The sequence below is a fragment of the Quercus robur genome, chromosome 5 (genome assembly GCF_932294415.1).
Source record: "Quercus robur chromosome 5, dhQueRobu3.1, whole genome shotgun sequence".
NCBI classification, from domain to species: Eukaryota; Viridiplantae; Streptophyta; class Magnoliopsida; order Fagales; family Fagaceae; genus Quercus; species Quercus robur.
The window spans coordinates 30,848,184-30,909,417 of record NC_065538.1 but is presented as its reverse complement, the minus strand read 5'-3'; the positions used below and the strand labels follow the sequence as shown (position 1 = coordinate 30,909,417).

General features: G+C 35.3%; 4 protein-coding genes across 4 annotated transcripts; 2 read left to right on the top strand and 2 right to left on the bottom strand.

Annotated features, from left to right (window-relative positions):
- The first annotated feature begins 23,708 nt into the window (after positions 1-23,708).
- On the top strand, positions 23,709-27,091 carry LOC126725780 (glycerol kinase-like). The gene is made up of 4 exons (XM_050430697.1): positions 23,709-24,044; positions 24,136-24,357; positions 24,789-25,755; positions 26,674-27,091. Exons 1-4 carry the CDS (start codon positions 23,887-23,889, stop codon positions 26,911-26,913), a joined length of 1,587 nt encoding a protein of 528 aa, XP_050286654.1. The 5' UTR covers positions 23,709-23,886; the 3' UTR covers positions 26,914-27,091.
- A 16,187-nt stretch (positions 27,092-43,278) lies between these two features.
- On the bottom strand, positions 43,279-46,234 carry LOC126728101 (F-box/LRR-repeat protein At3g26922-like). Its single transcript, XM_050433970.1, has 3 exons — positions 45,227-46,234; positions 43,606-43,794; positions 43,279-43,467 (listed from the first exon to the last, which is right to left on the bottom strand). Exons 1-3 carry the CDS (start codon positions 46,232-46,234, stop codon positions 43,279-43,281), a joined length of 1,386 nt encoding a protein of 461 aa, XP_050289927.1.
- A 1,316-nt stretch (positions 46,235-47,550) lies between these two features.
- On the bottom strand, positions 47,551-48,210 carry LOC126728099 (uncharacterized). The gene has a single exon (XM_050433969.1). The coding sequence runs from the start codon at positions 48,208-48,210 to the stop codon at positions 47,551-47,553; it is 660 nt and encodes a 219-aa protein (XP_050289926.1).
- A 5,001-nt stretch (positions 48,211-53,211) lies between these two features.
- On the top strand, positions 53,212-56,982 carry LOC126725781 (glycerol kinase-like). The gene is made up of 4 exons (XM_050430699.1): positions 53,212-53,583; positions 53,705-53,926; positions 54,411-55,377; positions 56,533-56,982. The coding sequence occupies exons 1-4, from the start codon at positions 53,447-53,449 to the stop codon at positions 56,770-56,772; spliced, it is 1,566 nt and encodes a 521-aa protein (XP_050286656.1). The 5' UTR covers positions 53,212-53,446; the 3' UTR covers positions 56,773-56,982.
- The last annotated feature ends 4,252 nt before the right edge of the window (positions 56,983-61,234 follow it).

Below are 61,234 nucleotides of genomic sequence, written 5' to 3'. Positions count from 1 at the left end.
CTACAAATTTATTGTATTGGGCTTGCTGGGCTTGAATTCACTTGTCCCTTAGGAAAGTGCCCAAACCCAGTCCCTTCATCGATATATTCAAGTTCTCTTTTGTTTTAAATTTTGTATAATTTGTGTTTCTTATTGATCCTCATAAAAAATAATCTTGAAGTTTCCACTGACATTAGGGGGAAGAGTAATGCTAGAGATACAAATTTTTTTACAAATTGCCGATGTGATGAGTGATTATTGATAAATAAAAAAAGTAATGTTAATGATGAGTCTAGAAGAAAACTAATAAGAAATTAGCTACATCAACAATTGTAAAAATGTTGTAAAATAGTTTGTAGCGGTAGTATCAATAATCACTCACCACATTATTATCAATAATGTATCAAAATTATTATCAATAATTTTGAATTCAATAGTTATAATGATAATAGTTAGAAGAATTTTGATAAATTATTATTATTATTATTATGAAAGGAATAATTTTATTATAACAACAAAAAGTAGAGACTCAGCCTATCCAACCAGCTGAAAACAAACACCAAGCGTTCCTCTCCAATCTCTAGCCACTACAATTATAACTGAATTTACTTTCCAGAGAGCAGCATCACAATTCAATTAAATTAACCTGGTTCTGTACAGGTTTGACTCAATTTCTATTAATAATTCTGTGGTTAAAAAATTTGAATAGAGTGATATATAGTTTGAAGCATAGATTTTTATCATTTTTGGTTAAGCTTTCAAGTGGCTTGAAGAATAAATTGCGCAAAACAATTTTCTGTTGCTGAAGATCTATCTATAATCTGTATAGAACTCCTTTTTTTTTTGGTGTTGTGGAGAGGGTCTGTCCATATAGAACTTCGATCAAAGAGTATTGGCGTTAGAAATCAGGGTAAGTTCAGTTTGAATTCTCTATATATGTTATATCCTGGGCCTATACCCAATTTATCAAGAAGCCCAAAGTGCATTCTTCACGGAGCTGTTTCAAATCAATCTTAGAAGAGGTTTTCACATGACCATGAGATCCATGTACTATAAAAAGAAGGATGTACAGTATATAGTAAATGTATAAAATAATTATTGATATTAGAAGCTTCCTAATTATTTTAATAAAAACCTTATATAATCCAAGCATTGAAGGCTACAGAGCCATCAACCTCTCTTAAACTTGACAATTTTCATCTAGTGGTATCTTTCCACAATTTCAAACATTTTGTTTCATTTTTTGTTTTGTTTTGTTTTGGGTATTTATATTTTTAGAATATTTTGTTTTAGGTGCTTAAGGATAATATTAAACTAAAAATAATTGTAAGTCTATATAAAAAAAAAAAATTTAAGAGTGATGTTACATTATAAATTAATTACCAATTATATATATATATATATATATATACAGAGAGAGAGAGAGAGCAATTATATATATATATATATATATATATATATATACACAGAGAGAGAGAGAGAGATTTTATAAATTAATGTGTTATTTTTTAATCTCAATATAAAATAATAATTAGTAAGTATATTTATTATTAGCACAGGAAGTGAAGTAAAAACGGTTGGAGAGCTTATAAAAAAATCCAAATGATTTTTTTAAGAAAAATTCCTAATGAATCATTACGAGAAAAGCTGCCTTTTTTTCTTTCCTAGTGAGTCAACGCATTTTTTTTATATATCACAATTCAATGGTTATAGTGGGATATGAGTGATTTCACTCTAGGTGTCTCCATTAGAAACACTAAGAAATATTTTTTAGCAGTGTGTCAGCATATTTAGGGTCTGTTTGTTACCATTATTTAAACAACAGTTTTTAGTGTTTAAACAATATTACACGTATTTTCATACATTTTTTCACCTACACGTATTTTCAAAAAATACAAACAATTTTAGTAGAAATCTCTTACTAAACGGGCACTTAGTTTCCCGATATGAGTGATGAAGTACCCAATCATTGATGTGATTCAAGCAAACATAGAATTGCATCATCAATATGGGCTCAAAGGAGAATTCAGCTTATATCTATTACTAGTTAACAAATAGACAATATTTTCACATCCAACTCAACCTCCAAAGGGTTTGGTTGACAAATGCTCTTAAGGCATTTATTAATTGACTATTTTAGGAATGTTTTGATACTACTTTATAGGAAATATAAAAAATTGTCAAAAAAATCAGTTACTTTTTCTTTTCCCATAAAATGTTTCTAAAAATGTTTTCTAAATCAATGCCTTTAAGACATCCATTAACTTTTTCCCAATTTTTAATACGAAGATTTAGATTAGCTATAACATGAGCCTATTCCTCATTACTCACAATTTTGGCCTATCCCACTATCCTAACAAAGCTCTTAAAGGCCAAGCCTGGGTTCCTAATGGAAGATCCATCTATGTTAGGAGAAATTATAGAGTCCTCTGATGGACCACGTCATTTATCCACCATTTTACTAGAAAACTTCCAGTTGTTTAAAATTGCTAAGTTAGTAATTAATTTCTGTTTAAAAAAATTTTCTAACCAACAATTTTAAATAGGTGGAAGTTTTTTAGTGGAATGGTGGACCACATCACTTGTCCACCATGTGGACCTCATAATTTCTCCTATGTTAGGATTAACTATGAAACAAAATTCAACAACTTTTCCAACACACGAAGAAACTAGCCACAATTTAAATGAGAGAGAGAGAGAGAGAGAGAGAGAGAGAGAGAGAGAGAGTTTTGATGTTGAATTTTGGGCCTTTAGGTTCTTTGTCTAACATCTCTCTTACATTCGAATAAAAATGAGAAAGTATGAGTGCATTTTCAATGAGAGATAAAGGACTTTAGAGCGAATAAAGTTTATCTCCAAACTAATTTGGAGAAAAACTCTTCAACTTCCCTTATATATTTTTGTTGGATATGAATTTTGAAAATCCTAATCATTGGATTGTATGTTCTTTATATTCTTAACACACTTGTCAAATTTCATTCAAATCGAATGTTCTTTACTATTCAATCAGTGAATTTATTTTTTATGCATAATTTTTTACCACAAAAATTTGAAATTTAAACATGCCATTAATACCATAGTTATTGATCTTTGATCTTTTTGAAAATTTTCAAGCATGAATGATATAATAAGAATATGCAATCTAACGGTTAGGATTTTCAAAATTCAAATTCAATAAAAAGATATAGGAGGAGTTTGAAGAGTTTCTCTCCAAACTAGTTTGGAGACAAACCTTTTCCCCTTAGAGCCTATGATAGTATTCATTAGGTTTCATAGAATCCATATTTAAGGCTTTGGTCAATTTCAAATAACAAATAGCTTAACTATGAATACAAATTTACTGACTCATTTCATGCTTTATTAAATGCAATATATTTTATTTCACACACACACATAAATTGTTTTTTCATTTTAGAGTCTTGTTATTTTTTAAGGAAAGAAAAAAAATGATATTTAACAAATTATGATTAGTGGAACATAAGGAACTCAGAACTAATAATTATTGGGTACTCTCGGAGTACAGTGACATGATGCTAATTTATCTCACATTCATGGTAGATTTATCAATGAATTTAATTAGTAGGATTTACTATAAATGTGAAAGAAAGATGCATTACGTCATCATGTTTTGAAAACACCTAATAATTATTCGAAAGTTGTAATTGATATACAACCACTTATCACATTACAATTTTGGCAAAAAAGATTAAGGTCCTACAATCAATTGATCATTGTCAGCTCGATTTCTTTTGTCATGTTAAGATAGATTTCACATAATCATGGGAATCATAACAGTTAAGCAAAGCAAGCTGTGAACCTGAGCTTTTAAAGCAACTGGATAATGGGATATCCAAGGTCGGTGATTAAAAACAGAAGTACATTAAAAATGCACGTGAAGAATTTTACAAGATCACCCAAGTATACTTTAATTATATATTTCACATAATCACGGGAATCATAACAGTTAAGCAAAGCAAGCTGTGAACCTGAGCTTTTAAAGCAACTGGATATATAATGGGATATCCAAAGTGGGTGAATAAAAACAGAAGTACATTAAAAATGCACGTGAAGAATTTTACAAAATCACCCAAGTATACTTTAGCTCTGGAAAGGGACTTATCCTTCCATGGTCTCTCACTTGATCCAAAACGATTGTATTTAGATGTAATCCTTGCTGGTTGTACTCTCTGTTGTTTTTCAATTTCATGATGAATGAAAGTTGACGTTTTCATATATAAAAAAAAAAAATTATATAATCAAATCCTATTCAATAAATGGTCAGAAAAAAATGCTATATCGTAAATAAGAAAAATGTTAATGCTAACATAATTTTCCACATCGAGGGGAAAAAAAATAATCAACTAATAACTTCTATTGACTTCAACCAAAATTCCTATAATTTTTTTTTTTTCTTTTACCATGAAAATCAAAGTTTCTCATTATTTTTGGGGTAGGAACTAGGAAGAGAAAGAACTAGAAAACTTATGTCACTTGTGTACCCTATCTATACGGTAAAAGATGCATGTTTTTTTTAAATTTTTTTTTATTATATAGAATCAGTAAAAGATGCATATTGTATAGTATTATACACGTACACAACATACATTTTTTTTAGTTCTTATTTGTTATACGAAACAAAAACAATCTAAAATATATATATATATATATATACTTTTATAATTAAAATATAAAACATGCACTAAATTTTTAATTATAATATTCATTCAAAATACCGAAAATTTTCTAAATTTTAATATTCCTAACAATATCTTAATATTTTATTACGCTAAGTAATTTGTTGTATATATGATAATTTTTTAAATACAGACACACATGTGTGCACACATAATTTTATCAAATGGGTTTTATATAATTTGAATAAAGTTTATACATACATGCATACACACATACACACGTGCATGTGTTTTTGTGTGTGTGTGTGTGAGAGACTATGTGCACGCATGTGTGTAAAGTGAAAAACACACATTATGTATGTATGTGAATTTTGTCCACCTCTCTAGAATCAAATCTTGACTCCCTCATTATCTATGAGACTATGTTGTGTGAAAAATTTACGTTTTTTTATTTAAATTTATTTTGGAAAATCTACATATTTGAGAAAGATTACTTTTGCTATTAGATTTCTTATTATGAAGTATGAAATAAAAGGAATTGAAAATTGTTGGAAATTGGTTTTCACACGTGTTTGGGGGGCTATTTTTAACCAAAATCAAAGTGAAACCTACATGTCCTTTAAGGGTTTGAGTTGGGATGTGTTCTCCTATGTATAGAAATTAACGTCAATTAATTACTTGCCCAAAACCATTAAGGAGTGAATGACAAATTAGACTCTTATAATACCTACTTGAGCATGGTTTAAAGTATTAAAGTAGTAAAATCCTTGAGTTTCAAATAGTTAATGAATTTGACTTTCTGTGGATTTATATATAATTTGGTTACTGAGTTGGGGCTAAGGGGTACCCATTTTAGTGGAGGGAGAAAGACCTACCCTATGGGCGTTCCACTAAACACAGGCACTTATTGTCCTTACTCCTTAGCATGTTGAAGCAAGTTGGGCTGGGTATCTTTGGGCGAGTCCATCCAGTATCAAATCTTTATTTTGTGTATGTTTACTATGCAAGTCCGAACAGTGGAACAATGTGTATGTTTTCTGTTGCACATTTTCTAAATTGGTGCAAATATTTCTATAAATAGGGGGTCCCTCTTTTCATTGAGAGAGAGAGAGAGAGAGAGAGAGAGAGAGAGAGAGTTTTTTTTGCAGTGCACAAAGATTATAATGCTTCTTTTGTGTCCTGTTGATTATTGTATTTTAGGAGACAAATGTTCATAAGAGTCTCAAAGTATATATCATTGATGAAATAGTGTGATGGGTGAAATTTATCTTAAGAAGATAATGTCCAAACAGTAGCTTCGATCATATTTACATTTATTATTCTGCATTCATCCCGTTTGTGAATAGGGCTGGCTTTTGCCTTGGGCAAGTTTGGCGTCCAGTTTAGGCCCTAAAATTTTAACCAATTAGGTTAGTTCTTTGATTAAAAATAGTTTATTTTGTAAAATGTATTAATTAGACCCCAAATTATAGCCAATAAAAAAAAAAATTAAAGATAAGAAAATTGGGAAAGAACGTTCCAATTTGGGAGTAATAAATTATCCTAGAAAGATTAACATAAATAAAAAAAGATTAAAAAAAAAGAATTTATTAATTCTCTTTGCGTCCCATAAACTTAAATCTCTTCGCCTTTCTTTCCCACTCAACAAAATAGATCAAAACATAAAACCCCTAAAAAAAAAAAAATTAAACCTCATTTATTTAATTTATTTTTTTGGTCAATATCGCTAGAAAAATTGTCTTTTCTTTTAATCTTTCTTTGTATTTGATGAATCTGCTTTGCGTCAAACTCTCCATTCTAGCCATTCCCTTTAGGTTTGAGGTTTGCCTTCAAAAATTCTCTCACATTTGCTACACTACTTTTAACTTGTTTGACTGTTTCTGCTTGTGTTGCGTTGCCATTATTGGTTTTGGTGTTTCTATGACTTTATTGATGGCGTGTTCAACTTTACTTTATGAGTTTATCTGGCAATGGAGTCCGAAATATGTGGTACACAAATATGTGGTACGCACCGGCACTTAATTTTGATTTTATTTTTTTTTATTTTTTTTAAGGTTCAAGTGAAATATGTGGTTGGCGTTTTTATTTTTATTTTTATTTTTGATAGGATGTGGTTGGCGTTTTATTATCTCTTTGTCTCTTTTTATTTTATATATTTAATTTAATTTAAATAATATGATATCCATTACCCACTTACTTTGTTTATACTAGTTGTTGACAACAACAAATAATCGTGTCTCAGATAAATATATTATATAATTAATTACTACTAAATAAATTTCTAATCAAATTAACTTAAGAAAAATATAATTTCATTATAATTTTTTATTATTTAGATTTTTAATAGTGTTGTTCCTTTTAGTAGTATTATATTATAAAATTTAATCTATTAAGTGATGTGATGAATACACTTTTATTGTTTTTATTTATGTAGGTTGAGACTATAAGATACTTTCATAGTTAAATAGGGCTACAATAGTACATTTTATAAATTAGGTTCTTTTGCTCTATGCTTCAATTTATTTATTTATTTTTTATTTTAAATTTAGTTATTATAATTATATAGATAGAGCTTTTTTTTGGAAAAAAAAAAATTACGTATATAAAAGGTCTCATTTTAATTTTTGCCCTAGAATAAGCCGCTTGTGTTTGTGAGTATATTTAATTGTTTATAAGTATTTATGCATTGAACATAAGTTGTTTGTTGTTATTGTTCATAGAATTAGAAGAGTAAATTATTTTGTGAAATATTTCCAAGAAAGTTCTTGAACCGATCTTTTTTTTTTTTTTTGAGAGATCAAATTGAGGGTCTTGGTTAAAATTGTGGTACCCTACAAGAAAAATCAGATTAGATGGAGGCGAAACACTTGTTCGCGTACACACATGACCCATACTCACAAACAATGAAAGTTGGCAACCTGCCATCACCTAAGATAATGAAACAATATTGCTGGAGGGAATTTGGGAATATATATATATATATATATATTTATATATATATTTATTTATTTATTTTTTCTTTTGGCAATAATTTGGTACAGTTGTTAATCATCTGTATCCATAATTTCAATGGTCGGTATGCTTTCATTCAAACTTTTCAGTATTAAATGCTCGAGTCTAACCTTGGATAATGTTAGGAAAATCTTAAAAAAAAAAAAAAAACCATCCTCTTAAATGCCTGCATAAGTTGGTTCCCATTCATCCATCAAAACAGATTTGTTTACATGAGGGAAAGCTGAAATCCCTAACCCAAAGCTTCTCTAATCATAACTATCTGTGTTTCATGGACTTCTACGACCCTATAATAAACAACAATTGTAGTTGATTTAGAATATATGGAGCCATGAAAATAAGAGCTCACCACGTATCGAAAAGTCAAAGAAGACTCATTCTCTATTGAGAAGAAAAACAAATGAGAATGATGCCGGCTCAATTGGATAAGTACCTTTGCAAATCATTCTTGAATAATCTATGAATGAGAGGCATGCATCTTGAAAAAAAATGCTAATGTTACTTTCTTTCTTTTTAAAAAAGGCAATATTTTTGACTAACCATTGTCCATTCATTGTAATCCAAATATAAAAATTTCTTTACTATATAAACATCTTTATATGTCAAATTTTGTTTTGGAAACTGGTATTAATTTTTATTTCAACTATAAAAAACATAAATTCAAGTTTAATTGGAAGTTTGCTACTTACCTTTGGACCACATGTTAGAAAACGGAGAGAAACCAAGGAAGAAGAATGAATTGAAGTAGGCAGTAGGCTTGGAAGGGCACAGTAATCACTTTTTAATTTTCAAGACAAATATCTGCCAACATCACCCCCCCCCCCCGCCCCCTGGAATGAATTTATTAAAGAGTTATAGCCAAAGCGTTTCCCGTGCATAACTAAGCCAGAAATGTTTCTCAAAAAAAAAAAAAAAAAAAAAAAAAAAAAAGAACTAAGCCAGAATTCTACATATAGCAAATACAAAGAATTCTATGAATTTATTTGAAGGTTCCAATTTTGTGTTTGTTTGCAATTGATTAACTCAAACACCATACCACACCATGTAAAATACACCATCAAAAAAATTAAGTAAAATATGTAGAGACAACGATGTAGTAGCCTAGGGAAAGTTAATGGAACTACATGTCCCACATTAAAAACTATTTTTAACCAATCAACCTTAAGGTAAAACAAAATCCATTAAACTAGAGAGGAAGTTTTACAATAGATTTAATCCCAAATCTACTATTACCTTATGTAGTACTTATTAATGTGACTCCACGTTACTTTGTATCCTATGGACTCTTCTATTCTAGACTTTGTTGAATGTAACCTCCTGCTCACGACTTTAAGTACACACTTGAAGATTTGAAATGGCAATTTTAATGTGATTGGGTTGTAGCAATTTCTGTTTAATCATTGCAACTTTAGAATTTGAATTGGAACTCCGGTTGATGCTTCAAGGTAGTTGGAAAATCTCCAATGCTTGTATACATGACCCTCCAAAAGTCTTGAAAAATTTACCCTAATATTGCTTTTATACTTGACTTGCAAACCATAAAACTCTAGATCAAATGGTTAAATGAAAATAGAGCTAAAAAATTGAAACCACATGAATCTCAACAGGTCAAGATTTAGGCTTTGATGGGTCGGGATTAGTGTATCTCAATGGGTCGAGGTGAAATTGAGTTGGAGTTGAAATTTCAAAGACATTGGATCTTTTGTTACTTAAGCCTTAGCTTGTCTTGTACTTGAACTTGACTTCAAACACACTCAAAATATACTAATATTCCTAATGTTGGTTACACAAGGTCACAGTTTGTCAACTTAGTCCTTTGAACTCAGCACGTTTGTAATAATTTAGTTTAACAATAAAAACGTCCTTCAGTGTTTTCTCAATATATATATATATATATATACCAATTTTTAGTAAAAGACATGGGTTTGGAGTGTCCAACAAATCTTTTAATTTCTGGGAAATCATCATCAAAGATTCTTTTTGCAAAAATAGAAGAAACAGTATCAGAATCTGTATTTTCTTTAGAAACAATTTCTTTTTTGGAAATAGTTCGAGCAACTGAAATACTTGTAGAAGTACCCTCAGTTTTAACTTTTAAATCAGAAAGCATTTTTTCATCAATTTCAAGAGTCTTGGACTGAGAAGTTTTAAACATAATTTTTTCTCTTGGACTGGGTAAATCAATCAAAGGTTTCTCAGTTTTGACAGAAACAAATTTTTCAGAAACAGGTTTTTCAACAATTTTTTCTTCAATATGGTCAAGTTGTTGACCGATAATATGCAGAGATTGATTAGTAAAATTGTTTTGTTCAATAAGACTAACAATAGGAGTTTGATCATCAGCAATTTTGAAAGGAGAGGCCTTCACTTCCTCTTTTGTCATTTCATCTTTCTTAGTAGTTATCAAAATTGAGTCAAGAGGAGGATGACTAGACCTAATAATGGTTTTATCTATTTTAACAAAATTTGATTTCTTTATCACATTTAAATGTTGTTTTGAAACCTCATCTTTTGAAACATAATGGTTTTCAAGAAAATCAAAAAACAAAATGTGTTTTTTCAATTGATTCATCTTTTCCAACCATTTTCTTTTAACATGGTCTTTTTCAGACTGAGCAAAATTATTTTGGAAATATTTTCTTTTGGTTCTGTTTTTTGCAAGCATAAATTCATCATACAAAGAAACCAAATCAACTTCAAAGCATTCATCCAAAATAGTCAAAACTTTTAATTGATTTTGATAAACAGGAGGATTTTCAATAGGGGGAGAATCAAAGTCAGATGGAGTAACAGAAACAGAGTCTTCTTCATCTTCATTAGCAATTCTACTAAATGGAGAGGAAGTTTCAGGTTTAGTAGAGTAGTAAAAAGAGCTAATTTGAGATTTATCACTTGAAATACCTTTTAACTTTAAATCAGAGGGTTTTTCAAAATTCTTTTTCAACAAATCATTGATCTCTTGATCTCTTTTTGAAATACTTTCAGATCCAGTAAAGGAATGTCTTCCTTCGTTGATCCTCAAAGGTGGATTGTTTTGAAAACTTATTTTAACAGTACCATCAAGATATTGTTGAATATGAGTGAGATCAAGTTCATCAAAAACAGGTTTAGCAGGAGGGGATTCTTGTTCCAACAACAAATCATTAGGAAGTTTAACATCTTGCCATTGAATCATTTTTGGAACTTGAATTTTAGCATCAGGAGTTGAACATTGAATTAACATGGTTTTACCAGAAGGTTCTCTAGGAATCTTAGCACATGGGTTCATTTGAGTACCCATTAGTCTATAATAAATGCGATAAATCAGAGCAAAAGGCTTACTTCCTTCTTCCATGTGATAACCAGATGAAGCAATATTCAATGTCAAAGCTTTAACAATATTAGGATCATCCAAAGCAAGAGTAAGATCAGGATAATAGTTGAAATAAACAGGACCATCATACATAGAAGCAGTAATCATACCAAGAATGCTATCTTTAAAAATCTTAAATCTAGCATCTCTTAAACACATGAGAACAGAAGCATTAATACCCTTTCGGGTAAGTGGTTTAATAGCAACTTGAACCATACCAATATGCAAATAACTGAATTTTTTAGCAGCAAGGAAGTCATTAATATTCCTTTTAGTGAACAAACAACATTTTTCATGAACTTTAGAAATAGAGAAAATCTATTCAACAATTTTGGCTTTGTAAGCAAAATGAAAAGTACTTTCAACAAAACTAGTTTTATAAACAGTTTTAGTATCAACTTTAGGAATATTCCAATTACGAAAATCAGGGATCAACTCATTATCATCAATAGTGTGATCTTCTTCATTTACAATATCAGGAGGACAACTAGTCTTGGAGCTGATGGAGGAGTTGGATCTCCAGAACCTATCCATACTATCCTAGGTTCAACACTCAGTTATCATGTTTTTCTCACAATCGTTGCATTTCGTAACACATACCCTAACCAACCTTATACCTCTCATGCCCTACACGCCCTCTCTTGGCTCAAATGGGCCTTACAGTTAGGTTCTAGGAATTCACTTTACGACTAGGGTGGTGCCAACGACGGTAAGAAGGGAACACAACAACGGAGTACCAAAGTTTCGGGTAGACACAGACAAGGAACAAAGACACAACAACACTATCACCGGCCAGAAAAGAGTGGATTTCTTCAAACACAGTTTTCTGTTTCTGTTGATAAGCTTTATGAATGGAATATTGATGGTTTGTCTAAACAAGAAATCATTAATAAAATGAGTCATATGTCTATGGTTGGTATTGCTTATCAAAATAACCATGATCTTGATCAACCTGAAATTGTTAACTTACTTGTTACTGGTTTTTTTGGTACTCTTTGTGGATGGTGGGATTCATACATCACTGAAGAATCCAGAGAGTCTATTAAACACGCTGTTAAAAAGAATGATGAATGTTTGTCTATTTTTGATGAAAGTATTGGTCGTGGTATTCCTGATGGTGTTAATACCTTGATCTATACTATTCTCAAGCATTTTGTTGGTACTCCATCCAGTATTTCATCTCGTGTTTCTGATTATTTGAATAATTTGAGTTGTCTAACTATGTCTGATTACAGATGGTACCAAGATGTTTTTACTTCCAGAGTGATGCTCCGGAAAGATTGTCATAAGCCTTATTGGAAAGAAAAGTTTATTGACGGTATGCCTCCTATCTTTTCTCATAAGGTAAAACAAGAATTAATGGGTAAAAATGATTCTATTGATTATGATAATTTAACCTATGGTGATATTTTCAGCACTATTAAAAAACTTGGTATCAATATGTGTAATGATGAAAAAATGTTAAAACACCAATTAAAGAATAAAAGAAAAGCTAAATATGAAATGGGAAATTTCTGTGAACAATATGGTTTGCCTCCTATTGCTCCTTCTAGGCAAAAGAGTAAAAAACATGATAAAAACCATAAAAAATATAAAAAATACAGAAATAACTTTGTTAAACCTAATGATTTCTATGCTAAGAAGAAAAATGTTTCTAAAAAATATGTTAAACAAAGATCAGGTAAAGGTAAATGCTTTAACTGTGGTAAACCTGGACACTTCAGTAAAGACTGTAAAGAAAAACCTGGTAAGTTAAAAAATAAGTTCAACATGTTAAATATTGATGATAATGTGCAAGAAGAATTATTCAGAATCCTTGAATCAAACAACTCGTTTGATTCTTTGGAAGATGATTTTTCTTCTTCATCTGATTCTTGCTATCAATCTGTTGATGATTCTTCTGATTCGCCTAATATTAAAATTGGTTGTAGAGATTCTTGTTGCAATATTATTAAAACTATTAATACTCTCACAAAAACTGAAGAAGATGAAAAATTAATAATTCAACTAATAAATCAAATTCAAAATCCTGAATTGCAAAAAGAATATTTGGATAAATTTAAGAAAAATTTGATAAGATATGAAATTGGTAAAAAACCAAAATCAACCATAAGCTTTGGAGAAACTTTGGAAAGATTTAATAAAAAGAAATCTAAAGAATTAACTGTTAATGATCTCCAACATGAAATTAATATTGTTAAACAAGAGATAAATGAATTAAAACATGAATTCAAAAGCATGGAAAATGATAACAATAATCTCAAACAAGAATTGATAATGTTAAAAATTGATAAAGATCTTAATAAATCCGATAATGAACAAGATGAGCACAACGATGGAGCTGAATCCAGTCAACAGGCTCTCTTTCTGATAAAGGTATTCCTGATACTTTTATTGATCCTCAACTTGCTTTTGTTAATAAAATACTTCCTCCAAAATGGTTTTAAAAAGTTAAAATTGTTGTTTCTCTTGATTATCATTTCACTGTTATTGCTATGATTGATTCTGGTGCGGATATGAACTGTATCCAAGAAGGATTGATTCCTTCAAAATATTTTGAAAAATCCACTGAAAGTTTGGTTTCTGCTAATGGTTCTCAAATGAAAATTAAGTATGAATTGAATAATGCTCATGTGTGCCATGATAATGTTTGTTTCAAGATTCCTTCTGTTCTTGTCAAAAATATGACTGATAAAGTGATTCTTGGTCTGCCATTTATTAATGCTTTGTATCCCTTTCTTGTTGAACATGATGGAATTACTACTGATCCATTTGGACAGAAAGTAAAATTCAAATTTGCTTCAAAGTTTGAAATTGATATTGATAATTTGTCTTATAAGAAAGATTCCCCCATGAATGAACTTATTCAAGAACTAGTGATGAGTTCTTACCAATATATCATTGATGATTTTAAAGGTAATTTTCATAGTACCAAAATGTTAAATACTATCCATTATCCTAACATTATCAATGATTCTTTGTAGGAATCGGACAATGATGCGTGGATAAATACCACTAATAAGTGGGATAATAATAATAATAATATTCATATTTATACCACTAGTAAGTGGATTATTATGGAGAAGAAAAACAAGAGAAAAGTTCCTATATAGGACTATTCTCAAAACAAAGGGTTCCCAGCAGGACAACCTTTTAAAATGTATGAAGGCGTCTTCTGGGGTAAAACCCAGTGGATCAACATCCCTTCAAGGAGATGTCCCGGCAATGGTGACATATTCCAATGGTGACATGTTAATTGCTTTACAAGAAGTTTTGTCAAGAAATTTAGAATTCCACAATGGAACCTGTTCAGAATTACCAAATTCTATTAAATTCATCCTTGATAGCCTTCAATTTGCTTTTATTAGAAACCACCATGATCTTTTCCAAAAAACCCTCAGAAACCTTGAAATCCATCTTGTTAACCTTATTGCTCAAAATGAGGCTTATGTGAGCCACCAAGTTAACCCTATTTTAGAAAATGATCTTTTTTAAGAAAATAACCTTATTTTAGAAAATAACTTTGCTTCAAAGAATGACATTGTTTCAAAAAATGAGGCTTTTGAAAGCCATCTTGTTAACCGCCCAAATATTACAAATGAACCCTGTGGGGCCCAATAATTTATGGGCCAGGCCCACTTATTCATGGGGAGCCCTAAGGCCCAAGCCGAAGAAGGTTATAGTCCAAACTCAACAATGTAAAGCACAAATTGGCCCGGAGAAGCAGCCGAGGACAGTCCAGTCCTCGGCTGACCCAAAGCTCCACCAAGAAGAGGGGCAAAAACGGTATAGGGACAAACTTGAAAGAAAATCTAAAATATCTAGGAAAGGCTGCCCTTACTACCTTCCCCAGACACAACTCTGCACCTAACAGAGCCGTATTATTTGGCTTTATCAACCACTCCCAACGACCTTGGTCTTGGACTGACGGGACAAGTATCAGTCTTGAAAAGGTCGACCCTACACGTGGACGAAGGAAAGTGAACGCAGGCTAGTATAAAAGAAAAAATAAGTAATCTGGAGTGGGGGCTGGAAAAACTGGCCAAAAAGGAAGGGCCTCCCAGTCCACCTCCAGGAGAAAGACTCCAAGGGTGAAGACAGCTTAAACACATATGAACACCACAAAAACCCACCGCTGGGTAACCAAGGCCTAGCCTTTCAAACCCACTCTCTACAAATGATATTGTCTGGGCCTTTTTACGTGCGAACCCAACATTGTTGTGGTTCGTTGCGTATCGTGTCCCTACAATTGGCGCCGTCTGTGGGCAGGCTTGCGCGTTGGCTCAGGCGACGGTGGAGTTAGGCTTTTGTCGAGCAAGAGTCCATGGGTATGCCTTTATGACCGGCGACACATTGCTTTTGTTCCAACATAAGTTCCCACTAGGGGCTACGCCTCACAATGCCAACGGCATGGGCAAGTCTAGGGGCTTCAAATGTCAAGCTGACTTCCTCCACCCTATTCGAGGAGCTAACCTTTAGAAAATAAAAAATAAACGAAAGAAAATACAAGTTTTGGACAGAACCAAGGCCTTGCATGGTCCTCGGACCCAAGCCTCTGGGGAAACCAACTACTTACGAAGAAAATACAAGTTTTGGACAGAACCAAGGCCTTGCATGGTCCTCGGACCCAAGCCTCTGGGGAAACCAACTACTTACAAAGAAAATACAAGTTTTGGACAGAACTAAGGCCTTGTATGGTCCTCGGACCCAAGCCTCTGGGGAAACCAACTACTTACAAAGAAAATACAAGTTTTGGACAGAACCAAGGCCTTGCATGGTCCTCGGACCCAAGCCTCTGGGGAAACCAACTACTTACGAAGAAAATACAAGTTTTGGACAGAACCAAGGCCTTGCATGGTCCTCGGACCCAAGCCTCTGGGGAAACCAACTACTTATAAGGAAAAACTACATTACATAGACCTTAGGATCTATCCGAGGAAAACTCTCCACTAACAATCGGGTTAATTCCTAAATTGCGAGGATTCTCAAGTCTGCTTTCGGATCTTCAGCACCAAAAGGATCAATGCAATATAGAGCAATATGTCGCCTGAAACACAATCGGAGTTCCCTACTGCTCAGTCAACTCCTCGGATGGATTATTTAGAGATTATCATTCTCGGACGGTATTCTCGCACTTATCACAGAATATTCAACTGTTACCTCGGTTAGTTTTCCTAAGTTTAACTTGCTATGAATTATCGTCATAATGCCTGGTAGTGTTGGTAAATCAGAATTAGTTGGATTATGTTTCAAGGTTTCCTGCTCTAAGTATCATTGAAGAAGCACACACATGGAGCACACCCATTCACAAAGTAGTGTTGCAAAAAGAATAGTATTCAAAACAAGTAAATAAATTTCCCTTTTTACTAAAACAAAGAAATAGTACAGCGTACAATGAAAAGCTGGAATCAGCTTATGTCAAAACTCACTACAAAATCGAAAAGAAAGATACAAGAGAATAAGACAAAGCCGAGGAGGCAGCATAGAAGAGAGGTTGGCTTCTAAAGCTAACTACATAATCGAAAAGAAAGATACAAGAGAATAAGACAAAACCGAGGAGGGAGTACAGACGAGAGGTTGGCTTCTAAAGCTAACCACATAATCAAAAAGAAAGATACAAGAGAATAAGATAAAGTCGAGGAGGTGGCACAGAGGAGAGGTTGGCTACTGCTTCAAGACCTTGTTCTTCCTCAATGCTTTTACATGCCCATAACTCGGGCAGTAAAAGAACCCAACTTGGGGCCTGCACCATCGAAGAAAAGGTGCAGAGAGAGCCCAGCTTCAGGCTAGCGTAGCTGAAGAAAAGGTGCATGAAACCCAACTTGAGCCTCACACCGCTGAAGGAAAGGTGCAGGGAGTCGGAAGTTGAGGAGCCTTCACCAAAAATTTGCCTGCAACAAGGCAGAGGCGATGATGGCGGAGAATCTTTCTTCTGACACACCAAAATTCTGGCATGAACAGAACCTGCTTCGGATTTTGACTAAAAGAGGGAGAAACACCCTTTCCCCTCTGTCGAAACGGAATATTCTCTTGAATTTATGCCTCCTTTGCCCGTACCTCACTATTTTGAGTCTCAGGAGGACACGGCGCCTCTGTGGCGGAGAGAGTTCCTTCTCCCCAACCCTCGCCTCAAACATGTTATACTAAGGGAGGATAGCACCGGATATGGGAGTTGTGATTTGGGAGGAAACTGAAGGATTTGTGCGTAGGTAAAGCAACTTTCTCTCCTATTTATTTAAAAGATAAGGTGGTGGCATTTAATTCACGCAGCGTCCCAAGGAACGCTACAGACAAAATGGCTCCGGCTCAATTTCCAACGCCACCTGTAACCATGGGATTAAAGGAGCCTCGTGAAGGCGCACTTCGAACACTGGGACGCTAAAGAGTACCGCGTGGCCAAAGACTACAGAAATACCTCTTAATTTGTGGGCCTAGTGAATTCGTGGCCCAGGCCTGCTCTGCATGGGGGTCCAGGGACTACGGCCCACGCCGAGGAACAGCCGTTGCCGAGGACAACCTCCTGCTCGGCATCTCATGAAATACCTGAGGGAAGGGAGAAACTGAACTATGGTCCTCGGACTCAAGCCTCTAGGGAAACCAACTACTTACAAAGAAAATACAAGTTTTGGACAGAACCAAAACCTTGCATGATCCTCGGACTCAAGCCTATGGGGAAACCAACTACCTGGATGACAAAACTAGGTTTTGGACAGAGCCAAGGCGTTGCGAAGTCCTCGGACTCAAGCCTATGGGGAAGCCAACTACTCGGATGGGGAAAGTCCTCGGCTCAAATACTGTAAAAGGTTAAGGCCAATAAGAGTGTTAGGATGATGACGGGACGCCCCACTATTCAGTAGCCTAAGGGGGCTGTTCATTTTTGCAGGTGATATATCTTCGGATGATTACTTCCTACACCGCATAGAGCATCCCGTTCTCATCTCGGCATTGTCTTGGGTAAGTATCGTTCTTCACAGGTAGGCATTGTTGTGTCAAACAATTCTATTAAAGTTATGGTGACATCTTTTTATTAGCAAGTATTTTGACCTTAGTTGTCATTGATTCAAATGCTATATTATTGTGCCGAGCAGCGCTTGCAAATTTGTAAAAACATAGAGACAGAACATGCGAAGTAAAATAACAACAATTTTTATTAATATGAAGATGTATTACAACGTACAAAGAGGGGCTTAAACAAGCCTATACAAGAGGTGAACTGCTGAAACAATATAAAAAAAAAAACATCAGCAATACAGATAAGTAAACAGTCAGGTGTCTTTTAAACTCGTCTTCAAAGTCTCTCCAATCTCTGCCTCAGTATCGCCCATGTTGAGAGAAGAACCTTCTTTAGAAAAAGATGAAGGAGAGGGAAGAAGAAGATGAAGGAGAAGGAAGAAGAAGATGGAGGAGATGAATGAGGAAGATGGAGGAGATGAGTAAAAAGAAGGAGGTGAAGAAGAGGGAAGAGATGAAAAGAAAGAAAAAGGAGCAAAAGAGGGAGAAGGAAAAGCACCAGGATGGATCTGGTGGTGGAAAGAAGAAGAAAGAGAGGCAAAAGGAGGCGCCAGTGAACGAAGAGAGGAAGAAGCAGAGGCACTTAGTCCCTGCCCCAGTCCTGACTCCTAACACACTGGTGCCATGTTAGATACGCTCATAAGGGAGCGGGTGGTACTGATCATGGGTGTCCTCGGCTCAGTCACGCCGAAAGTGTGACGTGACGAGTCCCTGCTTCGGATTTTGGCTGAAAGGAAGGTGAGGCAAATCTTGAGTCTCCACCATCCTTGCCCTGATCGAGCCATTTCGAGCTTTATTAGAACATGGTATTTTTGGGAGGGGAGTGGTTTCTTCATTGCCTATGACTGTGGTGAACGTATTACGGGTTGAGGTATAATCAGAAGGTAAAAGTAAACTCTGGGAGGAATCTAAGGATTTCAGATTTCTGGGGGATTAAGGGATTCATATATGGGAGAAACAACTCTCGTCCTCCCTTTTTATATAAGGGACGAAGGGGATGGTACTAAATGTGTTCAGATCTCCAAGGAAATCTGCAAACAAGAATGTGCCCGTTCCGCTCCCCCACACCATCAGTAACCATTGAATCTGAGAGGTCTCGTGAAGGGAAACCATTAAAGACATGCTTCGGATAACCAAACGGCATGAATGTATCGAGAATAAATCAAGAAGAACATCTCGTAGACCGGAGCATTTCCTGGGTAGGTGGAGAATTGCCAACGCCAGTGAAAGGTTGAATTAAATGAGCCGTAATAAAGGCTCGGAATTATCAAAACCCCCCTCTCCAACCAGGAGGTCGGACAGCATGGTTTTGAGGGGCTATTGTGGGGCCCAATAATTTATGGGCCAGGCCCACTTATTCATGGGGAGCCCTAAGGCCCAAGCCGAAGAAGGTTATAGTTCAAACTCAACAATGTAAATCACAAATTGGCCCGGAGAAGCAGCCGAGGACAGTCCAGTCCTCGGCTGACCCAAAGCTTCACCGAGAAAAGAGGCAAAAACGGTATAGGGACAAATTTGAAAGAAAATCTAAAATATCTAGGAAAGGCTGCCCTTACTATCTTCCCCAGACACAGCTCTGCACCTAACAGAGCCGTATTCTTTGGCTTTATCAACCACTCCTAACGACTTTGGTCTTGGACTGACGGGACAAGTATCAGTCTTGGAAAGGTCGACCCTACACGTGGACGAAGGAAAGTGAACGCAGGCTAGTATAAAAGAAAAAATAAGTAATCTGGAGTGGGGGCTGGAAAAACTGGCCAAAAAGGAAGGGCCTCCCAGTCCACCTCCAGGAGAAAGACTCCAAGGGTGAAGACACCTTAAACACATATGAACACCACAAAAACCCACCGCTGGGTAACCAAGGCCTAGCCTTTCAAACCCACTTTCTACAAATGATATTGTCTGGGTCTTTTTACGTGCAAACCCAACACTGTTGTGGTTCGTTGCGTATCGTGTCCCTACAAACCCAATACTAGTCAACTCTTTGACAAAGAGGACATCCATTCAATGGATAAAAAGACTATTATGGGCACTGATTACATAAGATTGAGTCTTAAGACCCAATCTTTGTTAAGAAGTGCTATTGCCAACTTGCCAACAGACATACAATCTTGTATTCTGGAAAGCAAGGCTATGTTTAAGTCTTCTGACTTATGGTTCGAACATTTCAAGATACTTGTTACAACTGCTATTCCTGATCCTGCTAATTCAGATGATTTTAGTGACATTCTTCAACAAGTTGATTGGAAAGATAACTTTGGGAGTAGTTTCAGAGTGTATGAAAAGAAACACCCGTTTCTCGGCCTTCTAGTCAATTATGATGATGGTTCAGATGATGTTAAGAGGAGTCCTAACTGGCTCTCCCAAATGTTTGAGTATGGCTTTATTAGGCTCATAAAACTAACAAGCTATGACCAAACCAGCTAGCTCCCACAAATCATTCAGACTGCTATTAAAAAATTTGAAAGTCCCTTTGTTTGGATAAGATGCTGGAGCACTTTGCCTCAATGGGAAAGAGATAACTAGATGAATGTCTAGCCCTCAAAACATCTCATTCTCATTAATGGATACACGCACCAAGGGCAATGGTATGAAGGAGACTCTTATTTATCCTTCAAAAATCCTTGGGCTCTCGCGGATTGCTGGAGTAATTATTTTAACAATCAAATTCGTGAGGTTGTTCAGAATTTATGGAAGAATTATCATTTCATGGGGAATTCAGATAGAATTTCTATTTTTGGTCCTAGACCTTATGCTAATGCCATTCCTCATTTGCGGATAGCAGATCACTGTAATCCAAGAAGTTTTCTCACTCCAGGAAAAACTCTAGAGTTTGAGCCACTTCTATACTGTGGATTTTGTAACCAATATGTTCTCTATCATAAGCATGAATGTAATGATGATCCTCCATAGGAACCTTATGATGACTACCCATCCGATGCTACTTCTATTGATTGATGAGTATATTCCTGAGGTCACTACTGTTACAAGACTGATGCTACTTTATTTGTTTGGCTTGCACAAAAGCCAAAATATTTTATTGTCCTTCACAAATATGTTGCTGAAAATTCGGAACTAATTCATGATGCTTTGGATTCTACGGAAGATTTTGATTCCCCTATTTGTTTAGCTTGCACAACGGCCAAAATTGTTACTATGTTCAAAATGCGTTTGAAAAGCCACAAGCCATGGAATAATGATATAAAGTGATGCTTCTGACAAAGATTTCAATAAAGCCAACAAAAGGTCATATTGAAGTTTTTAAAAAAGAAAAGAGAATCTACGTACATTCCTTGCATGATGTTACTATTGCCATGCTTCTCCTGACAATGTTGGAGCCAAGAAGAGGACAAAAAAGTTCAGAAGTTTTTAAGTCAAAAAGTGGAAAAAACACTATTATTTTCACTGTTCACAGATTACTGTTCACTGACACTGTTCACTCCGAAATTTTGCCTATTTAAGGGGGGTTGTCCCTTAAGTTTGGCGGAGAACAAGTCAAGTTTTAGTTTAGAATTCTCTCCTTAGAACTCCTTCTCTTAGGAAGCCTTCTTAGAAAGAGAATTCCTTGTTTCTACTACTACTACTACCTTGTTTACCCTTGTTCACTACAAGCCTTGTAATTGTACAAACCTTGTAACTAGGACTAGTTCAAGCTTTGTAACTAGGACTAGTTCAAGCTTTGTAACTGTTGAGATCTTGAATTCACTACTACTGTAAGTGTTTATTCTACTTTTAATAACAAGTATTTTCAGTTTTATGTTCATTATTCTACTTGTTGCTACCGCCACCTTGGACGGATTACCACCATACCGGACGGTTCTAAATTGCTTTCATTTACTTTGAACTATTGTTTTCATTTACTTTGAATTATTTTGATATATACTGCTTGGCTGGTTCTACCGCTTTATTATTGTTCTTACTTTCAAATTGTTTATTTTCAAGTTACTAACATTATTTTCAGTACAATATTACTGTGCTTCTGTCTCTTCCCTTCAGCAGTGTGTCCCCTTCCCCCTTTATGGTATATATATATGAAGAAGATACCAACTGAGGTAACTAGGAATAAAGAAGCTAATTTTATGCCTCATTGCATTTTCTCTATATTCCAATTTCCAAGTGTACTAGCAATTACTTTTTTTTTTTTTTTTTTGAAGGTAAAAGTTAAAACCCAAGACACATAATGAATTATTAAATTAATAATGGGCGATAAAAAAAAGAGGAAGAAAGGAATATTGCAGGCCATAAAATGAAAATTTTGAGACATAATAAATATGACCTTGAGCATGTATGAATATTGAATACACTTAGGTAATTTGGATTAAGGGAAGAGAGAGGAGAGTGGAAGAGAGTAGAGTAAAGTAGAATAGAATAAAATTTGCTAAAAATAAGTTAATTTAGAGCCAATTTGACAATAATGTTGATAACTTGATGTGACTATTTATTAAGTTGATAACTTGATGTGACTATATATTTATGTTTCTTTGCTGAATATGTAGCTATTTATTTCGTAAACGTGTTACTCTTTTTTTTTTTTTGAGAGAATCGTAAACGTGTTACTCAGTCATTGGTTTGTCTTACTAAATAAGCACACGGATGCGGTAGGTTTGCTGCAAGTGCAGCAACTTTTACGGCAACGAGTGAGTTTATTAATTGATAGCAACATTGGGGTTCGGATTTTGATTGTTTTACTTTTATCTCAGCCGCCTCTTCAAAATGGATATATAGATAGATAAGACTTCTCGAAAAGGACAAAACTTGTTACGCCTATCTACAATTTTCTTGGAAATAACTATCAAACTTTACTGCCTTCTGATAAAGTTTTATTTATTTATTATTATATTTATATATTATGGAATTAGAGATCTGAATATTCTATTTTTTTATATTATATTTTAAGAGTTCATTTTTTGTATTTTCAACAAGGCATTCAGAATTAACTGGTTTAAATTAGCACAATTAATAAAATATTTTATTATCAAATAAAATATTTAGATATTCCAAATATGTATTTCAAAATTTTTGTAACTGAAGTGATTTTTTTTATAAAAATTTTAATTTATAAGAATTGAAGTGGTATTTGATGTTTCTAACAAAAACATTTAGATTACAAATCCTCTCACCCAATTATTGATTTATAATAAAATAAAAAGAAAAGAAATCTAAAATATGTATGAAAAAATGTTAAGAAACTAACAAATTAGATAGTGAATTTTTTTTTTTTAGAAAAGCTGAGATTATCCAATCCAATTTATAAATTGTTACTATTTCTATTTGGGAAAAAGTTAACAGATAGGAACTACTATTTCTAATTGAAAAATAAAAACTAACGTTTTTTTACAAATTTTTATATTTTTTAATTTTTTTTCTAAAATGGTCAATTAATAATTTTTTTAATAGAATATAGTAAATTGGACCCTTTCATATTCTAATAATTTTTTTTAAATGACCTATTAATAAATGTCCTAAAAATATAATAAACTAAACGCTTTCACATTCTAATAAATTTTTTTTTTTAAAATATCTATTAATAAATTATCTAATAATACAATATACATTTTTTTTAAAGAAAAAACTCTAAGAAAACAGTAAACTGGACCCTTTCAAATTCTAATAACGGTTAATTGGGTGGATAGACATCGTCTGCCAGTCAGATTAGAAATTCCAGACAGAAACGTATTTATCTCCCAACCCACATGTTGTCTATATAAACTCCAGTCAGATTAGAAATTCCAAACAGAAACGTATTTATCTCCCAACCCACATGTTGACTATATAAACTCCAGTCTCATTGACATTTTCAATCTCAAACATTTAAACATACAACATTGTTTTCTCAGTTTTGGTCTATTTTTCAGTTCTGAGTATCCACAACACAAAAATAAAAAAAGAAGAAGCAAGATGAGTGGAGCAAAGGGCAAGGATTCGAAGTCACCACAAGTGTATGTTGGCTCAATTGACCAAGGAACCAGCAGCACCAGATTCTTAATCTATGATCACTCAGCTCGCATAGTTGGGTCTCACCAGGTTGAGTTCACTCAGTTGTACCCAGAAGCCGGGTAAATAATATTAATAATCAAATATCATCCACACCCTTTTCAGTTTTCTCTGAGTGTGTCAAAGAAAAAGTTTGCTTTTTTACAATTACAGATGGGTGGAGCATGATCCAATGGAGATTCTGGAGAGTGTGAGGACTTGTATTGCAAAGGCAGTGGAAAAGGCAACAAAGGATGGCCACGACGTGCACAAAGGGCTGAAGGCAGTTGGGTTGACTAACCAGAGAGAGACTACTATGCTTTGGAGCAAAACCACTGGTCGTCCTCTCCACAACGCCATTGTTTGGATGGATGTTCGTACCAGTGCTATTTGCAGGTCTCATTTCTTTTCTTTATCCGATTGGTATTGGTTTTTAGTTCCCAGGTCTTGGATACTTTGATTCTCAATTGGGTAGTTTTTGTTTTTGGATTTTGATCGGTTCTCATTTGTGCTAGGTGTTTGTTGTTTTTGGTTTTTGAAGGATGCATAATTTTTGGGTTATGTCACCTATTTATGAATTTCTAATCTTTTCATTGAAGGCAAATTTCTTGAAATTTCTTCGTGGATTGTATTAATTGTTATTATGGATTGGGTTTCAGTTTCATTCATCAAAACAAGAAATTGGTTGCTGTTATCTATGAATTTGATTTATACCCATCTGTTGTAGTTTCTGATTGTGTATGGGGTTTCCATATTTTTATCACATCAGTAAATTTTTTTATTGGGGAATACCAGTGTTTCAATTTCAATATTTTTATTTATCACAGAAAATTGGAGAAGGATTTGCCAGGTGGAAGAACTCATTTTGTGGAGACATGTGGTCTGCCCATCAACCCCTATTTCAGTGCAACAAAGCTTCTATGGTTGATGGAAAATGTTGATAAGGTTAAGGAGGCAGTGAAAGCAGGGGATGCTCTATTTGGAACTATAGATTCTTGGTTAATTTGGAATTTAACTGGTGGATTGAATGGAGGACTACATGTCACTGATGTCTCTAATGCATCAAGAACAATGCTCATGAATCTTAAAACACTTGATTGGGATCAACCCACATTAAAAACTCTAGGGATTGCGCCTGGAATTCTGCCCAAAATTGTCAGCAATTCTGAGGTTATTGGAAAAATCTGCAGTGGATGGACAATTTCTGATGTTCCAATTTCTGGATGTTTGGGTGACCAACATGCAGCAATGCTGGGGCAGGCTTGCCGGAGAGGTGAGGCTAAGAGCACTTATGGAACTGGTGCTTTCATACTTCTCAACACGGGTGAAGAGATAACTCAGTCGAAGCATGGGCTTCTGACCACTTTAGCATTCAAGCTTGGCCCTAAAGCTCCTACAAATTATGCTCTGGAGGGATCAATTGCTATTGCTGGAGCTGCAGTTCAGTGGCTTAGAGACAGTCTTGGAGTTATTAAAACTGCAAGTGAGATCGAGGGATTGGCATCAGAGGTTGAGTCCACAGGTGGGGTTTATTTTGTGCCTGCGTTTAATGGACTATTTGCTCCTTGGTGGCGTGATGATGCTCGTGGAGTTTGTATTGGAATCACAAGGTTTACAGGCAAGGCTCACATTGCTCGAGCTGTGCTTGAGAGCATGTGTTTCCAAGTCAAAGATGTGTTGGATTCAATGCACAAGGATGCAGGAGAGAAGGGAGAGGTTAAGAATGACAGTGGGGAATTTGTGCTTAGGGTGGATGGTGGTGCTACTGTTAACAATCTTTTGATGCAGATACAGGTTTGGGATTTTACGTTTCCTTTGTTATACTTTTTCCTCTGTTAGTTTATTGTTCAAAATTACCAATGCAGCTGTTGTTTTTTGTAAACCTTTTTTCTTCTTTACGCCCCTCTAAAAAATATTTGCTGATTCTTCTTTACTTTGTGTTTCTTCCTTAAAAAATATGATTCGACTTCCTTTCTATGTCTTTAACAAATTTACTTTCCTTGAAAGTTCTGTTGGCTATCTTGTCTCATGCCAGAATGAGGACCTCATAGTGGTCTAATATCACAGAAGTGGCTATAAAGATTTATATATGCATTTTCTTGAGTTTTTCATTTTATGACATATTATGGTGAATGTTTACCAAACCAACTTTTTGGTGCTACTGTATGTCTTTGGTTGTATGTGTCTTGATAGGAAACAGAAAGAATATGTAAATTTGAAAGTGAAATCTTGAAGCGTGTATCATGATTCTTATTAATGTGATTCACATAATTCATTTCTATCAGACATTGCTTGGAAAATACTGCAATATGCTTCCCCATAGAATCAAGGAACTTGTTTGTAACCTTTTATTTTGCTGCAAAATGATGCTAGTTGAGTTTGTTAGAGCCGTATCCTGAATCTGCTTTTCACTTCCACAAATGTAACCTTTTTTGAAGATGTAAATGAATTGACTTTGGAAAGCTTTTGCCCATACAAAAAATCCTTTCCCTTTCGATATGTTTATAGCTATGGTCAATATTAATTTATTATGAATATTGTCAGCGATCTTGTGTTAATTTTGTGAAGATCTTTCATGGCTAAGTATCCTATTCTGTGTTGGTGGTATGCTTTCTCAAAAGTTAGTGATGTAATCTAGTTTATGCGAGTTCCTTTTCATTGTCCTCCTTCGGTTTCTTAGCTGCAGAGCTTGCATTTCTTACTGTTTTGTAGGCGGACTTGTTGGGAAGCCCAGTGGTGAGGCCGGCTGACATAGAAACAACTGCTCTTGGAGCAGCTTATGCTGCTGGATTAGCAGTTGGGGTTTGGACAGAAGATGATATTTTTGCTGAAAAGGTTGAAAGTGCTACCATTTTCAATCCTATATTAGACGAGAAGTCAAGGAAGAAAAAGCTCGATTCTTGGTGCAAAGCTGTTTCCAGAACTTTTGACTTGGCTGATCTTTCCCTTTGATATACTTGTGTCAACTTGGTTCCAGTACTCCACATCTTTTTTTTTTTATTCTTAAAATTCTGGGATAGTGGTGACAATGGTTTACTGTTTCTATAGATTTCTGTGAACGATAAACACCAGAATGTATTGCAGCGAATGATGATTTAATAAAGGCTGATATCTGACCATTGTAACTTCATCTTGCTGTTCATATTCTGCACTTTACTACAAAAGTGATTTATTTATCAACAATGCATTAATCTTCATGGTTTAATCAATGAGTATCTTGGTCACTAACAATGCCTGCCCTGGTTCTCAATAATTTTGTTTTGAATGTTTACAATGACACTGGTTGTTCTTAGACACAATTACATAAACAGTCTTACACAAACACATAATCCAATAAAGAAAATGAGATTTCAAATATAGCAATGGAACACAACAAATTTCTTTAACGTTATAGACGAGGAAATAGTAATCCCCCGTTTAAAATTTGTAAAAAGCATCCCCAAACTTTAAATTGCAGTGTCTTTAAAAAATTCCATTGTCCCTGATTGCGAATTATTTGAACTTATACTCCAATTTGGAAAAACATGACTATAAAGTAAAATCCTGTATACTTTATGTTCTGTCTTCCTCTTTTTTTCACATAACAATTATTTTTTTGATGTTTTTAGATGTTATCTAGGATTTATTAGTGAGAAACTATTGAAAAAAAAAAAAAAAAAAATTCTGTTTAGACAAAATTTTCCTCAGATTTGTATACAAAATAATATTTGCTAGTTGACGTTTACCACAAAATATCATATGCTCACTCTTTGTGAATACAAATATTCTTGCACTATATTTTACCAATTAATTTCGTATAAATATTTGTATCAGTTGAATATTAAATTGATTATAATTTCTCATCTTAAATCTATTCATCCCAGCAGTGCAATACTCCACCTCTGTTTCTGTTGGAAAATGAAAATTGCTTGGAAAAATAACGAGAAAGGAAGCCTAGATTTAGAAGCAATTAGTCCAACTACTTCTCTACCTAGCAAAGAAAAACAAATCCAACTATTTCACTTGACCTATGTTTGTGTAGCTGGTAAGTTGGTAATGTCCCAAATGAGCAAGCAATCTTAGGCATGAAGCCTGATCTGACTCGCGGATAGTTGGTGGCTATCTTACTAGACGTGGGGTGGTTCTGGGTTATGATAACAAATCATAAGGGTGCAATTTTGGAGCTCTCTCTTTCGCACTGTAATCAGTCAATGTATTTGAAGTTTTAATGAGTTGGGAGTATCAAATTTTGCTTGGAGATTTCTGTAGCTGCTTAGTGAGGTTAAGAAGAAACCAAAAAAGAAAAAGAAAAAGAAAAAAAAAAGCACTAGTATCAAATTAATTAAAATACTTGTTTTATTTATTTAAAGTTTATGCCTTATTCGATATCCACACTATATACAATAATATCTCTCTTTAAGAATTTATGTGAATTTACAAGAAATCTTCACTCACTTTGAATACAACAACTCTGTGATTGTAGCACCCAAAAAACCTCCCCCTTAGAGAAAACCCCCAAATTTTATGTTCTCTTTTGTTTGTCTCACGGCTAAAGAAAATTTCACTGTTTTCTTTGCTCTTATACACATTATTTTCTTCTCACTTCACTCACATTGCGACAATGCCTTTCTTTCTTCACCACAATGCTCACTGCGAGCTCTCTTTCTTTTTGCTTTACAAATTCTCATTGATTTGTGCGCTCTCAAAAAAACCTTTATAAAAAAAAAATTCAAATTTGTTGTCCTTTTCCTTGCCTTACTTCACAAGCTAAAATCTTTCTTTTTCTTTCTTGCTTTCACACTTAATTCTATGATTCTTTCTCCTCTCACCACAAGGGAAGGCTTCGGGGCCAAAACAATCAAATTCTTTGTAACATTGTCTATTTATAATACTTAATTCCTATTCCTTAATGGACAAGGAATAAATTAATTATTTAATAAGCAATAGGCTTTCCTTCCATTTCAAGTAATAGTCTTCCACACAAATATAATCCAAAAAAATAACCAAACAAAATTTTCCTTCTTCACAAAGGAACCCCTGTTACCTTTCTAAGTCACAATTAGGATTTGAGGCAATTTCCCAATAGATACGCTATTAGTAGAGTTAGAAGTTTGAAATCTGAGTTAGAAGTTTAAATAGAAATGTAAAGCAACCCTATCATAGTTTTGTTCTTTGAAATCTTATCACGTGTATGGAAAACTAAGTTTTGTTAATTAGATTTAGGTTCAAAAGGACAATCAAATTGTGTGGGTTTGATATTATTACTACGAATATAACTTTTCCTACCCACTTCTATGATAAAATAGTGATGCTTGTAAAGTAAATTAGTGTAAACTATGTTATTCATGATTTGATACCAAACAAGCATGGAACTCACTCCCCAGGTATGATTTCTCATTCTATGATAGAATTCATAGAAAAGATTATTGTAACAACCTAAGGAAAAGTGCTAGTCACATTTGCGCTATACCTCAAAAGGACTAGTCACAATTGAGGTTTCTTATAGTTGTTAATAAGTCACAATTGAGACTTCTTGTAGTTGTTAATAAAGCCCAGATCTACCCAGCAAATACCTGATGTGGGATTCATCATACACTCACATACATCACATAATCAATCAAATTGGGGTATCACAATTTCCCCCACTTAAATCCCTAACGTCCTCGTTAGGGCCCACTTTGTGGGATAGTGTCTCCGAGCTCACACGGGGTTATTAGGCTGGCTCTGATACCATATGTAATGACCTAAGGAAAAGCGCTAGCCACATCTGCGCTATACTTCAAAAGGATTAGTCACAATTGAGGCTCCTTGTAGTTGTTAATAAAGCCTAGATCTACCTAGTAAATAATCGATGTGGGACTCATTACACACCTACACACATCACACAATCAATCAAATTGGGATATCACAATATGACACGCATGGCCCCTGCTCAAGGATGACACTCATAAATCGGAAAAATGGTCCAAATTTTTATTGTGATGCCTCAATTTGATTGATTGTGTGATGTGTGTGGATGTGTGATGAGTCCCACATCGGGTATTTACTAGGTAGATCTGGGCTTTATTAACAACTACAAAGAGCCTTAATTGTGACTTGTCATTTTGAGGTATTGCTCAGATGCGGCTAGCACTTTTCCTTGGATCATTATATATGGTATCAAAGCTGGCCTGGTAACCTTGTGTGGGCTCGAAGACACTACCCCACAAAGTGGGCCATAATGAGGATGTTAGGGATTTAAGTGGGGGAGATTGTGATGTCTCAATTTGATTGATTGTGTGGGTGTGTGATGAGTCCCATATCGGGTATTTATTGGGTAGATCTGAGCTTTATTAACAACTACAAGGAGCCTTAATTGTGACTAGTCTTTTTGAGGTATAGCGCAGATGTGGTTAGTGCTTTTTCTTGGGTTATTACAATAATCCTTTCTATGAATTCTATCATAGAATGAGAAATCATACATGGGGAGTGAGTTCCATGCTTGTTTCCATGACTTGGACAAAAAAGTGGTACAAACAGCATCTTTATGGGGCATGAAGAAGAGGATGTGGTGTATAATATGTTTTGGCAATTGGGATATTCGATCCAAAGCATCAACATGCAACAGCGGAGCACAATAATCTAGTTTTCTTCTCTCTTGCTTCCTTTCAATCACACATTTTTCAATATCCATCTCTTTTTTATTTTTATTTTTTATTTTTTATTTTTTATTTTATTTGCTTGTATAGATTTGATATGCAACAGTTGGAGCCTCTCTTTGAGTTATATACTCGTAACCGTATTATCAGTGCGGCGCTAACGCTTCCCCAATTTCTTTGTTAGTAGGGAAAAACCCTAGGTATACACGTTATTTAATTTAATTTAATTTATTTTTTATAAAGGATTTACTTCTTGAGCTACGACTCTTTACTCCTTTACCTTGAAATTCCACTCTTGAGATTTTCTGTTATCATCTCACTTATGACTTATCTCTCCTAAAAGGAAAGCTATTTACATCTCACCTTTTTTTTTTTTTTAACTTAAAATAAGTTTTAACAAATATTGAAATTCTTATTTTACTCTACACTTAAATTGTCATCTACACACTATTGCAAGGTTTTTTTTTTTTTTTTTTTTTTTTTTTTTTTTTTTTTTTTTTTTTTTTTTTTTTGTAAACCACTAAAAAAGCACACCATTATAGCCCTTGTTTTTTTTGTAGAGTTTTTAAGTGAAATGTTATTTATCTAATTTTTAATTTATATAATTAAAATAATTCAATTTTCATGTAAACTAATCATGTTTTCAAATTCAAGTTTTCTAACATTTACATTTCAATTGACAATATGATTACTCTACTAAATTTGCTTGTATATGATATAATCAATTTTAGTTAGATTTTTTTTTTATCAATTTTAGTCTTGAAAAATTATATTTCTATTGCATTTATTTTAATATATTTGTTAGAATTGTGTGGTTAAATAATTAAACATTATATCAAAGTGTCCAACCCACTACTGTTAACACTCCGACCACCACCTATGGCTATCACCTTTGTCGGCCACCATAATAGTCGATCCATAGCCCTAATGAACCTAAGCTACGCTCTGACACCATCATATGATCCTTAGCTTCGACGACTTTGATTTAGTGCCTGGAGGAGTTACCAGCACCGATGATCTCTCTTGGGTCTCGCGACACCAGATTGACGTCGCCTGAACACGAGAGAGGCATGGTTTTACTCACCTTCCTCCAGTGGCCCACCCTAGCCCACTCGCCGACCCTCGCGTTGTCGCTTCTGTGCCCTAGCACCACTACTAGATTTTTTGAAATAGGGTTTCGACCATTGATTGATTTGGTTTGATTTTATTATTTTTCTTCCCTACATTCTGATTCTCTGTTTAGGCAGCTTTGGGTTGATTTGTTGGATTTGAATTTTGTTGGTTATTGTTTAGTGGTGGATTGGGCATGTTACTATTGGTATGGATTGATTGCTGCCTTGATTGGAATTGTGTGTGTTGCTATTGGATTTGACGACTGGTTGTAGCATATTGGTGTTGAATTTGTAAGTGTGGTTCTTTTTTTCTTTTTTTTCCCCCCCGGGTTCACTAGCATATTTATTTAGTGTTAGTTTGTTCTTCAGATTGCTATTATGGAGACCAAAGATAGTGTTCAATCCCCTAATTATTTCTTATCTCCTTATATGTTATCTATTACTTCCATTTGTCTTAATGGAAGTAATTATGCTTAGTGGGCCCAGGTAGTTGAAGTGTTTCTTCTTGGTAGAAAGAAGTTTGATTACATGAATAGTGAACCCCCTATATCTACGGGCTCTAAATTTGCTGATTGGAGAGTTGAAGATGCACAAATTAAAAGTTGCTTGTGGAATAGCATGGAGTCTAAGATTAGTTGTAGTTTGGTTTTCTTACCAACTGCTAAATTTGTTTGGGAATAGGCCAAGGAACTTTATTTTGGTGTTAACAATTTGAAATGGATTTATGATCTTCATCAAAATTATTTCTATTTGAGTCTGAGTGATTTGTCTTTGGAAGACTATTATAACAAGTTTAAGGGTGTATGCGAAGAACTCAATATTTATCAGCCCATCTCCTCTGATATTAAATCAATGAAGAAACAACGAGATTCTATGCATGTTGCTAGCTTTCTCTTTGGATTACCTAAAAGTTTGAATCCAGTGAAGTCACAAATTTTAGCTAGTCCTAACCTCCCTTCATTGAGTGAAGTTTTTGGCAGACTTAGACAGGCAACATTATCTAACTCTAGTATCACCCCTTCCCCCAACACTGATGCACTACCTTCTGGTGATAAATCTTCCTTTGCCACTTATATGGGGAGTAATAGAGGTGGTCGTGGAGGTTGTGACCAGGGGGTTGTGGTAGTGAACAAGGGGGTTGTGGTAGAGGACGTGGGCTTTGTAAGTGCACTTATTGTCATGGTGAGAATCATACAGTAGAATTCTATTGGGAGTTGTATGGAAAACCCTCGGCTCACCAATATAGTTTTCAAGTTGAAGAACTGCCTTCACAGTCACTTCCACCAACATCCAGAGTAGTCTCTATACTTGAGGAAGAGTACAATGACCTCCTATCTTTGCAGTCTAACTCCGTTGGGTCTGGTTCTACTACTACATTGGCTCACCAAGGTACTTCCATTGCTTGTCTTGCCACTCAGGACCTTTGGGTCATTGACTCAGGTGCTACTGATCATATGACAGGTATCTCAGGCTTACTCTCTGACCTTAAGCACTCTAGTAGTCTTCCCAATGTTATATTGGCAGATGGCTCAACCACTACAATTTCTAGTTTAGGCACTGCCAATCTCAGTCCTAATCTTTCTCTCTCTTCTATCTTATATATTCTTGATTTTCCTTTTAATCTTTTGTCCATTAGTAAGCTTACTAAACTTTTGAATTGCATGAAATTGGTGGATTTTATTATCTGGATTGGTGTGGTTCTTCCAATTTAGTGGCTTCTCATTTGTCTATCTCGCCTCTTTAGCATCATTGTCGCCTTGGTCATCCATCTCTCCAAAATTTGAAGTCGTTAGTCCCGTCGTGTCGTCAAATTGAGTCCTTACAATGTGAAGCATGTCAATTGGGTAAACACCATAGGGTGCCTTTTGCCTCTAGGTGTGAGAGTCGTGTTAATAGTCCTTTTCATTTAGTTCATTATGATATTTGGGGTCCAATAAACACTCCCTCATTGTTGGGATTTAGATATTTTGTCACTTTTGTTGATGATTATTCTAGAGTTACCTATCTTTATCTTATGAAAAAAAAATGTCTGAATTGTACTCAATTTTCAAATAATTTTATGTGGAAATAAAGACTCAATTTAATGTTTCACTTCATCTTTTTTGGTCTAATAATACTCGTGAATATTTTCATACATCTTTGTCTCAATTTTTTTGAAGATCATGATATAATTCATCAATCTTCATGCCCCCATACTCCACAACAAAATGGTGTTGTAGAACGTAAAATGCGTCATTTGTTGGAGGTCACTTGTGCCTTAATGTTTCATATGCGTGTTCCCAAATCATATTGGAGTGATGTTGTTCTCATTGCCTATCACCTGATTAATCATATACCTTCCATTATTCTAGGTGGTCAAATCCCTTATATTGTGCTCTCTCCTAATGCACATTTGTTTCATCTACCTCCTAAGATCTTTGGTTGTGTGTGCTATGTTCATATCTTAGGTGACAAACTTGATCCTAGATCCATTAAATGTGTTTTCTTGGGTATTCTCATAGTCAAAAGGGATACCGATGTTACTCTCCTACTCATCATCATCATTTCATTAGTGCTGATGTAACAGGTGATGAATCTCAATTCTATTCCTCTCCTTTGGTTGCTAGTGACAATTCTCCTCCTTGTCTTCCTCTCTTGCCACCTGTGTCTCATACTGAATCTCCTCAGAAACCACTCCAGGTGTATTATCGTTGGCAGAAATCTCTAATAGAGACTTCTTCCCCACCTAGAGATCCGCTTCCTGATCTCGCCTCTCTTCCAATTGCTTTGCGCAAAGGTAAGCATTCTTGTACCTTTCATTCTATCTCTCAGTTTGTCTCTTATGGTCATTTGTCTTCATCTCTCCATGCTTTTACCACATCCTTGAATTCTACTATTGTTCTTAAGTTTGTCTAGGAGGTTATGTCCATCTCTGGTTGGAAGTCTGCTATAGAGCAAGAAATGTCTGCCCTCTCTGAAAATGCTACTTGGTCTTTAGTTTCTCTTCCTCCAGGGAAAACTATTGTTGGTTGTCATTGGGTATATATTGTGAAGTATTTGCTTGATGGTTCTATTGAGTGTTTGAAGGCTTGCTTGGTTGCCAAATGGTATACCTAGACATACGGTGTTGACTATGTTGAGACATTTTCACCTGTTGCTAAATTTGTTTTTACCCGGATTTTGATCTCCTTGGCTGCAAATTTGTGTTGGCCATTATTTCAGTTAGATGTTAAAAATGCCTTCTTGAATAGAGATTTGAAGGAAAAGGTGTATATAGAGCAACCACCTAGGTTTATTGCTAACGGGGAGTCTGGAAAAGTGTGCAGGTTGCATAAGGCCATCTATGGTCTTAAACAATCTCCTAGGCCATCTATGGTAGGGGTGAGCAGAAAGTCATTGGTACCGATCCAACCGATTGGTGCCAATCGTCCTACACTGCCACTGCAACTGATGCCAATGATCGTTGCGAAGGGAATCCCGATGCCGGTGCGATGTGGTCATCGGAGCTGGAAATTCAAAACCGATACATGCTAAACCGAACCGATACCTGTATGTATATCGTTCTCCACTTCTCGGCTTCTAAAGTTCTTTTGAGTTCTCTGTTCTCCCAAGTTTAGTCTGTTTAGTTTAGATAGTAGATACGGCGTCGTTCGTTCACAGGTTCTCATTTTAATAAAACGGCATTGTTTTGTCTCTCATTTTTTTTTAATAAAACGTCGTTGTATCTGGGTGTTATTAAAAAAAAAAAAAAGAGAGACAAAACAATGCCGTTTTATGCTAGGTTTTCAGATTCTGCCCTAGTATAAATTCATTCTTTTGTGACCATAACCCTTTAACTCTCTCTCTTGTTCTCGCCTCTCGCCTGAGTCCTGACTGTGCCTTGCCTCTGAGCAGTGACTGTGTGATGCCTCCAGTCACGGCTGGCCTCTGCAGCAGCCAGCAGCAGGCGCTTGCTCACCAGTCACGGCAAACCAACGGCAAGCCACCAGCAACGGTAAGCCACCAGTCACGGCAATCTCATTAGCTAGGCATACAATGTAGATCACGATGGCAAAGAAAATTAACATTTTAGTTGTTGGTTGATTACATGTATCCATTCACGTTGCATGTTGACCGAAATTGATGAATACAGTGGAGTTTTACTTTGCCACCAGTCATGATTCACCATTTTATTTCTAGTTTCTACTTTCTTTTCTCTTTGTTTGATTAGTGAAGTAAACTTGTTTCGGTACTAAGATACATGCTAAGCCCACAATTGATTTGGACCTTATCAGATATCTCTCATCTAGCCCATTTAAATATACATTTCTCCACTAAAATATACTGTATTGTGTATAGTGTATACCCTCCCAAAAAAATATCATATCATATGAAAGTGAGATATATATATTATTATTATATAGTCTAATACTTAGCCCCCTAAAAAATAATGAAATAAAAAATTAATAGTTTAATACTCTAATATGTCTTACTGTCTTAGGGTCAAACGATTGAATCGACTGCTTTAATAAATTAATATGTCTTAGGGTTGTAAGTAACTTACTTTAATATGTCTTAAGTAACTTTCTTTAGTCCCACTTATTTTTTGGCACTTGTTTAGAGTCTTTGAACTTTGGAGTGTTACTGTTACATTGTTACTTTAGTCACACTTAATTCTTTATAAGTAACTTGCATAGTTGCATTGCATGAGCTAGCTAATTTGTGACTCGGTGTGTCACAATCTACTAAGTACTAGTGCTAACCTTTTTTTTTCTTTAGCATTTTAATTTTTGAGGGAGACAGAGATTGAAAGAGTTCACGCTTTCAATCCTTCACTGAGAGGTAATCACTAATTACTCACTATATTCAACATTTTGATTTTAAATATTTAGTACTTAGTAACAACTACTTTAAGTTTATATATATAAAATGAGCTTTTATTTTATATTTATTCAATATAAATATAAAATAAAAGCTAATTCTCTAGTTCTGAATTGTTGTTAATATTAGTGACATGAATTGTTGAGTAATGACTAATGATTGTTAGTCTGTTATTGTTGCCTTGTTGTAACTAAATTGATTAGTTATTGCTATTATTGGATCTAGTTGTGACATTCATTGATTGAGAGTGAGCTATTTGATATTGTATTTGCTGGAAAAATTATAATTTGATATTGTTGTGGAAACTTTGTTTTTTTGTTGGTTGGAAATTTTTTTATTAGATGAATGTCGATACTCCACCTGGATTTGGTGCCCCTGGGGACCCTAACCCACCTCCTCCTAGTCTTGGTAGTGCTAAACCTAACCCACCTGAACCTATAGCACCAATTGGACTTAGTGCATCATTTCCCCCACTATCACCTAAATAAGGTGGTAAGGACCCGTCTATAGTATGGCAGCACTTCATTAAGTTGGCTGTTTCTGTTCCCAATAATCCTAGGTCTGAATGCAAATATTGTAAAAATCAATATAAATGTCATGGTAAGAAAAATGATACTTTGGGCATGTTGCAACACATAAAGGTGTGTAAGAAGTGGCCTTTTTCCCGTGATGATAAGCAAAAAACTTTGTCTTTCCAAGTCGAGAGAGAAGGGGAAAGTGGTTCAAATGTGTTAGTGGTTGCAAACTATGGTGAAGAGAGGATAAGTTTGGCATTGGCAAGGATGATTGTTATTGATGAGTTAGTTGCCTTTTAAATTTGTGGAGCGTCAAGGCTTTCAAGAATTTATGGAAATAGTTGAGCCTAGGTTTCCTATTCCCCATCGCACTACCATTGCAAGGGCTTGTATGAAGATTTATTCTAGTGAGGTGGATATTTTGAGAAGGGCTTTTGTTGGGCAACGGGTTTGTATGACAACATATACTTGGACATCCATACAAAACTTGAACTACATGGTAGTCACTGCATACTTCATTGATGGGGATTGGACTTACCAAAAGAAAATCTTGAACTTTTGCCCTATAGCTAATCACAAAGGGGACACCATAAGTAGAGCGGTTGAGTCATGTTTGTTGAAGTGGGGTATAGACTGGTTGTATACAATTACCACGGACAATGCTGGCTCTAAACTGATTATATGCACAAGAAAACAAAAGAAAGAAATAGTAGCATATTGGGTGGTAAGTGAGATATGTGAGAGCATCTCCCGCAAGGATTAAGAAGTTTCGAGAATGTGTTGAAAATGAGAAAATCAAAGCCAAATGTTTGTTGTCCCTTGATGTGCCAACAAGGTGGAATTCCACTTATCTCATGTTAAATTATGCTTTGAAATTTGTGAGAGCATTTGATAGGTTGGAAGAGAAGGATGGACATTACAAACTTTATTTTTGTGAAGTGGATGGGAATGGGAAAAAGCCCATTGGTCCTCCTAATTGTCTTGATTGGGAAAACGTCAAGACCTTTATGAAATTTCTTAGCATATTTTATGAGGTGGCACTTAGATTTTTTGGGTCCTTGTTTGTCACTTTTAATACATACTTCCATGAGCTAATTAGCATTGAAGATCAATTACAACAATTGTGTAGTGTTGATGGGGATCCACTTTTGAGGAGCATGGTGATAGAGATGAAAAAAATATATGATAAGTATTGGGGAAGTATAGATAATATCAATTTGATGCTTTTTTTACTGTTGTTCGAGACCCAAGGTATAGATTGAAGTATGTAAAGTTTTGGTTTAGGGAGTGGTATGGAAAGGACAAGGGGGATGTGATGAGCTCTAAGGTTCGGGATGCATTGAAGAGGTTGTATGTGGAGAGAGTGGGTCAAAATGGAGCTTCGAGTTCTAGTGGTAGTGGTAGTGGTGCTTCAATGTCTAGGGACTTCAGCCCAAGTGTTGATAATGCTTCATTGTATCAGATTCCACTTTTCCTTTAGAATTGATTGGGTAGGGGACCCTATTGACAGGAGCTCTATTACAGTGATGGTTGTTTTTCTTAGGCAATTCTCCAATTACATGGTCAGCCAAAAAGCAACCAACTGTTTCTAGAAGTTCTACAAAGGCTGAGTATAGAGCTCTTGCTATTACTGCAGTTGAGCTCTATTGGTTGAGAATGCTTTTGAAGGATTTAGGGGTTTATTTACATCATCCCCCAATTTATGGTGTGATAATGTTACTGCCCTCTCTTTGGCCTCTAATCCTGTTTTTCATGCTCGATCAAAACACATAGAAGTTGATTATCATTTTATTCGTGAAAAGGTTATTAATAGGGACATGCTAGTTAAGTTCATGTCTACTCATGATCAATTGGCTAACTCGTTTACAAATAAGGCTCTTCCTACACCTCGATTTCATGCTTTGCCCACCAATCTAATGGGAGTTCCTCCCCTTAGCTTGAGGGGGGATGTAAAGCCACAGCAAGCTTAGTGCAGTTGGTGTTGGTTTTGCAGAAAGCATTCTGGTGGTGCAGCAATAGAGCAAACGACCTGCAGCTTTTCTATGGAAGTTGAGTCACACGACATGTAGTTTGGTAAGGGATGATTAGTGCCAATTTTGGTATGGTTAAGATGCCACGTGTCCTGTGGTGATTAGTGATTAGAAATTCTGTTATTCCAAGAGTATATCCCGTTGAGTTAGTTAGAGTTTGTTAGGGAAATTCTCATGTATAAATATCTCATTGCTTGTAATCTTATTAGTTAGTGAATCAATAATGCAATTCTGATATACATTGAATCTAGACTTTTCTCTCTAGAATAGCTTGCTTTTCAAGAAGGGGGTGGCTTAGGTTTCATGCTTGATCTACTTTTTTTTTTTCCTTGAACAAATTTTTCAACAAGTTTTGGCCGTTAAGCTAGTTGGGAAAAATAGAATAAATAAATAAATCAGCAAGTGTAGTTTGATGGGCTGGCTTGATGGCGGTATATTTTTTCACTTCAACAAGTTCAATTGTATATGAAAAAATAATGTACATAGCCAATGTCATAAAAAGTTTATTCAGTCTGAACTATTTCTAGTAAGAATGATATCATGCATTTTACGCTGTCGTTTTAACCAAAATGATAAATCGTAGATTTTCAGTACATAATTCAAAGTTCAGTCTGGTGGTATGCACCAAAGGTATTCAAATGACTTTTGGGCTTCAAACTTATCAAGCAAAAATATTTGTAGATACAATGCTCACCCACAATATTTAATTAATTTCTCAAGGACATAAGTTCATTTCAAAATATTTTGAGAGAGTTTTAATCTATAGCATTTGCTCCTAATGATAGCTCTTTATTGTCAGATCAAAATATCAATTGGTTTTTGGTGTAGGCGAAGATTGAATCTCAAATTTCTTATTCAACTATCAGAGACTTTATTAGTCGAACTAATTAGAACTCACCACTTTAAAATATTTGATTTTAAAAAAAAAAATCAGGAATTTCATAACTTTTTTTTTTTTAATACATACAAAGTTTCATAACTTGTGTATTTTTCAGCATCAACTAGAAATAATAATCCCCATTTATTATTAGGAAAAAAAATATATAGAAGACTAGAATTAATAATCCTGCTATGTGTTTGTCAACGTTGTTATATGGTAATGGTCCTATCCAACTTCAAACTGTCAAGATTAATGCCCTAAAATCTTATTGTATGCTATGTATGACATTATATTCTATGTAATAAATTTGTTTTATTATTATCTAAAATAATGGTAGCATGAATATTTGGACATTATTATATAGTCTTTGAGATGCATAGTATGTGATTTATGTAATTTAGTCATAGAAAATATAAATCACAAGTTCTTTACAAACTCAAAATTTTAGTTTGTAGTCAGTGATGAAATTGGGCATTTCATCTGCAAAGACTATAACATGTCAATTAAGATGATTTGTTTTAATAATAAAACTGAAGACTTCTAATTGATATGCTAATATGTTTTAAGTGTATAAAAAATATTGAATTGGACCGTTATGAGATTTATTATTTTATTAACGACTGTCAAATCAATAATAAATCTCACAACTTTCATTTACATAAACTCTCAATCTTGAGGGAATAGTAAATCCAATCATGAAATGTAGGTTGCTTTCATATATTAGAAGTGAGATCTAAACAAGCGTTCAAAACCTTAGTATGTTGGGCAACCACACATAATGTTGAAGGAACACATATTTTTAAGATGAAATGCATAGTCTCTTTATAGAGAGATAAAATATTTCCTTGAGATAAGTTTAATGAGTTTGGTTATTTAGAGTGTTAGGCCTAACCACTTTAATAAAGAGTCACTAAAGTTTATATTTTATAAAATTAGATTTCATAAAATATATATTAATAACTTAAATAATTAAATCGAGTACTTAAGGATCAAGAGGCAGTAATTTTCAAAGTGACAATTACATATTATGACTTTGTATTACTACGAATATTTTTATGAAATGATTAAATTTTTTAATAAAGTTTTGGGATATAATTTATTAATAAAGCCAAGAGTGCCATTATATTTATATAGTGGTATTAAATATAATTAATGATAACTTTGGGCTTGTCAAGAGTTGATAGATAAGTCCAAAGCTCATTGGAGTTATAGTTTTATTTGTCAATTTTGGTCTCACTCCAAGCCACACAATAAAACCCAATTGGACTGGCCCAAAAGGCTAACTCAATTAGATAATCAGTTATTTATTTAATAAAAATTATTAAATAAAGTAATAGCCAAGTACAAAAAAATACATATGATTAAAAAGAGAAAGATTCAGAGTCTTTTCTAAAGAGACACTTGGTTATTTCTCTTGAACAAATACGTATAGAACTGATTGAGACATCACACATCTTGGACACATTGTGGAATCGAAGTGAAGATTGAAAGTTTTCCCAAGTTCAATCTTCATTTGTTTTGAATTTCATTGTACCAAGGTACGCCTTCTTATTAATTTTTTGTTTCTAAAATTCAGATGTTGCATGTTATCTCACATGAATGAAGTAAATCCGTTTATATTCCATTACGTGTTTTTGTATGAGATACAAACTATATTTTTCCATGTGTTTCCCAACACAAACCGACTTAAAGTACTTTAAGAAACTAACCAACAACAATTTCTCATTAGAGCAACTAGGCCAAACACAAATTTAGTAACTCTTGTGTTTGAATTATGTGAAAAACGTGATATATTCCACCATCATCTAGCCGTGTAAAACTGCTGAACAAATTAAATTTTGCATCAACAAGCTGAAAATTTTTATTCTTAATGCTGACAGCATAAAAGATAGAATACATTGAAGAGGAGACTCTCATGTGTTCTCTGTCACTTGTTTTTTTTTTTTTTGATAGGATGCTCTCTATATATCACTTGATATTGCAACATGACAAATGCATCACTTAATATTAAAAATAAGGTCTTTCTTTTGGATTTTCACATTACAGAGAAAAAAGACATAACAGCAAAGTTTACGTTCATCATTTAATTTTAAATTTGATAAATAAAATTTGAAAGTTTGTTTAGATGTTTGTTTGTTTGTTTTTTTTTTTTATTTTTTTTTTAATTTTTAATTTTCCAGTTTTTAGTATTGTGGAAATATTTGGTAAGAGAATTAATAATTTGGAATGGAAAAAACCAAAAAGAGATTAAAAAATATATATTTCCACCTTTTCAAAGCAAAATAAATTTTCTACAATATAGCTTTGTACTCTAATCTTTCCCTCCATTCCTTTTGTGTCATAATAATTATCTCACTCGTCCTTGTGTCGTCCTGTGTTTACATAAAATACTAATGATTTTTGTAAACAAAAATGAAACACCTCAATTTCAAATAATATTTTCTAAAGATTAATTTCTTAAAAAATATTATATACAAAAACAAATGCAGATTGATCATTAACTTACAGCGCAAACTTTTCTTTTTTCTTCCTTACAACTGTAGAGGATTCAACCCCAATTGAAAGAGTTGAACAAGTCACTGGACAGGCTAGCAATTGATGCTAGATTTGTTTTGAAGAGTAAAAGGGAAAGACGAAGTACACGCTGACAATGTACAGATAAGTTCACCACATAAAAGAATCCACCAAGGGATACAAAGTAATGGATAAAAACTTTTACCACTTTAAGAAATCCAATTAAGAGATACAAAGAAAGAAACTGCCACCTATCGGAATCCACCGAAGGATAGGACTTAGGAGTTCGACAAGAAGACATCCTTCTTCTCACAAACCAAATACTAAAAATAACACTGAATATTCATTTTCTCTACTTTTCATCCATACACAAGGTTACAAACTTAGGGACTTGTTTTAGGTCCAGTACATCTAGTGTACTAGATCCAGTCAGATAATGACGCGTGTTCAAAAATAAATACTTGTCATTATCTTAATGGGTCTAGTACTACTGGATGTTAGACCTAAGCCTGATCCCCCAACTTGGAACAAGAAAATTAACAAACTTTGGAATTGAAAAAATACACTTTGGGAAACCAAATAGATACACAGTTCCTGTGTACATTATGCTGACCGTAGTAAAACAGCCATAAAATCCTCCACACACTGTTTGAGAACTAACTTTGAAAATGACCCAAAAAATGCTGACTCCAACTTCTTTGGATTTAGATCGATGTTAGTGATCTTTGTAGGCTTCTATAGAATGGTCTTTTTTACTTGTCCCATGTGCACTCCTGTGTCAACAATATCCATTCTAAAATTAAACAATATTCAGTGGCATATTTCAAGTGCTGAAATTGAATCAGATAAAGCATCACAATGACAAACCTTCACATACTCCATCCCATCCAAATATGGTTCTGACTTGACAGCCTTTAAGTAATGCCTCCAACACTTCATGTGACTATCACCGCAGCATTTTGGCTCTTCTTCTTTGATAACTAGTGTCTCAGATAAGAACTACAACGCACAATACATAAAATGATGAGAAAAACAGAAATAACACTAAGCAAAACAGTTACACGGTCCCGAGTAAAAAATTTCTCAATTATACATTTAAAGCCCTTTTCTCCTCGCTAAGAATTAAATTTTACTCACATTTACGAATTCCTTGCTTTCTGAATCTGCACGTATCAACAGGACTTTTGGATGACAACTCCATAATAAGCCATCTAAAAGAGCTGTATAGTCTTGCATTATAGGAACATTTCCCAACTCCAAGTGCTCAACAGTTGCAATTGGAGGAATTGGTAGATCTTTACTTAACTCCTCGGGAGAAAAGGAAATCTGAGTAAGAAAGCAAAAACGTAAACTTTAGCATCTTGAACTTATTCACGAAATTAATTTTGTATAAATGCTGTATCACAAACTTGAATAAGAAGGCACAACCTGTATTTTTAAAGACTAATAGAGTGATAGAAACATTTAAAGAAAAAAAAATTGGTTGAGGAAAAAGGCAAAAAAATAGACAAGCACATGTATATGATATGTTGTTGTGAAAATTTGGTGAAATAAATTTGTTTACACAAGGTTAAAGAAGAGAGAGAGAAGATAATATGACACAAGAAATTTATGTGGTTTGATAATATGCCTACGTCCACGAGATTTCTATTGTTAAGGAAGTCAACAATAGTGGCTAAGCAATCCATGACACATTTAATGCATGAGTGCTGTAAATCTTCACACAAGCTTACATACAAGGAATTGTATATCTTTGACTTTGTTAATCAAGTCATACTTTCACGCATATGCATGCATCCATTTATGGCCTATGGAGTCATACATTTAGGCTATGCATGAATTTGGTTGCATGTATTTTCGGCTAAAAGGTGAAGCATGGATGCATCTAAAATGTTCCAGAACATGAGAGAATAGTGTAAGATTTCTATCAACATAGAAGTCAAATATTTCGACCATGGGTTCATGCAATGTTCTGATGATTGTTGGCTAATATCAAGCCACCAATTCGACAATTCAAACCATTCCAACATATGTACACAATTTCAATTTGCTAACGTATAATAGACTATGAGCTTTAAATCCACTTTATTTACTTATATAGTATAATTATTAGTATTGCATACTCTACCTTTTATATAAATACACTCATATATATTTTATTACTTGTATAATACAATACTATTCTTTTAGTATTTCTATCACAATTCATAGACATGAGATTAAGGGTTTGCTTGTTTTATTTTGTAAGTCAAGATAGGAAACAGGTTTCTATTAATTGATCAAGGAAGAAAAGTATGTAATTAACCTGTAAACACTCACTAAAAAAATACCCGTATATAAAGTAAGAAAATAGAACTGGTTTATTGGAATCATGGAATTAGACTATGTGCTTAATATCATCACTGTATGAACGTCAAAATGGAAAAAAGAAAAAAGAACTGGCACTGGAATCATGGAATAGACTATGCACATAATATCATCACTATATGAATATTGAAAATGGAAAAACAAAATAAGAAATTAGACTTCAATATATTTTTGGGCTTACCGTGCAATTGGGGATAAACCACAACGTCAAAGTTTGGTGCTCCATAAAATTTCGAAGATATTGTCTGAGTGTTATAAACCTGAAAGTGTCTAGATGACTGTCTAGCCGAAGTGTATTTTCAATTTTTAATAGAAAACAAGAAGTGATGGAAAATGAGGACGGTATTGCACTGCAATTATATTCAAAGTAATGAAGATTTGCACAATCAACCTGAAGCATCGGCAACTGTTTATTAGGACATAACAAACTTAAACTCTTAAGTCTATCACTGGAAATTTTAAGTTTGGAGTCGTAGAATTGCAAGTCCAAGGTCTCAAGTAGGGGAAACTTAGAATTAAGGTCCTCAAACAATTTAGAAGTTTCGAACATTGATATTTTCAGTTTCTTTACATTGTTGCAAGCAAACGAATCTGAGTCCAATCGTCCAGGATCACCCCTACAGTATAGTTCTTCAAGATTAGGAGCTTCAATCTTAATCTTTTTGACTCCATATAATTTAGCCTTCTTAAGCTTGGGAGCATAATTTATGTGAACACGTTTCGCTTTCACGCAACAATTCGATTGAGTGAATTCCTCAAGCAAAGGGCAGCAACGTAGGATCTTTGTTATTGTCAAATAATTAACGTCAACTCTCTCTAGAGTCAGCTTTCGCAAATAAATAGACTTAATCATATCGTCACCAAAATAGTTTCCCAACACTTTACAACCCTTCAACGTTAATTCGGCTAAAGATTCAACAAAAAAGGTTGTCTTAGGCAAAACATACCTTCCCACTTTGTTCATGCTGGTCAACTCAAGGTATAGCGATTCCATGAGATTTCTATTAGCCAATTTAATCCAGTTATCAATACGAGAGGCATATTTGTGATGACAAAGGGTCATCCTCAACCTAAACTGTTGGACAATTTGGATTGTTGTCTTGTGCTCACGGAGTGGTAACAAATCTTCATTAACAGACCTAACAAATTTCTCGATTTTCTTCTCAAAGTGAGCTGGGCTATTATCATAATACGTTCCATCACAGAATGTGAAATCATACCTGGGCAGTGAGTTCCACACTTGTTTCCATGACTTGGACAAAACAGTGGTACGAGCAGCATCTTTATGGGGCATGAGGAAGAGGATGTGGTGTATAATATGTTCTGGCAATTGGGATATACGATCCAGAGCATCAACACCATCTAGATTTCTTCTCTTCTGCTTCCTTTCAAACACCATCTTCTCAAAGATGAATAATTATATCTCGGTGGCGGCGGCTTTGCTTTGTTGAGTTGAGTTGTGATGGTTGCGGCGGCGATTCAGGGTTTTGATGGGTTAGGAGTGAAGTAATAGTCGCAGATGTCTGCCAACAAGCAAAACCTAGTTTATAAAGTGACTTTTCTTTACTTTTATATATATGCAAGAGGTTTCCAAGTTCCAATGTTATTCAATAATTAGCATAGGGAAAGGAAATAATTTCGTAACCTATATGGAAAGGCAAACAACTCCTAATTAAATTACATTAATGATTATTCAGCAAAAAAAAAAAAAAAAAAAATTAATGATTAAACACGGTAAATAAAATTAAATTTGGCTCATGAATTTGGATTTTGAAAAAAATAAATTGCAATAGTAGGAGTCAAAAAAAATTTTAATTAAACCGATTACAATATGTCATGTCAGATGCAACTGCATTATTTAAATTAACGTTACATGGGTGAATTAAAATTTGCAATTTGGGCCATAAAATAAAGAATTTTTTTTTCTATTTAGAATTAATGGATAATAATTTTTATTAAAATAATAATAATAGAGATAATTATTTTCAAGTAAAAAATTATGGAGAAAATCTTTATTGATTATTATCTTTATAAAAATTAGTGTATAACCCGTACATATGCATATGTACAATTAAAAACAATCAGTGACGGGTGTTAATGGAAGATGTATGTGATGGTTGTAAGTTGGCATCGGAAAATTCGAACCATTGTTTTTGGACGTGCAAGTTTGCTCGTGAGATGTCGGAGAGTTCTAAGTTAGCTCTACCTTTTGAATTGGACCAAGATTGTAGCTTCAAGGAAATAATGTGGGGCTTGCTTATGGAGGAGGACAGTACACCGGAAAAGGCAGCCAAAGTAGCGACCTGTGCTTGGGCGTTATGGGGAAATCGAAATTAGGTTAGAATGGGTGGGCAACACAAATCCGGGTTGGCTCTTGTTCAAAAGGCAGTACAATATTTGGAGGAATATTATGAGTATATCTAAAAGAAATTAAAATAATTAAAATAAAAGAGAGAGAGAGAGAATAATTTATATCAATATATGTGTGTAATTGTAATTTTTTTAAATTATATTGTGCATATACACTAGTAGATTTGGGCTACAAAATAATGTTAATTAAAAACCTTATTTTCGAATTTTTTTTTTTTTTTTTATTTTAGAAGGAATTGACTTTTATTTTTCTTTCAAATATTAATATAGAAAATGGAGTAAATAATTTGGTGGCTTTTTTTTTTTTGAGAAGAAAAGGAGCCACTTTATTCATGTATGGAAAAATTATGAAGTTACATCAACATAAACTAGATAGGTAATGTCGGCTGGAACATATTCCATCCAAACAAACAAAGGAAACGACATTCTAGCTCTCCTAGCTAAAGCATGTGCAACACCGTTGCCCTGCCACCTAACATGAGAGAAAGAACAAGTTTGGAACACACCCCTTAAGGACTTACAATCTTTTATAATATGACCGATACTAGACCGGTCTAGGCAAAGGCCTACTAGTGCTTTTACCACAATCTCGGAGTCTCCCTCAAATACTACATGTCTCAAACCCAACTCCTCCATGAATATCATCACTCTCCTTGCTGCCATTGCCTCTAAGACTTCCACAGTCGATGGCATTTCAATTTTCTCTGCTAGAGATCCCATGGCTTGACCCCGATCATTCCGCACCACAACACCAATGCCTGCTTTCTCTTCATCCACAAAACAAGCCCTGTCATAATTCACCTTATACATTCCTTCATCTGGTGGTACCCAACGTTGTGTGTGGGTCAGTTTTCTGTCGGACCTACCAACAGAATTTCCATGGAACTCAGCTAGCAATGCTGCTGCCGCTTTAGGGATCTTCTCAGGGGGTTGGTGCTGCTCGTTGAAGTGCTTCTTGTTACGCCTGGTCCATATCATCCAAGCAACCACCATAAACAACTCCATATTTACGTCCTACTGCCTTGCCGAGAACACCAAGTCTGCAAACGAGCCCATACTCTGTTCTGGGTTTCTAAGTTTCTTGAACCCGTACCCCCAGCAACCCAGCACCTGATCACAGTCCCAAAGTGCAAGTTGGACCGTTTCCTTTGCTCTGTTACAGTTGCTGCATAACGGTGACTGCACCACCTTCCGCCGATGCAAATTTGCCAACGTTGGGAGTGATTCGGTGCATGCTCGCCAACCAAAGTGTTTTATCTTGTTTGGGATTTTCAAACTCCACATCCACTTCCAAAATTTCCTTGAATCATCAGTGTTTGACCCCGACGCAACATCCCTGTTTTCCAACTCGTCTAATAGTTGATACCCAGTCTTTACCGAGTAATTTCCATCCTGGCTTCGTGGCCAAACGGTGCAATCTTCCTGTGGCGTTCTGCACAGTGGGATAGCCTTAATTCTTTGAGCCAGATATGGAGAAATTTTCTGGTCAATCAACTGGCCATTCCATTCCATAGTTGTCTGCTCTATTAGTGAGCTAACCGTGGAATCATCCTTACATTCTAGCATGCGTGGTATTGCTTTGGTTGGAAGGCAGCCCGGAATCCATCTATCCTCAAACACCCTAATCTGTGATCCATCACCAACCCTCCATAACATCCCCTTCTCAATGACATGCCTTGCTTTAAGGATACTTTGCCAAGCATAGGAGCCTTTCTTGCTTTTTGCCTCCATTACCGAACCCGTGGGAAAGTATTTTGTGCTGAAAACCTTAAATAGAAGTGAATTTCTATCCGTTTGTAGTCTCTAAATCTGTTTAGCAAGCATAGCCTCATTGAATCTCACCAAATCTTTGAACCTCATACCCCCCTCCTCTTTCGGTTTGCATAACACCTCCCAACTCTTCCAATGAATTTTTCTTTGACTACCACGTTCACCCCACCAAAATTTTCTGATTTGCATTTCAATCTCCCTGCACAAACCCACCGGCAACTTGAAACAACTCATTGCAAATGTGGGGATAGCTTGCACCACCGCCTTGAGCAAGATCTCTCTCCCCGCTTGAGATAGGAGCTTTTCCTTCCAACCTTGAAGCTTTGCCCACACCCTCTCTTTGATATAAGTGAGACTTGCCCTTTTATTTCTACCAACCACAGCGGGCAAACCAAGGTATTTTTCATATTCCTTGATTTCTGGAACTCCTAGGAAGCTTATGATGTCTCTCTTCATTTCTTCAGGCACTGCTTTGCTAAAGAAAAGGGTTGTCTTCTCCCGGTTTATTTCTTGACCGGATGCCCCTTCATATAGTGATAGGATGTGTTGAATGGCTTGCAACTCCTCCATCCTTGCTCGGCAAAACAACAAAGTATCATCTGCAAAAAATAGGTTAGTAATTTTTGGGCCATTTTTACATAAGGAGAAATCCCGAATAACATTATCCCTTGCAGCATGTTGGATCAATCTATTCAACCCCTCCGAGCACAACAAAAAAAGGTATGTGATAATGGGTCCCCCTGACAAATTCCCCAAGTTGGAGAGATTTCGCCTTTGGGTTCCCCATTAACTAAGATTGAATAAGACACTGTGCTGATACATTCATAAATGAGGTTCACCCAAGCATCACAAAAACCCATTTTTTTCATAATTTCAATCAAAAATTTCCACTCCACTCTATCATATGCTTTACTCATGTCTAGCTTTAAGGTCATGAAATCTGCTTTCTTCGACTTCTGTGTCTTCATATGGTGTAACAACTCAAAGGCCACCAAAATATTATCTGAAATAGCCTTATTTGATTGGAATGCACTTTGTGACTCAGAGATCAGATGTGGCAGGACTTTTTTAAGTCTATTTACAATAACCTTTGAAGCTAACTTATATATGACATTGCAAAGGGATATGGGACGAAATTCAGAAACAACAGTAGGGCTTTTTACTTTGGGGATTAAAGTAATGAAAGTGTGATTAATAGATGGAGGAATAAAACCTGAGTTTAGGCACTTTAGAATAGCTACTGAGACATCATCTCCAATAGAATTCTAGAACTTTTGATAAAACAAAAGAGGTAAGCCATCGGGTCCTGGTGCCTTTAGTGGTTCCATCTGTTGAAGTGCCTCATCAATTTCAGCCTTAACATATTCAGCAGCTAGCATGGCATTTTGTTCCTCTGTGATGGTAGAAGGAACTACCCTTAGAACTTCCTCCATGTGTGTTGGTGAGGCCGTTGTAAATAATTGGTGGTAGTAGTCAACCAAAATATCTGAAATCTCCTCTTCGTTTTTGCATACCACCCCTGCTTCATTTTTCAACTCCTCAATCCTATTCCTCTTATATCTATGAGAAGCCCGATTGTGAAAAAATTTTGTGTTCTGGTCCCCCTCCTTAAGCCACAAAGCTCTTGATCTTTGCTTCCACATCTTCTCCTCCTTGATTAATAACCCATTTATGTCCTACTTCGACTGATTAACTGCATCCATTGTCCCCCCTCTAATGACCCTTTGTTCCGCTTGCCTCAATTGTTGTTTTTTTTCTTCATGGACCGAGTAATACTCCCAAAGGACACACGGCTCCACTGCTTCAGTTTTTCTTGACACTCCTTTATTTTTCACTCCACTTGAACAACCGGGTTACCTGAAAAATGTCTTCTCCAAGCCAAATCCACAACTTCACTACAACTTGTATCCTCAAGCCACATTTGCTCAAACCTCCATGGTCTTTGTTGCTTTATCTGAATTCCTTTTAGCCTAATGATCAAGGGCTTATGGTTAGAGGACCCACATTCCAAATGTAACACCTTTGTTGCCGGAAACATATCTAGCCAGTCCGTTGTAGCAACTGCCCAATCAAGTCTTTCCCAAATAGTGTTACCCCTTCCTGATCCTCTATACCATGTGTACTTCCCTTCCACAAAACCCAAATATTTAAATTCACATTCATCAAGCACATCCCTAAAAGCTTCCATTTGGCTTCTTGGTCTGAACCTGCCTCCCATCTATTCTCGTGATTTCATTAAAATCTCCCGCACACAACTAAGGGAGAGTGTACTTACTTCTTAATCTTCTCAGCTTAGCCCAGGATTCACGACGGTTTTTTGTGTCTGGCTCTCCATAAAAGCCGGTAAATCTCCATTCATCTTCCTTCCCCTTATTCACTATTCCATCCATATGGTTAGGGGAGTAGGTATCAATAGAGAAATCACACTCCTTCTTCCATAAGATAGCCACCCCACCTCCTCTGCCTACTCTCGAAACTTCAATCAAACCATCAAATTTGAGCCGTACCTTTATTTCCTCCAGCCTAGCTTTGTCAAGCCATGTTTCGGCTAGGAACACGACTAAGGGATCTTGTGCCCGGATCACATCACCAAGCTCTTGCTCTGTCTGTGGGTTCCCAAGCCCACGATAGTTCCAACATAGGATATTCATGGCTCTTGGCGGGACTGATTTTCAGCCCTCGCCACTTCAATTGTTGGTTCTTGATCATCCCGAGAAACCTGTATTTTCTTCCTAGGTAACTCGGATTCAAGGAATTCATCACCTACCCGCTTCAAAGATTTCAAAGGACTAGCTACACGGGTAGTACTTGCTTCTTTTCTCTCTATTCTTTTCCACGTGGGGCTGTTGCTTGCCAATGGCATTTATGTTTTACCTAGCACGTGAGTCACTTGCACTCTAGGGTTTCCTACACCCTTTTGCACGTGGTTATCAATTTCATTAAATTGTTCACACGCCTCCACTCCGCGTCTGGAAAGATTTTGCTCAACTCCAATATTTTCGGTTTCATTCTCCAAGTCAACAACAGATTCCGTATTTACTGCACCTCCGCTGCCTGAGTCCTTCTTTAATTCAAATTTCATTAACTCCAAATCAATTTCCTTTATTTTCTTCTCAAAATAATCCCCTTGATTCTCGGCACCCTTTACCATCTGTACCGGTTCCAAATTTTCATCCGTTGTACCCCTTTGTTTTGTAACGTCCATAACGTCTTCCTCTCTAATTATTGGATCATTAATTATACCAGACCTGACTTCCACCGGACCGCCTCCCTCTGCCACCTTCTCCACTGCCGTGTTGTTGCTCTTCCTTCGGTTTCCTCTATTCTCAATGTCCTTTTTTCTCGCTTCATAGTAACCTGGCACCACTACCAGCGAGTTGTTGAATACCGGTAATGAAGATGCTCGTATCCAGGACCCATACTCTTGATCCTGTTTGGTTAGAGTGCCACTACTCTGTATCCACCGATCACAATCCCTGTCAAAATGATCCAACCGTCCACACCAGTAGCATACATTCGGAAGGCGCTCATATTTAAAAGATGCCCAGCCCTTCGACCCATCTTCAAGTGTAAAGACTCGTCCCCTGCAGAGAGGAAGGGTTGTGTTAACTGTAACTCTAATCCGCATTACGTTGCCTTGGTCTACCTCCGCTAAAGTTGGCTCTAGTTGTGCTGACTTTCCCTGTTGCTTCACAGAGCTTCTCAGCTACTTCGCGACTTAAATACTTGGTTGGAATGTCATGCACTTCCACCCACATTGTTACATGTACAAAAACTAAATCCTGAACTGGCGAACTAACACACAAAACAAAACAATTATGAATAAAAAAAAAAAAAAAAAAAAAAAAAGGAAGAAGAAGAGATTTTAAGTTGTTCCAGACTAGAGAAATCTTTTATAGCCCAAATAAGAGATTTTAAGTTCAACTTTTATCTAAATTAAAAAAATTTTATGTAAACAATATTTTTACAAAACTTTCATAATAAATCATGTTAGACAAAGTGTTATATACACCAAAAAAAAAAAAAAAAAGTATTAAATTCAAATTAAAACTAATAATAACACTTTTTATATAATTTATTGTAAAATATTGTAAAAATAAAATAAATATAACTTTTTTTTAAAACCAAAAACTAATTAATATTTTATTCTAATCATTTCCCCAGTGATGGATTATGCACTAGCAATATATGCCAATTATGAGACGGATAGACATTGTCAACCTTTCAGGGAAAAATTTCCTGACACCCACAAACGAACCTCGTGTCTCTCTCTCTCTCTCTCACCTGTTGACTTTTTAAACTTCTCTCCTACCTTACCGTTCCCACTTAGATCTCAAACATAACATAACAACCACGTAACATTGTTTTCTCAGTTTTACTCTATATTTCTTGTTTTTTTTTTTTTTTTTTTCTTTTTCTTTCTGTTCTGTCTTTCATTATACTAATCAACACAACACAAAAAGAAGCAAACATGTCAGGGGAAGAGCCTGTGTATATTGGTTCAATCGACCAAGGAACCAGCAGCACCAGATTCTTAATCTATGACCACTCAGCTCACATAGTTGGTTCTCACCAGGTCGAGTTCACTCAGTTCTATCCAGATGCTGGGTAAATATCAATATATCTATCATAAATATCAAATTTCATGCACACCCTTTTCGGTTTTCTCTGTAAGTGTAAACGAAAAGGTTGTATCTTTTATTAATTTGAATGTATTTTACATATACAGATGGGTGGAGCATGATCCAGTGGAGCTTTTGGAGAGTGTGAGGACTTGTATTGCAAAGGCAATGGACAAGGCCACTGCGGATGGCCACAACGTGGACAAAGGGCTGAAAGCTATTGGGTTGACTAACCAGAGAGAGACAACTATGCTTTGGAGCAAATCCACTGGTTATCCCCTCCATAACGCCATTGTTTGGATGGATGTTCGTACCAGTTCTATTTGCAGGTCTCATTTCATTTCTTTTATTATTTGGTATTGGTTTTAGTACTCAGGCCTTGCATACTTTGATGCTCAATTAGGTAGTTTTTGTTTATGGATTTTTGATCAGTTCTCATTTATTGGATAATAAAAAAAAATTTCTGTACTAGGTGTTTCTTGTTTTTGGTTTTTGAAGGATACACTATACTTCAATTGCTTGATTATTAATTGGATGTCAGCTACTTTTGAATTTTCAATTTTGTTTGAGGCACATTTCTTGAAATTTCTGATCATTAATTGGATTTACTTTTATGATAAATTGGTTTCAGTTACATTCATCAAAGCAAGAAATGGCTTGTGGTTATTTATAAAATTTGATTTATACCCATCTCTTATAGTTTTTGATTGTGTATGGGGTTTCAATGTTTTTTTCACATCAGTGCATATAATATATATATTCTTTTCTCTGGGAATACCAGTGTTTCAATTTCAATGTTTTTATTTATGACAGAAAATTGGAGAAGGATTTGCCAGGTGGAAGAACTCATTTTGTGGAGACATGTGGTCTGCCCATCAGCACCTATTTCAGTGCAACAAAGCTTCTCTGGTTGATGGAAAATGTTGATGCTGTTAAGGAAGCGGTGAAAGCAGGGGATGCTCTATTTGGAACTATAGACACTTGGTTAATCTGGAATTTAACTGGTGGGTTGAATGGAGGACTACATGTCACTGATGTCTCAAATGCATCAAGAACAATGCTTATGAATCTTAAAACACTTGATTGGGATCAACCCACATTAAAAACTCTCAGGATTCCGGCTGAAATTCTGCCCAGAATTGTCAGTAATTCTGAGGTTATTGGACAAATCTGCAGTGGATGGGCAGTTGCTGGTGTCCCAATTTCAGGATGTTTGGGTGACCAACATGCAGCAATGCTGGGGCAGGCTTGCCAGAGAGGCGAAGCTAAAAGCACTTACGGAACAGGTGCTTTCATACTTCTCAACACGGGTGAAGAGATAACTCAGTCAACGCATGGGCTTCTGACCACTTTAGCATTCAAGCTTGGCGCTGAAGCTCCAACAAATTATGCTCTGGAGGGATCAATTGCCATTGCTGGAGCTGCAGTTCAGTGGCTCAGAGACAGTCTTGGGATTATTCAAAGTGCTGGTGAGATTGAGGCATTGGCATCTGAGGTTGAGTCCACAGGTGGGGTTTATTTCGTGCCCGCGTTTAATGGATTATTTGCTCCTTGGTGGCGTGATGATGCCCGTGGAGTTTGTATTGGAATCACAAGGTTTACAAGCAAGGCTCACATTGCTCGAGCTGTGCTCGAGAGCATGTGTTTCCAAGTCAAAGATGTGTTGGATTCAATGCACAAAGATGCAGGGGAGAAGGGTGAGGTTAAGAATGACAAGGGGGAATTTGTGCTTAGGGTGGATGGTGGTGCTACTGTTAACAATCTTTTGATGCAGATACAGGTTTGGGATTCTACGTTTCTTTTGTTATAATTTTGCCTCTATTAGCTTACTTTCAACATTGTCAATCTAGCTGTTTCTTTTTTGTGAACCTTTTCTATTGACATGCTTCTTAAAATCTTTTCCGAGTTCTCCTCTACTTAGTGTTTCTCCCTTAGAAAATATTATTTGACACCATTTTTATGGCTTTAACAATTTTTCTATCGCTGAAAGTTCTATTGGCTATGTTATTCTCATGCCAGAATGCAGGTTTCTTAGTGGTGTAATATCAGAAGTATCTCTAAATAGTTATATATGAGTTTTCTCTAGTTGGTCAGTTTTGACATATTATCGTTAAGGTTCAGCAAACAAACTTTTTCGTGCAACTGTATGTCTTTGGACCTATGGGTGTTGACGGGAAACACAAATAATGGAAACAATATATGGAATTGAAAGTGAAATCATGAAGAGTGTATCATGATTATGGTTATTGTGATACACATTCATTTCTATCAGACATTGCTTGGAAAATACTGCAACATGCTTCAAATAGTATCGAGAAAATTGTTTGTAACCATTTTTGCTAAAAAATGATGTTAGTTTCTTAGAGCCGTTTCCTGGATCTGCATTTCACTTCCACTTATGGAACCTCTTATGAAGATGTAAAGGAAGTGACTTTGGAAAGCTTTTGTTTTCACCAAAAAAATTGTTCTTTATCTGTAAACTAGTAGATGAATAATCTACCAGCTGTTCATATGACCATCATCCTTCGATTTATAATATCTACTTTATCAAGTCTTCTAAGTTTTTGGTTACTTTTACACTTGTACATTGACTGGATGTTTTTTGTCACATAAACTGGATTTTTATTTTTATTGTTTAATTTATCATAAATTTTTAAACAAAAGAACATTTTTTTTTTTCTGTTGAAGTTTCACCAAGGCAATAAGTTATCCTGTGTTAATTTTTAATAGCTATTTTCAATCTTTATTTATTTCAAATATTGTCAGTGATCTTGTGTTAATTTTGTGAAAAACTCTTCCATAGGTAAGTATACTTTCTTTGTTGTAGGTAGCCCTTCCTCAAACTTTGTGACGTAATCTAATTTTTGGAAGCTCCTTTTCATTGTCCTTATTGGGTTTCTTAGCTGTAGAGCTTGCCCTTGTTACTGTTTTGTAGGCGGACTTGTTGGGAAGTCCAGTGGTGAGGCCGGCTGACATAGAAACGACTGCTCTAGGAGCAGCTTATGCTGCTGGATTAGCAGTTGGGGTGTGGACAGAAGATGAGATCTTTGCTGAAAAGGCTGAACGTGCTACCATTTTCAATCCTGAATTAGATGAGGAGTTGAGGAAGAAGAAACTTGAGTCTTGGTACAAAGCTGTTAGTAGAACTTTTGACTTGGCTGATCTTTCCCTCTGATATACCTGTGGCAATAAGCTTCCATAACCCTTCACCTTTTCTTTTTTCTTTTTCCCAGTCCTTTTATTCTCTAAATTCTGGGATGGTGACAATGTTTTGCTGTTTTTATAGATTTCTGCGAATTATGGACTCTAGAATGTATTGCAGTGAGTAAAAGTTTTAATAAATGCTAATATCTGCAATATACAACAAAAGTGATTTATCTATTAAGGTACAACAGGCAATGGCATTGGCTGTTCTTAAGCACAATTCAATACAGACAATATATGAGATAGAAAAGAAAAAAAGTAACATAACAAATTTTCTTTACCTCTATATTTGTGGGAACTGTAATTCCCTTTCCAAACTTCAAATGCAGTTCCTTTAAAAATCCAGCGGACATGTAATTGGAAAATCTTTTGCACCTATTTCCTTGAATTCGGAAAAACATGACTTCGAAGTAAAATCCTTTGTACCTTATCTTCTATCTTCCTTGTTTTACATAATACTGCTGACATATTTTAGCTACTATCTACGATTTTCTCCCTTCCACAATCTTTTGTAAATTAATTTCTCATTTTTTGTTTTGGTAGCAGTCATATATTTAATTGATTATAAGTTCTCATTTAGAATCATTTCATCCTTCTCCTTAATGAGATGGAGCTTGTCAACGACACTTTCTGTCATCAAAGAGCAGTGATGCATAGCCTTTGTTTTTGTTGTACACTAAAATATGCTTTGTAAACAACCATTTTGAACACTATGGGCACATTGGATTGAGGAGAATTATATGAAGTTGAAGACAAGGTTGGAGGGTAATTAGAGAATGTTAGGCAAAATGTTAAGTATAAAAATATTATTCCTGAAAAAATAATGACAAAGAAATACAGCATTTGAAACAACTAGTAATTTACCCGTGCGATGTACAGATAATGTTCTAATGTTTTATGTAAATATTTTTAGGAGAACAATGTACATATATTTTAGCATATTTGTTATAAGACTTTGTTAATAATTAGTTCATCATAAGAAGCAACAATTATAAATTGCACACATATATCCATTATAATTATTCTGTTCAAGTAACGAGCAATTAAAAAAAAAACAACTTTGGAGTAAAATTGTTTAATAAAAGTTGATAAAAGCATATTAATTCATTCCATATTATTGATTTTTATTATGTGATGTAATAAAGAGCTTCATTACGAAATCTTTTTTTTTTTCTTCAATGCTTTGTTATTGTAATATTGCAATGCTTGTAAAGCTTGTTGAGGGGTATGTTATCATCATCTATTTCTTCATCTTCAACGTTTGAAGTTTTGTCTATCCCTATTTGTTCAATTTTTGAACTTTCATCACTTTTTTATTTTGTTGCATCATTTCTGTTAATCACTAAAGAATTGGCACTGGAAGATTCTTGATTGGATCTTACAAAGTTTGGACTTGTGGATTTGTTGTCGCTAAGATTTTTCGTAGGCATTTGCACTTATATTAAATTTCAGTGATGTGACAGTTTTTTGTAAATATATATAAATATATATATATATATATATATATATATTGTGGGGAGTAAAAGACCAGGAAGCCCGGTCAATATCTACATTGGGCCAAGGGCCCAGTCCAAGGAAGAACCCCTCCTCGGCCATAGGAAAAATCCCTCCTCGACCAGGTATGGCTGAGGACAAAGGGAACAACTTATCACTGAGAGAGACACTTCAGGTCACTCCATGGAACAGGAAAAGTATTAAAACAAAAAAGGATAATTGAGAAAATAGAAATGTCTAAGGGAAAAGTTGTCATTATTGCATTCAGTGCCTTGTACCTGACATAGCCATGCTTTTCTGCTTTTACAACCACTCCGCTGCCATTATTGCATTCAGTGCCTTGTACCTGACATAGCCATACTTTTCTGCCTTTACAACCACTCCCAACAACTTGGGGGAATGGACTGATGAGACAAGTATTAGTACTAGGAACCCAATTTAGGAGGAATGAAACTACTATAAAAGAGGGTGAAGGGAGGCAGAAAAGGGAGGTTGAACCTCCTATCACTCAAGAGGCACTAGAAAAAACTCCTCGGACCATGCCAAGGACCAACTCTTTTTGATAAACCCAGTTCATCCTCGCTTGACTGTGATAAACACCATGTTAACTGTTGTCCATATACTAAAACCTAGCTCTTCGACCCACTCTCTACAAATTTATTGTACCGGGCTTGCTGGTCCAAGATCCCATACATCTTTGCAGCTTCCTACAATTGGCGCCGTCTGTGGGAAGAGCTTGTGTGTTAGTGAATGCAACGGCTAATCATGGTGGGATCAAGCTTCTATCAGCAAGAGTCCCTCGAGAAGACCATTTTGGCGGTGGTGCAAGCTACACGAATGTTCCCCAATTATTTCCAAGAACACACCGTCGCTGTCATAACTCAGCTTTCGCTTAGGTCTACACTTTGAAGTACTGATTACGCGGAAAGGATTGCTAAACGTAGCGCAGTTCTAGGGGCTTCTAACGTCAAGTATGTGCCCCGTGCACTTGTCAAGGGGCTAGTTCTCACGGGTCTAGTAGTCCGGTTCGCTGAATTCCCTTTGGAGAAAGAAGCCGAGGGCCAAAGCAGAATCTTTTGAAACGGCTAAACAGAACCTTAGCTATGTCGGGTCCTCGGACATCTTGCTCTGGGGAAATTAACACGCACCAGAATCTTCCGAAGCGATTAAACAGAACGTTAGTTATGTCAAGTCCTTGGACCTCTTGCTTTGGGGAAATTAACATACACTAGAATCTTTTGAAGCGGTTAAACAGAACCTTAGCTATGTCAGGTCCTCGGACCTCCAATTTTGGGGAAATTAACGCACACTGACAACTTTCTAAATGACTAAGTGCTAGACAGAATCAAGATCTTGCATGGTCCTTGAACTCAAACCTATGGGGAAACTAGTTACTTCATGAAGAATCTAAGTACTAGACAGAACTAAGGTCTTGCATGATCATCGAACTCAAACCTATGGCAAAATTAGTTACTTCAAAGAAAAACCTAAGTACTAGACAGAACCAAGGTCTTGCATGGTCCTCGGACTCAAACCTATGGGGAAACTAATTACTTCAGAGAAGAATTTAAGTGCTAGACAGAACCAAGGTCTTGCATGGTCCTCGAACTCAAACCTATGGGAAAACTAGTTACTTCAGAGAAGAATTTAAGTGCTAGACAGAACCAAGGTCTTGCATGGTCCTCGGATTCAAACCTATGGGGAAACTAGTTACTTCAAAGAAAAACTTAAGTACTAGACAGAACCAAGGTCTTGCATGGTTCTCGGACTCAAACCTATGGGAAAACTAGTTACTTCAGAGAAGAATATAAGTATTAGACAGAACCAAGGTCTTGCATGGTCCTTGGACTCAAACCTATGAGGAAATGAGTTACTTCATGAAGAATCTAAGTGCTAGATAGAACCAAGGTCTTGCATGGTCCTCGGACTCCAACCTATAGGGAAACTAGTTACTTCATGAAGAATCTAAGTGCTAGACAGAACTAAGGTCTTGCATGATCCTCAGACTCAAACTTATGGGAAAACTAGTTACTTCAAAGAACAACCTAAGTACTAGATAGAACTAAGGTCTTGCATGGTCCTCGGATTCAAACCTATGGGGAAAATAGTTACTTCAGGGAAGAACCTAAGTGCTAGATAGAACCAAGGTCTTGCATGGTCCTCGAACTCAAACCTATGGGGAAACTAGTTACTTCAAAGAAAAACCTAAGTACTAGACAGAATCAAGGTCTTGCATGGTCCTCGAGCTCAAACCTATGGGCAAACTAGTTACTTCAGAAAAGAATCTAAGTGCTAGACAGAACCAAGGTCTTGCATGGTCCTCGGACTCAAACCTATGGGGAAACTGGTTACTTTAAAGAAAAACCTAAGTACTAGACAGAACTAAGGTCTTGCGTGGTCCTTAGACCTCCTGCTTTGTGGAAACTAACACGCACTGGCAACTTTCTAAGCGTTTAAGCTAAATTCAATCATGCCTCGGTCCTCGGACCAAACGCCTAAAGCAAGTTAAAGTTATAAACATCATCGCAAACGTTGAAAAGAACCTTAGTACCCGGTGATCCCCTCTAATTGTTTACTTTAAATTACATGTCCTTGGGCGGTTGCACTATTCGCAATGTAGAGCATGCGGTTGTTTTCCTAATTAGTCCTATATAGTTAACTTATTTAAAGTTAGCGGTCATGTGCCTGTCAGTTTTGACAAATTTGGGGTGACAACTCTTTACCATCAGCGGCATCAATTCTAAATGCTATTCGAAAGAAAAGATACTAACACAGTCATTCGTAGAATAATTATTGTAGAAAAGGAAAGGTTTGCAAAGTAAAATAAAGTCATCTTTTTATTAGATAAGGAAGAAGTACATTGTACATAAAAGGGCTTAGATAAGCCTACTTCAAAAGCTAACTATAAAAAGCAGTCCACAGGAACGATAAACCCTCAA

What these genes read in the sequence shown, in the direction of transcription:
- LOC126725780 (XM_050430697.1), top strand. Translation starts at nt 23,887, where the DNA reads ATGAGTGGAGCAAAGGGCAAGGATTCGAAGTCACCACAAGTGTATGTT. An exon ending in CAGTTGTACCCAGAAGCCGG is followed by an intron (nt 24,045 to 24,135) that starts GTAAATAATATT and finishes TTACAATTACAG; the next exon opens with ATGGGTGGAGCATGATCCAA. An exon ending in CGTACCAGTGCTATTTGCAG is followed by an intron (nt 24,358 to 24,788) that starts GTCTCATTTCTT and finishes TATTTATCACAG; the next exon opens with AAAATTGGAGAAGGATTTGC.
- LOC126728101 (XM_050433970.1), bottom strand. Translation starts at nt 46,234, where the DNA reads ATGGTGTTTGAAAGGAAGCAGAAGAGAAGAAATCTAGATGGTGTTGAT. An exon ending in AACAGTTGCCGATGCTTCAG is followed by an intron (nt 43,795 to 45,226) that starts GTTGATTGTGCA and finishes TTTCTTACTCAG; the next exon opens with ATTTCCTTTTCTCCCGAGGA. An exon ending in AAAGCAAGGAATTCGTAAAT is followed by an intron (nt 43,468 to 43,605) that starts GTGAGTAAAATT and finishes TGTGCGTTGTAG; the next exon opens with TTCTTATCTGAGACACTAGT.
- LOC126728099 (XM_050433969.1), bottom strand. Translation starts at nt 48,210, where the DNA reads ATGGAGTTGTTTATGGTGGTTGCTTGGATGATATGGACCAGGCGTAAC.
- LOC126725781 (XM_050430699.1), top strand. Translation starts at nt 53,447, where the DNA reads ATGTCAGGGGAAGAGCCTGTGTATATTGGTTCAATCGACCAAGGAACC. An exon ending in CAGTTCTATCCAGATGCTGG is followed by an intron (nt 53,584 to 53,704) that starts GTAAATATCAAT and finishes TTACATATACAG; the next exon opens with ATGGGTGGAGCATGATCCAG. An exon ending in ATCTTTTGATGCAGATACAG is followed by an intron (nt 55,378 to 56,532) that starts GTTTGGGATTCT and finishes ACTGTTTTGTAG; the next exon opens with GCGGACTTGTTGGGAAGTCC.